The sequence below is a fragment of the Pan paniscus genome, chromosome 5, assembly GCF_029289425.2.
Source record: "Pan paniscus chromosome 5, NHGRI_mPanPan1-v2.0_pri, whole genome shotgun sequence".
Classification (NCBI taxonomy): Eukaryota; Metazoa; Chordata; class Mammalia; order Primates; family Hominidae; genus Pan; species Pan paniscus.
In genome coordinates, this window is record NC_073254.2 from 44,325,983 (window position 1) to 44,396,418 (window position 70,436).

At 46.7% G+C, this 70,436-nt stretch overlaps 3 protein-coding genes across 20 annotated transcripts; 1 reads left to right on the forward strand and 2 right to left on the reverse strand.

Moving 5' to 3' along the window:
- The first annotated feature begins 13,287 nt into the window (after positions 1-13,287).
- Positions 13,288-19,265, forward strand: LOC100978457 (patr class I histocompatibility antigen, CH28 alpha chain). 6 transcript variants are annotated; one of them, XM_063605235.1, is made up of 8 exons: positions 13,350-13,444; positions 13,575-13,844; positions 14,091-14,366; positions 14,949-15,224; positions 15,365-15,481; positions 15,929-15,961; positions 16,805-16,926; positions 17,873-19,265. In XM_063605235.1, exons 1-8 carry the CDS (start codon positions 13,381-13,383, stop codon positions 18,020-18,022), a joined length of 1,308 nt encoding a protein of 435 aa, XP_063461305.1. In that variant the 5' UTR covers positions 13,350-13,380; the 3' UTR covers positions 18,023-19,265. The 6 variants fall into 6 exon arrangements, with proteins under 6 accessions (XP_063461302.1, XP_063461303.1, XP_008953337.1 ...); XM_008955089.5 differs by lacking the exons at positions 16,805-16,926; positions 17,873-19,265 and adding an exon at positions 16,321-16,444 and having other exon boundaries at positions 13,323-13,444; XM_063605231.1 differs by lacking the exon at positions 15,929-15,961.
- LOC129397938 (MHC class I polypeptide-related sequence B-like) lies at positions 16,524-39,917 on the reverse strand. Of its 13 annotated transcripts, none has more exons than XR_010112411.1 (7): positions 34,217-34,482; positions 31,638-33,988; positions 28,509-28,844; positions 28,293-28,413; positions 27,924-28,159; positions 18,281-18,411; positions 16,524-17,061 (listed from the first exon to the last, which is right to left on the reverse strand). XR_010112411.1 is itself a non-coding variant. In XM_063605236.1 (5 exons), the coding sequence occupies exons 1-4, from the start codon at positions 38,914-38,916 to the stop codon at positions 34,684-34,686; spliced, it is 495 nt and encodes a 164-aa protein (XP_063461306.1). In that variant the 5' UTR covers positions 38,917-39,917; the 3' UTR covers positions 31,275-33,988; positions 34,645-34,683. The 13 variants fall into 13 exon arrangements, 1 of the variants encoding a protein (XP_063461306.1); XR_010112407.1 differs by lacking the exons at positions 16,524-17,061; positions 18,281-18,411 and adding an exon at positions 34,645-38,837 and having other exon boundaries at positions 26,980-28,159; positions 31,638-31,805; positions 33,959-33,988; XR_010112406.1 differs by lacking the exons at positions 16,524-17,061; positions 18,281-18,411 and adding an exon at positions 34,645-38,837 and having other exon boundaries at positions 26,980-28,159; positions 28,511-28,844; positions 31,638-31,805; positions 33,874-33,988.
- A 589-nt stretch (positions 39,918-40,506) lies between these two features.
- On the reverse strand, positions 40,507-41,324 carry LOC100993091 (interferon-induced transmembrane protein 3-like). Its single transcript, XM_034961680.3, has one exon. It carries the CDS (start codon positions 41,081-41,083, stop codon positions 40,742-40,744), a length of 342 nt encoding a protein of 113 aa, XP_034817571.1. The 5' UTR covers positions 41,084-41,324; the 3' UTR covers positions 40,507-40,741.
- Positions 41,325-70,436: the final 29,112 nt, after the last annotated feature.

Sequence of the window (70,436 nt, forward strand, 5' to 3'; positions counted from 1 at the left end):
TCTGCATTTTCAGCCTGCTGGCGTATCCTACAGATTTCACACTTGCCACCATAATAATTGCATGAGTCAGTTTCATAACACGAATAAAACACACACACACACACACACACACACACCTTATTGGTTCTGTTTCTCTGATGAATCCAGAATAATACAGATTTTGGTACTTAGAGTGATTCTAGAGGAAGAGAATCCTTTTAAAACGTTTATAGCCAACAATAAAAAACTTTATTAAAAATGTTGAAAAGCATAAAACAGTAATTATAAATTAGCAAACACCCAACAAGAAAAGCATCTATTTTCTTTTCCTTATACGGTACAAGAAAGAGTAATTGGGATCTCATTCACTTTCAGTCACCATTTGCCCTAGATGTCCTTCACTCAAAACAAGTTTTTAGCTTGTGTTTTTGGAGTGGAAACTCACATGGCTACTAAGAAACAACTCTAAAAATGTAACTTAGACACTCAAAATTCCATGTGCCATGTTAACATGTAATGATGGTTCATATTACAGCATCTCACGATAGGTAAGCATTATTTCCAAAGTAAAATTAAGTCACGTTTGTGGTTGCTAGTGAATGCGGCACAAATGGACCCTGAAGATTCAGGCATTGTTCTGCTCTGGAGTAGGGCTTCTGTGACTCCAGCAAACTGTACAAAGGCTTTTTTTTTTTTAATGTATCTTCCGTGATACTTCAATTATTTCACCCCATTAATCATTTTCTTGCAAACAAAACTGAAAATATCAGTTCATAATGTGTTTCCATATACCTTGCCCTTATTCAAATGGTTATGAACAAGTGGCCTTCCATTTTCTATTGCCGCTGTAATTATTTGTTCCTGATCTGACAACACCTTCTTCAGCTCAGCTCCTTTCTCTGGCCACCGAGATTAACAGTCCAACAAGCGGTCTTTTGATTCACTAAGTGGCTTAATAGGACAAGGTTGATTTGAGCCAATACTTCTGGCATGTTCATTTCAATTTGTAACTGAAGTTTTTCCTGAATTCATCCCCACAAGGTGAGCTGGAAAACTGCAACCATAACCAAAGCTAGAAAATACTGGAAGTAGCCAATATTTCTCTTCATCACCAAAGACTGGTCTCTAATTTTTACTATTGTTCTATTTTTTCCAGCCAGCCAACAGTAGTAGCTGAAAAGCGAGAGCACACTGATGAAGAACACTGCAGGCACAAAGAAAAGGAAAAGTATGTGGAGCTTTGCTGTGTATCTCTCAGTTCATTCTACTCACTAGAACGTGGCGTTCTCAGGAATTGATGTCCTCCAGGCCCCCAGATGAGGGTAGTGGGCACCCTGAGAGCCAGCTGGACTCCCCTCTTGGTGTGTAACTGCACAGCCACAGCCTCTGGGTAGGGAGTTGTCCTGCACTTCTGGAATCATCTTTTTGGTCATGGTGGCTACTGCTGTACTGTCCTTCTGAGGTCGGTGAGATAGGGTGTTCACAGCCTCCCTTGAAAGGAAACAAGAGACTTGTCAGGTTAATGGAGAGAACAAGCTGTTCGACGGTGCGCAAACCATATCCTGGGCTTGTGGTTAGAACATCCTGCAGCAAAGAGGTAGAAGAGCCAAGGGAAGCATCCCCACATCTGAGGAAGCCCAGAAACCCATGAATAGCGTCCTTGGGCTGACCTATGCTCATTACAATAGTAGCAAACACAACTCTGAGCGGGAAGTTAAGATGCTAATGAGACGTAAGGTGTGTGCTGATATGTACAACCACAGTGCATGCACGTCCAAGAGACCACAGAACATGCTTAAAACAATACCCCTTCCCACCTATTCATGAATAATCATGTAAGACTCCCGTGAGGGGAGGGTACTGTCTCTCTTTTGAGCAGCTGCTCTGATCAGCTGTCAGAGTGTACTTTCACTTTGCAATAAATTCTCTTGCTGACTTTTACTTTGGACTTGCTCTCAAATTCTTTTGTGTGGCAAAGTCAAGAACCTGAACCGGCCCATTGGCTGCATTTCCTTCCTTTTTTCTTTCTTTCTGTATCTTATTGCTAGGGATATCTTTGCCCCTGTTGACAGCATGCCCCTGAGGATGGCACGCTGTGGCTGGCGTCGTCCTTGGCTTGGCCTCGGGTCACTAAGCATAGCCCATGGTAGGAGGTTCTGAGAATGAGTGGCACTGCCTTGTGCAACGGTCCCCATGGGAGTGGCCCACAGGTGCTTGCATCTGTGGCATTTTCACAACTGTTTAAAAAGACTCAAGAATGTACTGTGGGAGGAGAGCAGGTCTGGAGACTCACCTGTGTCCCCCACCTGCTCATCTGCATGGCCGTGTGCCTGACATGGTCAGAAATGAGAAATGCTGCTGCCCCTTTGCAAAGCACTACTTAGTTTTTCTCTTCTTGAAGGTGGTGGCACGATGCCCAGGTTGAGATGGACGTAGGAGTCAGCATCCTAAAGTAAAAGGAGAGACTTTAACAGAAATACCTGAGCTTTTCAATGAGAATGAACAGGGCCTTTTACCCTCTGGCAACTGTGTATTTCCCATTGACATGTTTCTTGTCCTCAGAATGGTTTTTCCTTTTTGCAGGTGGTTTATCAAAAAAGGAAAGGACAGAAAAGAAAAAGCAGGAGAAGGTGTATGGGGAGCTGGGACCCTGGCCCTGTGCAGGGGAGATACAAGGTGCTTCTGGGGAGGCTGCCACCATCTGGGGCACTGGCACATGGGGCATGGCAGGGCTCGCCTTCCTGATGATGCCGCCTATCCCAGTTGCCCACCGGAAGTTGCAGTGCCCAGATTAGTTTTGTATTGATGGAAATTTAAAAAAAAATTATATTACATAATTTTATGCTTTTTGAAAATAGCTAATAAACTTTTATGGCTAAGTTGTTAGTAATGGTAATCTCTCTAATGTGCTTAAAGACGGTCAAATCTGCAGGGTTCCCATCTCCACTGGACACCTGTGCTTCCTGCAGGGTCTATTTTCCAGTGGCTTTGCCTGTTGGTTGCCCCTGTGACTGCTGACATCCTGCCTTCTGGTGGAAACCACACTCTTCCTTGCCCATTGAGGGTTGGAAAATTGGATGACTAAACTCGATGAAGATAGCAAATCACATTTGTTCTGCATGGGTGCCATCATCACCTGCACTTGAAAGCAAGGCTGAGGTGCAGAAGGCACAAAATGTGGCCATGTCCCTTGGCTGGCAAGTGGCCTAGGGGCAATGTGAGCCTGAGTGTATGACACTGTGACACAGGACAGGGTGTGTCACAGTGTTGCCCATTGTGACTGCAGGGCCAAAAGGAACCAGGGCTGAGAGGAACCTGGAGACATGCTGGGGTGGGGCCAAACGAGGGCTTGGAGAGAGCCTCCACCCACCCTCACAGGGCCTGGTGGAGACAGACCGAGGAGGGGCACCTGCCCCTCTCGCCTTGCAGAGTGGAATGATAGCTGATGACATCATTGTGAAAGTCACAGTACTACAGAGATGTTTGGACACTCATCAGAGGCAGACCTGCTGTGGGAAAGTCAAGGCCTTGGTGGGGAAACCTAAGATTCTGCAAACTGGAACAGGGTTATCCTATGGGTGCCCTTTAGAACTCTCTGGGCATGCAGAGGAGGCTCGTCCTTCTCTAGTAATGGTTCCCACTTCCTACACTGGAAGATGCTGCAGAAGCCTCACCCCTATGATGCAGTGGGAATTCCACTCAGGAGCTTTGCAGGAACAGCCGTTATGTCCCCGTAGGAGCCTGAGGAGCAGTTCTGGGATTGGAATTTAAGGGTGTTTGATCAAAGGGCCAGAATCAAGCTGGATAAATTTAAAAAAACACCTTTGGCTTGGGAGCACTTTCTCTGGGTATGGGTTTATCAAGGACCTCAGGGCATGGGGCAAACCCACTGCTGGGGTGGACCCATGTAGACTGGAAAAAATGATGTCCAACTCTCAGTAAGTTAGACATGAGTTAGTTGTCCTGGAACATGTAGAGGATGGATAATGAGGCTGAGGGAAGTGGGTGTGTGGGATGGAGACATCATGTGAGACCAGAATGCCCACTAGGGCCATGCTCCACAGAGGACCATAGGGCACACCTTCCACCAGAGCCTCAGGAATGTGCCGGTGAGAGGGACCTGCATTGCTAAGAAGCGTCAGGGTGGTGTCCTCTGCAGGCTGGGTGTGATGGCAGGAAGGAGGTCCTATAGTTGGGCTCATTGATATTCATGAGGAAAGTGTGGCCTTGAAAAGGCAGAGAACTAAATGGTGACAGTGGCCTGCAAAAGCCAGAGGGCACGGTTAACTTGACAATCTCAGAGGAGCAGCTGAGGCAGCTTGATCTGCAGGGAGTTGTGGGGAAAGTTAATAGAGGGTGGTGTCAGAAAAGACAGCAGCCAACAAGGGCACTGCTTGACATCTATGATAAGAAAGCAAGAATTGATGAGCAGGAGGCTGAGGGTGTTTAACTCAATACAAAGTCATGATCCCATTCTCAATTCCTAAACGTCAACCAAGTTTCAGATTCAGATCCCAGTTACAGAGAAGGAGTCCCTATCCCAGGAGAAAGGACCCTGGAACCTCATGGCAAGTATATGCTGGAACAATTCCCTCTGTCTTTCTGCAAAGGAGCCTACAGTCATTTACTCGGGGGACTGTACACTAGGAAAGGGAAACAGGCAGAATTTGGGGGAGTGTTGACATTGGGTGTGAGCTGATATTGATGCCTACAGGCCTACAGCACCATTATGTCCCCACCACAGTGGGGCTTACAGAAGCTGGGAATAAATCTGGACACATCACAAAGGGACTACTGGGTCCACAGACCCAGCCCTGTTTATCTCCCCATTCTCCAAGTGTGTAATTGGCATTGATGCCCTGGCAGCTGGAGTAACCCCCACATTGGGTCCCAAGTCTCTGGAATAAGGGCTGTCATTGTCTGAAAGCCAAAGGGAAACCTCTGCAACTGACTTCATCCTGGCCAAATAAAAAATGATATTGAGTCCCAGGGTGAGTCTTATGAAAGGTACTGTAGGTATTGTAGGTGTAGCACCGCCATTAGAGAGCTGAAGGATGAGGGGTGCTGTTGGAGTTGCCTATTATCTTCGTGTAATCCAGCAATCTGTCCCCAAGGAAGCCTGACGGGGCCTAAACAATGAATGAGATTACTTCAGACTTGAAAAAGTAGGAGTCATAATTGCAGCTGCCATGCTGGCTGGATATCACTGGTAGAGCAGATCGATAAGGCCTCAGGCACAGAGTGTGCAGCTGTGGATTTGGTGAGTGCATTCCTTTCCATTCCAATGAGAAAAACTATACATGAAGTGATTCATGTGGGATCCACAACACATTTATTGATAATTGGCCTCAGGGTTATTGTAACGGACCTGCCCTCTATAGTATAGTCTTAAGAGATCTGAAGAACCTGGCATCCTATAGAATGGTAAACCAGCTTATTTCATCAACAACATCATGTTGACTAGGATGGATGAGTAGGAGGTGGGAAATACGCTGAAGGCCTTGGCAAAACACGTGCTCTCCAGAAGACGGAAGATAAACCACACGGAGATTCAGGAGTGGCCACTGTGGTGAAGTTTTATTCATCCAGTGGTTGAGGACATCCAGGTGTTTCTCCTCCACAGTAAAAGACAAAGTGTTGCATCTTGCATCCTCACTACAAGGAAGGAAGCACACTGCCTGGTGAGCCTCTGTGAGTTCTGACAATACCACATCCCACATCTATTGCTTTGACCTACACTCTAGGAGAAATAGGAGGGGACTTGCTTCAATTAGGCCTGCTGAGGAAAGGACACTGGCAGATTCAGGCCATGAGGCAGCGCCATCCCTCAGACCCACCTAGAGGTGTCAGTCGTGGGGAAAGATGCAGGATGGAGCTGAAACAAGCACCAGTGGGGGAGTCACATGGAGGGCCTGGGATTCTGGAGTAAGGCCATGTCATCCACAGCAGAGACATATGCCCCTGTTAGAAGCAACTTTTGGTATGTTACTGGCCTTGATAAGATAGAATCCTTGCCATGGGACAGCAAATGCCCATATGAATTGGCTTCTGTAACTCAGAAAGTCATAGATCGGACAGACCCCAAAGCATCCATCATGAGATAGAAATGGTCCATCTGGATTGAGCCTGAATCCTATGTTGACACCTCCAGAAAACATCCAAACCTGAAGTGGCACTAAACAACCAAGCAGACAAATTGAAGTTAGCCAGCCCTCACCATCGGGCAGCCCAGGCCTGGCAGGATGGGTTCATGAATGGAGCAAGCACAGTGGCAGGGATGAGGCTAAATATGGGTCCAGAAGCATTGACTACCACCTACCAAGACAGATCCAGCTGCTGCCACCTCTGAATGTCCAACTCATTAGCACTTGAGGCCAATGATGTGCCTCAGTGGGGCTATATTTCTTTAGGTGACTAAAGCAACACTCGCTGCTAAGTGATTAGTTGAGCCACTTCCATTCTGGAAGGGCCAGAGGTTCATCTTTACAGGGTTAGGCACCATTCCATGAGTGGGTTTTCCTGTCCTGCTCTCAGACCCTCAGTCAGCACCACTCTCCAGGGACTGTTGACATTCCTGATTCACAGGCATGGCATTGCTCTTAGCACACTGTCTTCCTGGTGGAACCCACTTGACAGGGAAGCAGGTGCAGCATTTTCATGGCCATGGGATCCACTGGTTCTATCACCATCTGCACCACCCAGGGTCTGCCAGCCACTAAGAATGCTGGACAGGTCTTCTACAGGCACAACTCAGTGCCAGCCTGGAGGAAGCACTCTGAGGGTTGGGTGCTGTCTTTCAGGACATGGTGCATTTATTAAATCAGAGACGTCTCTACAGTGCCGTGTTCTCAGTAGGAAGAACATGTGGTTCCAGAAACTAAGGAGTGAAAATGGGTATGGCTCCATGTCTCATTCCTTAGATTCACCTGCTGTGGGATTTTGCACTTCTCATCTCCCAAACCTGTGCTCTGCAGGGTAGAAGGTCCTGGATTCTAAAGGAAGGTACTCTTAAGTCAGGACAAATGAGAGCCTACTGAAGAACACATTACTATTGCCCCCAGAGAGATTTGGACAGTATGTGCCCAGAGACCAGCAAGTGAGGAGTCCCCTCCTCTCCAGGCACAGGTAATAGATCCTAATCTCCAGGAGGAGGTTGGGCTGCTGTCACAATGAGGGCAGGAGGAATGTGTGTGGAACCCAGTGATCCACTTGAGGGGGCTCCTGGTTCCCCTTGTCCCATTGTAAGTGTTAGTGGAATTGTCCAGCAACCAAGCCTGAGAGAATTTGATTTCCAAGGGCCCAGAAACCTCAGGAAGGAAGATTTGAACCATGCTCCCAGATAATCTCCCAAGGCCCTGCTCCTGTGCTCTGACATCCTCAGCAGCATTGGTGCAGACACCCTGCTTTCCATGGGCTGTTCCCAACCAATGATGGGTGACAAGAGGGACACTAAGGGAGGCCTATGTCTGGAAGACAAGGGCCAACTGTGGCTAGAGGACTCCTCTGTGACCTTGCTCAACTCTCCTTAGATTGCCTGTGGTCTAGGATGTGTCCAACAAACCTCCTCTCCTGTCCCTCACTTGGGGGTCACGCTTGCATCTCAGTCTGCTGCCTCTCCCAGGGTTTCCTGGATCTTTTCCCATATTTTCTGGCAGGTGAGTCCTCTAATAAAATACTGCAACTTTAATCTCATGTCATCTGCTTCTTGGAGAACATGGACCAACAAAATCATTTCCATTTACACACCAGTGACCTCTTACTTTTCCAGTTTGTAAAATCCTTTTGTTTATCCAACTTCTTCCACCTGCTCCAGTTTTGCTGGTATTTGTATTGTTTTCTTTGAGTAAATTGATGTTCACTGTTTTAAGTCACTAAGTCTTGGGGTAGTTTGTTACACAGCAACAGATAGCTAATAAACCTCTCTTATGTTTCGATTATTCCATAGTGGTTATCTACATCTGATTTATTTCCTTCTATTTTTATAATATTATCCGTACATAATGTTTCCCGTTTCTCTCCACCTATTCTCTTCTTGATTTTTCTTTTCCTTCCCACCATTTTTTTCCTTCTTCTCATGAAATATTCCTAACATATAAAATAACCCTATGTGGCTATGATATAAGGAAGCATTTTCTGAATCTGTATGTTAAAAGTTTAATGCCACAGTGTATGGGATACAAGTAAAGAACAGGAAGTTATTAACAGAGTCTGAGTAAAAAGTGCCTGGTGTAATTCTGCAGCCAAGACAGTGACTTTGAACTCTTACAGGCTGATGCAAAAATAATTGCGGTTTTTGCCATTACAATAATTCTTACCAAGAACTATTCACATTGGACCAAAGCCAATGGTAATGATCCATGTGATGGAGAGAGCCAGAATGCTATGAAAGTGGCCTTGACCAGAAATAGGTCATTTGATCCTTGGCTCATTGACATCTCCATAGATTTTCGGTGTACAGTGTTCGGTCTGATGTGCAAGGGAATTCCATCTTGCAAAGGATTTGATGTTACATTTTACCACACACACACCCGAATTAAACTTTTACAGAATTGGAAATGCACATTACTGATCAAAATAAATTAAACAGGAAAAAATTATATAGGAATAACCAGTGATAGAATAGCAAATAGGAATGGAAAACACAATAGGATTGCTTAAAAAATACTGTAGAAGTACAGAATAGCAGTGCTATTTAGAATCATAGTGATGTCCGAATCATGTCTACCACATCTCATTAAAAACCAGAGCGAAAGACGTCAAGTTTATTATGGAATGCCCACCCAGTAGCCAGTTTTTGGAAAATCATATTCCTAAGTTGGAGCTAAGCATTTTGGGCTACTGTATCCAACCAAAGTTACTGACATCATGCTAAGCTAGATGTGTTGGCTGAGGTATGAGATTCACATTTTTTCTACCTTAAAAGCAATCTGATTTGGCAAATATTTTTAAAGATGATATTTGAATGAGAAAATTGGCATTTGGGACATTCTTAAACTAAATTTGAGACATCTGAGGCAAAACAAATACTTATTTTTAAGGCACTATTGTTACAGCACTGAAGTCTTGGAACTATTTGATCTAGTTACTGTAAGTTCTCAACTGTGTTGCAACTCATTAAAGATAATATTGTTATTAAAGGTATTTGCAAGAAAAACTTAGAGATACTATGGTATCTCCTTTCTCTGTCTCAAACTTTTTTCCCCTCAATACCCAAGGCTCTGTGATGTCTCAAATTTTAATCATTACTTTAAAAAGAGAAGTTTAAAGCATTAAAGAATTATAATCAGATGAAAGCAGCTTTGGATTTATAAAATTCTGAAACAATAATTTTAATTTTGCTTTTAACATATATGCAAATTCTTTGATACTCTCCACTTTCCAGAGGTGCAGCTTCATTCGCTCCCTGTGAGTGTGGCCTGGACTTAATGATTCACTTCTATCTGATGGAGTAATGGTGACATAACAGTTTGTGACTGTTGGTGTAGAACAAAAAACTTACCGTAGCTTCTACCTTTGCTCTCTCTGTCTCTGGGATCATGAACTCTGGGGGAAGCCAGCTGCTGTGTCATAAGCAGACCTGTGGAAAGGTCCATGTGGCTAGGACCGAGGTCTCCCGGGACCAGACAACAAGGAACTGAGGGCTTTTCCAATAGCCATGTGAGTGAGCCATTTTTCATGCAAATCCCCAGCTCAGTTGAGCCCTCAGATGATGCAGCCCTGGCTGAAAACTGGACTGCAACCTTGTGAGAGGCCCTGAGCCAGAAACACTCAGGGAAACCTCTCCTGGATTCCTGAGCATTGGAAACTGTGGGAGATGATAAATATTTGTTGCTTTGAGCTGTTACATTTTCAGTAGTTTGTAATGTAACAGTATAAAAACAATACAGCTTCACAAGACAGGATGAATAGTTGCACTTTAATTTTCATTTGCTCTAAATTTATTAGTGTTATTGTTATCATCATTATTATTGAGACAAGGTCTTTCTCTGTCACTCAGGCTGCAGAGCTGTGGCAGGAGGACAGCTCACTGCAGCCTCGACCTCCTAGGCTCATGTGATCTTCCCACCTCAGCTGTCTGAGTAGCTGGGAGTACAGACATGCACCACCATGCCTGGCTAAAATTTTTGTATTTTTGGTAGAGACAAGGGTTTTGCCATGCTGCCTAGGCTGATCTCGAACTCATGAAATCAAGCTCTCTGCCTGACTCCACCTCCAAAAGTGCTGGGATTACAGGCATGAGCCACCACCACACCCAACCTAAATTAATTATAAAATATTAAACATGTCACTTGGTTTTAAGAGGTAAGAGGAATTTCCATGGCTAAACAGGATGTATTTTATTATCATTCACAATTATTGCTTTATTTGAACTTCAGTTTCCACCTGTGTCCCAATTAAACTCAAAAGAAAGACCCAAGCCATGCTAGGCTGATTCTATCATCCCCTCCCATGATAGACATGTAACCTTGGTCATTCACCTGACCCCAGTTATTCAACCAACAGTAATGTAAGTCCTGCCTTGAAGGGATTTTTGCATATATAATTAAGGTCCTAAATCAATTGACTTTAAGACAGGGATTATCCCTGGTCAGGCTGTCCTCATCTGGCGAGCCCCTGAAAGGACTGGCTTCTTCCTGATCAGAGAGATTCACAGTGTGAGAGGGATTCAGTGTGAGGGGGTTCCTCCAATGTGGATTCTAAAAATGAAGGGGCTGTGTGGCAAAGAATGCTGGTGGGCACCAGGAATTGAGAGCAGCCTCTCTCTACCTTGACAGTAGGCAAGGAACAGGAACCTTAGTCCTACAACTGGCAGAAACTGAATTCTGTCGCCTCTGTATAAGCCTGAAGGAGGCCCTCAAAATGAAAACACAGTTTTGGGAAACCCTAAACAGAGAACCCTCCAATCGTGCTCAGATTTCTGACTAAGGAACTGTACATAAATAAATAAGTGTTGTTTGGTCAAGCGTGGTAGCTCATGCCTGTAATCCTAAGGTTTGTGGGAATGACACAGGAGGATTACTTGCAGCCAGGAGTGAGACTAGCCTGGGCAATTTGAGGAGACCTTCCTCTCTACAAAAAGGAATTTTTTTTTTTTAATTTACCTGAGCACGGTGGTACTTGCCTGTAGTCCCAGCTACTCCAGACACTGAGGCAGGGGGACCTCTAGAGGCCAGGAGTTTGAGGTTGCAGGGAACCATGATCATGCAACTGCACTTCACCCTGGATAACAGAGGGAGACCATGTCTCTAAAAATAAATAAATAAATACAATAAATGGGTGTTGTTTAAAGCCAGTGTTTGTGGTAATTTGTTATGCAGTCACATAAAAGTCATACACAGACTCAACAGACACATGGAATGAATTTATAAATTGATAAGCACACTACATGAGTAAAATAAAATATTTCCTTTTTCCAGTATTTTTCATTTTATAATATTCCATGATGCGATTAAATTTTTATACAATCATATTTCATTCAACTAGTCAACAAAAATTAATTTAGTGCCTATGCTGAACCAGGTATGCCCTCATATGCTCAAGTGCCTGACATTCTAGAAGCTTCACAAGACCGAAGTGGAGCCACTGGAGTGTTTTAGGTGAAGAAACGACACACTTTGACTCACAGTAGCAGGACCACTGTGGAGAGAACACTCAGGTGGCAGGTAATGGAACAGTGCTAGAGCCACTATTCAGGAGTGACAGAGTGGTGGGGACTAAGGGAAGAGGAGGGCCTGAGGGATGAGAGAGACGGAGGGAAGGGCTGGAGAAGCAGGAGGTGAGGAGAAGGAGCAGAGGGACAGAATTTGAAAGCAGCAGAATTCTTAGCTTTAAACACATTGTTTTATAAATTTTTAATACATCCATCTACAGAGCCTAGCAGGGTGTTCCTTGCATTTGGCCTTTAACACTGTATGTGGGACTGCCTAAAAATTAATTGCTTTTTCTGCTTTTTTTCAGGTTAAAAAAATACTAAGTGTTCCAATAAAACATGCACACCACTTAGATGCAGATACTTCCTAAAAACAGGAAGTGCATGAGCACTGGTGAGGGGCATTGTGACTGCGTTGAACACTTGCAACTTTGAGGTGAATGAATGTATTGGCTCCTGGTTGCAATATACAATAACACGTTGTGCTACTTTGTATTGTCAGGAGAAGTCCTGGACTCCCACAGAAACTCAGGGCTATGGAATGAAGGTAATTTTAGAATACAACAAGAGTCACAGATACATAGTCTGGGAAAGCAAAACTTAGGAGCTCTGAGAGTTGTACAACTGTAATGCATTTAGACACATTTATATATCAAGGGGCCAAAGTAACAGTTTTTACACATAAGATTCCTGATTGGTCGGGCGCGGTGGCTCATGCCTGTAATTGCAGCACTTTGGGAGGCCGAGGCGGGAGGATCACGAGGTCAGGAGATCGAGACCATCCTGGCTAACACGGTGAAACCCGTCTCTACAAAAAAATTAGCCGGTCATGGTGGCGGGCATCTGTAGTCTCAGCTACTCGGGAGGCTGAAGCAGAAGAATGGCGTGAACCCGGGAGGCAGAGCTTGCAGTGAGCCGAGATCGCGCCACTGCACTCCAGCCTGGGCGGCAGAGAGAGACTCCGTCTCAAAAAAAAAAAAAAAAAAAAAGATTCCTGATAATTCAGGGGTTACCAAGATTCTACTACTCACTGCAGCTAATAAAAAAAAAAAAAGAAAGAAACTGGTCTCTGTCCTATTTCATATGCTCAGGTACAACTTTTCCAGAGAAGAAGAAGGAGGAGGGCGGGGAGGAGCAGGAGGAGGAGGAAAGAAGGAGGAGAAGGAGAAGGAGAAGAAGAAGAAGAAGAAGAAGAAGAAGAAACTGTCTCTACACCTTCATTCTCAGGACAAGTTCATTGTCTGGCACCAAGCTCCTTGGGGTGAATTTTCTTCCAAAAGTCCGGGGAGTCCAGGTATGGAATGGGAGGCAGAAAGTTCAGTCAAGGGACTGGGATTTCGGAATGAATAATGAAGGGAGATGGACTGGGTCCATGCCGAAGGTTTCTCCCTGGTTTCTCAGCCCCCGGGCGAAGACTCAGGGAGACATTGAGACACACCCTGCACAGGAGGGGGAGGGGGAGTGCAAAGTCCCAGGGCCCCAGGAGTGGCTCTCAAGGGCTCAGGCCCCGAGGCGGTGTCTGGGGTTGGGAGGCTCAGTATTGAGAATTCCCCATCTCCCCAGAGTTTCTCTTTCTCTCCCAACCCGTGTCAGGTCCTTCTTCCTGGATACTCATAACGCGGCCCCATTTCTCACTCCCATTGGGTGTCGGGTTTCTAGAGAAGCCAATCAGTGTCGCCGCAGTTCCCAGGTTCTACAGTCCCACGCACCCCGCGGGACTCATATTTTTCCCAGACGCTGAGGTTGGGGTCATGGCGCCCCGAAGCCTCCTCCTGCTGCTCTCAGGGGCCCTGGCCCTGACCGAGACTTGGGCAGGTGAGTGCGGGGTCCAGAGAGAAACGGCCTCTGTGGGGAGGAGTGAGGGGCCCGCCCGGTGGGGGCGCAGGACTCAGGGAGCCGCGCCCGGAGGAGGGTCGGGCGGGTCTCAGCCCCTCCTCGCCCCCAGGCTCCCACTCCTTGAGGTATTTCAGCACCGCTGTGTCGCGGCCCGGCCGCGGGGAGCCCCGGTACATCGCCGTGGAGTACGTAGACGACACGCAGTTCCTGCGGTTCGACAGCGACGCCGCGATTCCGAGGATGGAGCCTCGGGAGCCGTGGGTGGAGCAAGAGGGGCCGCAGTATTGGGAGAGGACCACAGGATACGCGAAGGCCAACGCACAGACTGACCGAGTGGCCCTGAGGAACCTGCTCCGCCGCTACAACCAGAGCGAGGCCGGTGAGTGACCCCGGCCGGGGACGCAGGTCACGACCACCCCCCATCCGCCACGGACCGCCCGGGTCCCTCAGAGTCTCCAGATCCGAAATCCACCCCGAGGCAGCGGGACCCGCCCAGACCCTCCACCCGGGAGAGTCCCAGGCGCCTTTACCCAGGTTCATTTTCAGTTTAGGCCAAAATCCCCGCGGGTTGGGCGGGGAGGGGGCGGGGCTAGCTGGGCGGGGCTGACTGCGGGGACCCGGCTAGGGTCTCACACCCTCCAGGGAATGAATGGCTGCGACATGGGGCCCGACGGACGCCTCCTCCGCGGGTATCACCAGCACGCGTACGACGGCAAGGATTACATCTCCCTGAACGAGGACCTGCGCTCCTGGACCGCGGCGGACACCGTGGCTCAGATCACCCAGCGCTTCTATGAGGCAGAGGAATATGCAGAGGAGTTCAGGACCTACCTGGAGGGCGAGTGCCTGGAGTTGCTCCGCAGATACTTGGAGAACGGGAAGGAGACGCTACAGCGCGCAGGTACCAGGGGCCAAGGGCGCCTTCCCCATCTCCTGTAGATCTCTTGGGATGGCCTCGCACAAGGTTGGGAGGAAAGTGGGCCCAATGCTAGGATATCGCCCTCCCTCTGGTCCTGAGTAGGAAGAATCTTCCTGGCTTTCGAGATCCCGTACCAGAGAGTGACTGTGAGAGTCCGCCCTGCTCTCTGGGACAATTAAGGGATGAAATCTCTGAGGGAATGGAGGGAAGACAGTCCCTGGAATACCGATCCGCGGTCCCCTTTGAGCCCTCCAACAGCCTTGGGCCCCGTGACTTTTCTCTCAAGTTTTGTTCTCTGCCTCACACTCAGTGTGTTTGGGGCTCTGATTCCAGTCCCTCGGCCTCCACTTAGGTCAGGGCCAGAAGTACCTGCTCCCCGCTCAGAGACTCGAACTTTCCAAGGCATAGGAGATTTTCCCAGGTGTCTGTGTCCAGGCTGGTGTCTGGGTTCTGTGCTCCCTTCCCCACCCCAGGTGTCCTGTCCATTCTCAGGTTGGTCACATGGGTGCTGCTGGGGTTTCCCATGAGGAGTGCAAAGTGCCTGAATTTTCTGATTCTTCTCAGATCCTCCAAAGGCACACGTTGCCCACCACCCCATCTCTGACCATGAGGCCACCCTGAGGTGCTGGGCCCTGGGCTTCTACCCTGCGGAGATCACGCTGACCTGGCAGCGGGACGGGGAGGAACAGACCCAGGACACAGAGCTTGTGGAGACCAGGCCTGCAGGGGATGGAACCTTCCAGAAGTGGGCTGCTGTGGTGGTGCCTTCTGGAGAGGAACAGAGATACACGTGCCATGTGCAGCACGAGGGGCTGCCCCAGCCCCTCACCCTGAGATGGGGTAAGGAGGGAGATGGGTAAAGAGGGGAATGAGGGGTCATGTCTTTTCTCAGGGAAAGCAGGAGCCCTTCTGGAGCTCTTCAGCAGGGTCAGGGCTGAGGCCTGGAGATCAGGGCCCCTCACCTTCCCTTCCTTTCCCAGAGCAGTCTCCCCAGCCCACCATCCCCATCGTGGGCATCGTTGCTGGCCTTGTTGTCCTTGGAGCTGTGGTCACTGGAGCTGTGGTCGCTGCTGTGATGTGGAGGAAGAACAGCTCAGGTAGGGAAGGGTGAGGAATGGAGTCTGAGTTTTCTTGTCCCACTGGGGGTTGCAAGCCCCAAGTAGAAGTGTGCCCTGCCTCATTACTGGGAAGCACCATCCACACTCATGGGTCTACCCAGCCTGAGCCCTGTGTGCCAGCACCTACTCATTTGTAAAGCTCCTGTGAAAATGAAGGACAGATTATTCACTTCGATGATTATGGTGGTGATGGGACCTGATCCCAGCAGTCACAAATCACAGGGGAAGGTCCCTGCTGATGACAGACCTCAGGAGGGCAGTTGGTCCAGGACCCACATCTGCTTTCTTCATATTTCTTGATCCTGCCCTGGATCTACAGTTACACTTTTCTGGAAACTTCTCTGGGATCAAAGACTAGGGGTTTGCTCTAGGACCTTATGGCCCTGCCTCCTTTCTGGCCTCTCACAGGACATTTTCTTCCTATAGATAGAAACAGAGGGAGCTACTCTCAGGCTGCAGGTAAGATGAAGGAGGCTGATCCCTGAGATTGTTGGGATATTGTAGTCAGGAGCCTATGAGGGAGCTCACCCACCCCACAGTTCCTCTAGCCACATCTGTGGGCTCTGACCAGGTCCTGTTTTTGTTCTACCCCAATCACTGACAGTGCCCAGGGCTCTCGGGTGTCTCTCACAGCTAATAAAGGTGACACTCCAGGGCAGGGGCCCTGATGTGAGTGGGGTGTTGGGGGGGAACAGAGGGGACTCAGCTGTGCTATTGGGTTTCTTTGACTTGGATGTCTTGAGCATGAAATGGGCTATTTAAAGTGTTACCTCTCACTGTGACTGATACGAATTTGTTCATGAATATTTTCTCTATAGTGTGAGACAGCTTCCTTGTGTGGGACTGAGAAGCAAGATATCAATGTAGCAGAATTGCACTTGTGCCTCACGAACATACATAAATTTTAAAAATAAAGAATAAAAATATATCTTTTTATAGATACAGGTAGATATGTTTTTATAGCATGCACGTAAATGTGTGTGTGTGTGTGTGTGTGTGTGTGAAGAGAAAGAGTGAATAAAGAGATTAAGATTCTTTTAATGGTGAAAAGATATACATATATTTGGAATTAGCCAGCTGGACTCTGTTTAGATGATCCCAATTTTGGTGGCAACAACCAAAGCATCGTAGTCAGGAGGCAGTCGAACATATGCCTTCCTCTCTCCATCAGACTGAATCAGGGTGTTGACTTTGGCCACATCAATGTCACAAGCTTCTTCACAGCCTGTTTGATCTGGTGCTTGTTGGCTTTAACATCCACAGTGAACACAAGTGGGCTGTTGTTTTCTATCTTCTTCACAGCCTACTCAGTGGTCAGCAGAAACTTGATGATAGCAAGGTGGTCAAGCTTATTTCTCCTGGGGGTGCTCTTCCAAGGATATTTGGGCTGTCTCCGGAGTCACAGTGTCTTGGGCCGCCGGAAGGTGGGTGACATGCGGATCTTGTTTTTTTTGTGGCTGTGGACATCTTTCAACACTGCCTTCTTGGCCTTGCAAAGCATTCGCTTTGGCTTCGGCTTTAGGAGGGGCAGGAGCTTCCTTCTTCGTTTTTGGCACCATCTTATGAAAAGGGTCCAGATTAAGATTTTTGACTGAGTCATTCTAAAGTAAGTTGCAAGACCCATGATACTAGACCACTAAATACTTCATCACACACCTCCTAAGAACCAACATTATCACACCAAAGAAAATAAATAATTCCATAATATTATTTAAAGTCCTTTTATGTTCAAATATCTCCACTTCTTTCAGTATATTTTTGTACCTATTTTTTATAGCTTGTTTTCTTAAAATGTCCACTCATTGCCTTTGGTTATGTTTCTTTAATTACCTACAATCTATAACAATCAACCCATCTTTTTTCTTTTAGAATGGCATTACCTGTTTCAGAGATGAGGCCAAATACCTGTGGAATCTTCTCCACACTGAATTTATCATATTATTTCCCCTGATGCCTTTAACTTTTTTCCTCCATCTGCTATGCCTCCTAAGGACCTATGTAGCTCTGGGTTAAACATGTGGCAGCAATGTTTACAGGAGGAGCTGTGACCGCACATTCATCACATCAGGAGGCACACAAAGCCTAGGGTTACCGGGACTCTTTCTGACCCCATACAGCCAAATTTATCCTGACTTCCCAGAGATGCAGAACCATGGGCTGGGTGTTTAGTGGGTATGAGTGTGATATTCTGGCAATAGGAGGTTCTGCCACTCTCCCCATTCCTCACGAGCTTTACTTCCCCATACCCTGAGGTTCTGAGCTCCAGACCTTCAACCATCAGGCCAGGCCCCTCCAGACCTAGACTCCCTTCCTGTCTTCTCCAGCCCCACTCTGCTTTGTATCTACTTCCGGATCACTTTCCCTCTACAGGCCCAGCTCCTGAGTGTCTCTACCTCTCAAACAAGTATTCTCACCCAGGAGCAATTTTCCCACCAGAGGACATTAGCTATATCTGGAAAAATGTTTTGTTGCCATGACTGGAGTGAGGAGGAGGTGCTACCAGCATCTTGTGGGGAATGACCAAGGATGCTGAACATCCTGCAGTGCACAAGTCAGCCCAATCACCCACATAACAGATAATTATCCAGCCCCAATACCAAGATTGCCAAGGATGAGGAGGCCTGCCAGGACTTTCTCTCCCTTGAGTACAAGCTTCCTTGAACTGAGGGACACCCTGAAGGAAAAGTGTGGTCCCACCCCAGTCATCTCTCCCTTCCCTGGAGCTCTATCTGTATGCCTGTAGTGCTTAGGCCCTTAACCTGGGGTCCAGGAACCCACCTTCCCATGAAACTGCATGCAGAAGTGATGATATGTGCACACATGACTTCATTACAGGGCATTGGATATTGATATTCATCAGGTCAGCTGGGGCCCAAGACACCAGTCTTCTGCCAGCAGGCCGCAATCCTCTGCATTAGAGAGAGGGTAAAGATTGAGGGAGGCCCTGACTTCAAACCTTCTATCACTGCTAGTGAAGTGCCAAAAAGAAGTGCAAGGTCATCTGCCCTTGTAGGAACCACACAGGAAGGCAGAGTGTCCACCAATGTCAAATTCCATCAAAGAAATAATATTTTGACAAAAAATGCAAGTCACCTTTCTAAGTCCCAGACAGCAGCTCAAAATAAAAAGCATTAAACCCCTCAAATCTTAGCCCGGGTGAAATTATTGAAGCCGCAGTAAAGTCTTGTGGGACCTGCAGTTAGAGAGAAGGGACAACTCAATTTGGGACTGCAGCAGAAACCCCTACATCATGGGGTTCCTGGAAGGGACCCTCTCCCTTCAGCGACGCATTGTGAGGCCATTTATAGGTAAAAAGGTAGAATTTCCTTGGATTCCTGAGGTTTATTTTACACTTACTGCTTATTCTTTGACTTTATAGAAGCCAACTTCAGTTTGAACATCTTGCAATTAATTTTTTTTGGCTCTATGTGGAGAATTTGAACTTGTTTCTGAAGAAAACCAGGGGCTCCTTATGTGAGCAAGCACCCCTCCCTGTGGCCCCCTTATGCAATAAACATAAGCCATTGTGAGCCAGCAAAATTTAAAGCAAGGAAAGCAGTAAACCCTCCATTTCAGCATGTTTCAGCCTGTCTAGTGATGTTCTAGTCTTGCCTCACTCTTAACATTTTAAAATTTATAATTTTATTTGATTTTGATTTAATAAGAATTCATATGTATTCATTTCTTTTGGGTTTGTCACCAAAAGCCTCCTCCAATCACCTGTGGAGTAAAGACAAGTAAATAAATGCATCGTGTTCCCATTTATCAGTGCTCACTGCATCTTACAAGTGTATCAGCCCCACTTCAGCTGATAATACCAGGAAACCTTAATATCCACATACAAAATAATGATGTTGGACAAAATTCATAGCATCACCTTATACCATATTCAAAAATTAACTCAATTAACTCAGAATGGTTCAAGGAACTCAACTTAGGAGTTCAACCTATAAATCTTTTAGAAGAAAACATTGGAGAAAATCTTAGGAACATTGGATGTGGCAATGGCTTCTTGGCTGGTGAGCAAAAGCACAACCAATAAAAGAAAAACAATAAATTAGACTATCAAAATTTAAAAACCTTTTTTATATATCAAAGGACACTATTAAGAGAGTTAAAAGAAAATGCACAGAATGGGAGGAAATATTTGCCAATTATATACCTGATAAAGAATTAATATCCAGAATACATAAAGAACTATGACTTAACAACAGAAAAACAAACAATCTCATTCAAAAATGAGTGAACAACATGAATAGACAATTCTCCAAAGAAGATATACAAATGGGCAATAGGCACATGAAAATATGCTGAACTTCACTAGTCCAAGTGTTGGCGAAGATGTGGAGAAGTCATAACACTTGTGCACTGCTGGTGAGAGTGTACAGTGGTACAGCGACCATGAAAAACAGTATGATGCTTCCTCAAGAAAGTAAAAACACAATTTCCATAGGAGCCAACAATTCCACTTTTGGGCATATACCCAAAAGAATTGAAAGCAGGAACTCACACAGATAATTGTACACTCATGCTCATAGCAGCACTATTCCCAATGGCCAAAAGGTGGAAGCAACTGAGTGTCCATCAGAGGATGATTGGATAAACGACCCATGGTGCACATAGCATGGAATATTATTCAGCCTTAAAAGTGAATGAAATTCAGGTTGGATGAACCTTGAGAACACTATAAGTGAAATGAGCCAGAAACATAAAGACAAATATAATATTTCACTTACATGATGCAGCTAAAATAGGCAAATTCATAGAAACAGAGAGTAAAATGGAATTTACCAGAATTTGAGGGTAGGGAGAATGGGCAGCTTTGGTTTAATAGGTCCAGTTTCTGTTGGGATGATGAAAACGTTCTGGAAATGCATATTGGTGGTGGTTACACAACATTGTAAATGTGCTTTAGGCCACCGAATTGTACACTGAAAAAGTGGTTAGAAGGTAAATTACATGGTATGTGTGTTTTACCACAATATTAACAAGTATATCAACACTAAATCCAATCACTTTTCACTCCTCTCCTGCCACCACCCCAGAGCCACCCTCTCAAGAATTGTAAACCAGAAGGGCTTTCCAGCTGGGCTGCCTGCTGCCTCTCATGCCCACTGTCCATTACTCACACAAAGGCAAAGTGAGCCTCTCAAACGAAAATTAGGACATATCCTATGAACACCTCAGCCCTTTTCTTTCTTAGGCACAATGAAACCTCAGTCTCTCACCGTTTCCTACAAGCCCCTCATCATAGGACCCCTGTGGCCTCATCCCGCCATTCTCAGCCCAGCTCACTCGTCTCCACTCACACAAGTCTTTTGTCACTGCTCCATCCTGTCTCTGCTACCTGCCCCTGCTGTGACTCCCACATGCACCTGCTCCCCGGGGGTCCACATGGCTCACTCCTCACACCATTCAAGTCTCTGTTCAAATGTCCCATGGTCAAGTTCTCAGAAATGTCATGCCCAGTTACCTTTTCTGAAATCTATTCCCTGCCATTCCCGCCACTCCCACCAATCTTCTAGCCTAGGTGTATTTTTTATCAGTGGCAATTATCACTGATACTGTGACAGATTCTATTTGTTTATTGTCTGTTGGTGTATCAGGGTTACCAAGACAGAAAGACCCAATAGAGTAGATGGATAGATAGATAGATAGATAGATAGATAGATAGATAGACAGACAGACAAGAGGGGATTCATTAGTGGAAATGGCTCACATAGTTATGGAGGCTGATAAGATCCATGAGAGGCCACCTGCAAGCTGGAGAACCAAGGAAGACAGTAGTCTGGCTCAGTCCAAGGCCAAAGGCCTGAGGGGCCAGAGGAGGAGGTGGGAGGATAAAGGGTTGACTGGTGCAACACTCAAGAGTCCAAAGACCATACAACCTGGAGTTCTGATGTCCAAGGGCAGGAAAAGTGTCCCAGATTGAGAGAGAGAGAGAGAGAAAAAATTTGACTCCTTTCTGCTTTTTTGTTCTATCTGGGCCCCTAGGTGATTGGATTGTGGCTGCCCACAGTGAGAGAGGATTTTCCCCGCTCAGTCACTCACATGCCAATCCCTTCCAGAAACACCCTCACAGGCACACCCAGAAATAATGTTATACCAGCTATCTAGGCATCCCTTAACCCAGTCAATATGACACCTAAAATTAACCATTACAGTCAGTATCACTGAAATGTATGTTCTTTGATAAAGGGATCTGGTCTGTTTCCTTACCATTGTTTCTCACCATCATAATCAGTAAATAGCTCTCAGTAAGTATTTGTTAAATGAATAAATATGTCAGTACAATCACAGTATGACAGTATAATAAGGCTTTAAAATGTTTAAAGCAGTCTCTGGTTTAATATTTATCACTTGAGTAGTCTATGAATTTATTTACTTTTGGAGACAAATTCTCACTCTGTAGCCCGGTCTGGAGGGCAGTGGCATGATCACAGCTCACTTCAGCCTCAACCTTCCAGGCTCAAACAATCTTCCCACCTCAAACACTGGGGTACCTAGGACTACAGGCTCATGCCACTATGCCCAGCTAATTTTTTTTGTATTTTTTGTAGAGACAGGATTTTGCCATGTTGCCCAGGCTGGTCTTGAACTTCTGGGCTCAGACAATCCACCCTCCTTGGCCTTCCAAAGTGTTGAGATTATAGGCTTGAGGCACCACACCTGGCCTGAGTAGTCTATGAATTTTTAAAATCCCAACCATAGGAGAATCTTTATGTACAAACATGCTTGTCAAAATATTACCTACAAAAAGATAAGATGAAAGCAGATGGATCTAAAAGAACTCAGTTACATCACCTCCTTATCTGAGATGGGATGCAGCTTGTAAAAGTGTGTCAACTTTTTAAATTTAAAAATTTTTTTAGATGGAGTCTCATTCTGTCACCCAGGCTGGAGTACAGTGGCAGTGATCTCGGCTCACTGCAACATCTGCCTCCTGGGTTCAAGCGATTCTCCTGGCTCAGCATCCTGAGTAGCTGGGACTACAGGCACATGCCTAGACTCCTGGCTAATTTTTTGTATTTTTTAGTACAGATGGGGTTTCACCATGTTGGCCAGTCTGGTCTCGAATTCCTGACCTCAGGTGATCCACCCACCTCGGCCTCCCAAAGTACTGGGATTACAGGCGTGAGCCACCATGCCGGCCAAAAAAGCATGTAAACTTTATACAGAGTTTACAACATGGAAAACTACTTGTATAATAATACATTCAAAAAGCAACATTCAAGATAACCCATAACATATGAATGCAACCTTGTACAATAAAGATACCTATAAAAATATATACATAGAGAACAACAAAATGGGCCAGGTGCCTTGGCTCATTCCTGTAATCCCAGCACTTTGAGAAGCTGAGGCGGGTGGATCACTTGAGGTTGGGAGTTCCAGACCAGACTGGCCAACATGGCAAAACCCTGTCTCTACTAAAAATACAAAAAATTTGCTGGGCCTGGTGGCGCACGCGTGTAATCTCAGCTACTCAGGAGGCTGAGGCATGGAAATCGCTTGAACCCGAGAGGCGGAGGTTGCAGTGAGCTGAGGTCGCATCACTGCACTCCAGCCTCAGTGACAAAGTGAAATTGTGTTTCAGAAACAAAAACAAAAACAAAAACAAACCACCACCAACAAAATGGAAATCAGCACCACGCAAAGGACAGCTCCAGGGACCAACAGTCACACTGAGTCCAGGAAGGTTCAACAATACAATAGCAGTGATATTTTTGAGGGGAGACCTAGGTGGTATTTCTTCTGTGTACTTTATTTTTTTTAATTCAAGTAGGCATTGATCTGTGTATTTTAAAGTCTTCTGTGATCAAATAGATTTTCGCATTTCTAATATTCAAAATAAAGCATTTGAAGTAAAATAACAATGAAAAGTGGCTGAGTGCACACCTGTAGTCCCAACTACTCAGGAGGCTGAGATGGGAGAATCGCTTGAGCCCAGGATTTTGAGGCTGTCGTGTGCTATTATCACACCTGTGAATAGTCACTTCTCTCCAGCTTGGACAACATAGCGAGACCCCATCTAAAATAATAGTAATACAAAGAAGTTCAGATCTCCTTCCAACCTCAGCCTAAAGCAAATTTCTCATTTGAAATCCATAAGGCAGAAATGCCGATTATGGCACCTCCAGAGAGTAGAAAAATATTCTTCCTCCACTCCATGACTCATCCTTTGGTTACAGCGTTTAGCTGAGCAATGAAGTCAATGCTAAGAATACCGTCAATTTATAAAATACTGATTATCTCATTTATAGACATAAAAATACTATAATTATATATATATGTATGTAAAATTACCATCACACCTAAGACAGCGAGATGGATTTTTCCCTTCCACAGATGAAAATATGAGTCCCTGAGAACATAAAATCTTCATCTGAGCTCACTGAAAATGTTGGCCTTGAGAATTAGGAGACACTCAGTCTCCTGCAGGCCCCCTGGGCATGAGCCACACCAGTGGAGGCCGCACAACAGCAGGAATAGCAACTGAGAACCCTGGAAGGTTCACACTTGTAGAGGGTGCACATCCAGTGAAATTTAGTTGATGGATGGGCCAAGGTAATAATCCAGCTCCTTCCTTCAGCTGGGGGAGGCAGATGGGTGAGTCAGCTACGCATGAGGTGTATGGTGTTCCTAGAGCTATTGTTAGTTCCTCTGCTGTGAACTCCACCCCGGGCATACAAAAATTATACACTCACTGGTAAGCAGGATCCTTCTTAGGAAAGCAAATGACTTTCCTAACATAAGGTCAAACATTTCCCTCCAAATGAATCATCCTAGTTGGATAATCTCTTCACTCCCACTGAAATTGCCCCAGAGTTGCACCTGAGCATTTGGATCCAAGACAGAAAGTCATTTTGGGGGTTGGGTCTGGCTGATCTGGGAGTGTTGTGAAGAAAGGCTTTCTACTTACAGAAGAACAAGGGTGAGCTCTGAGTAGGAGATGACGTCCTGAGGGGGAAAGACAGATGGGCAGATGCTCAAGCAAACTCAGGAGTTTACCATATAAAAGATTTTGGAATCTATTCTTCAGCCTCTTTTTACTGTGATAAAATATACATGAACACAAAATTTACCACTGTACCCATTGTACAATAGGTGTACAATGCAGTGACAATTAGTAGGTTCGCAATGTTATGTAGCCATCATCACTCTCTAGTTCCAGAGTATTTCATCACCTCAGGGGAAACTCTGCACCATTAAGCAGTCACCCTCCATTTCCTCCTGCCACCAGACCCTGTCACCACAAGTCTGCTTTCTTTCTCTATAGATTGGTCTCTTCTGAAGATTTCACAAAAATGGGTTCATAAAATATGTATCCTTTTGTGGCTGATTTCCTTCACTTATCATGTTTTCGAGATTCAGCAATGTTGTAGCATGTATCAGTATTTCATTCCTTTTATGACTAAATCATATTCCATTGTAGAAATACACTACATGTTGTTTATTCATTCATTAGTCAATGGGCATTTTCTTTTAAACCAAATAGGAAAAACACAGGAAGAATTAAACACCAAAAATATACATGTTACTACTAGCTTTTATAGGACTACTCTATATAGTACTATATATATACGCACACACACACACACATATAAACACCAAAAATATACATGTTACTACTAGCTTTTATAGGACTACTCTATATAGTACTATATATATACGCACACACACACACACATATAAACACCAAAAATATACATATTACTACTAGCTTTTATAGTATGACTACTATATATAGTACTATATATATAATTTCATAGTAGTACTATATATAGTTATATATATGTAGTACTATGTATAGTCATATATATATATATGTGTATATATATATATATATATATAAAATCCATTATTTCTGAAGGACAGTTTTTCCCGACACACAATTCCTGCATGACAGTCTTTTTTTTTCTGACCTCTAAATTTGTCAACATTCCAATGCCTTCTGAACTCTATGGTTTCTGAAGAAAACTGGGCTGCAATCTTATTGAGGATCCATTGAACCTGAAAAGTTCCTTCTCTGTTATTCATTTCAATATTCTCTGTTTGTCATTGGCTTTTGACAGGTTGATTATAATGTTCTCTTGGTGTGGACCTCTTTAAATTTAAATTTTTTTGCTGCTTAAAATTTGTCAAGTTTGTTGGATGAATAATGTTTTTCATCAAATTTGGAAGGTTTGGAGTTATTCTTTAAATAGTCATTCTTCTCCTTTCTCTCTCTCCTTTCTTTGAGGACTCCCAAAGTGCATGTGCTTGATGTTGTCTCACAGATCCTTAAGTTCTGTTTATTTTTCTTCATAATTTTTTTTCTTTCTGCTACTGAACTAGAGAATTTCAATTGTCTTATCTTCGAGCTTGCTGATTCTCAATTCTGCATGGTGAAATTTGCTCTGGAGCCCCTCTAGTGAATTTTTCATTTCAGTTATTGCACTTTTCAGCTCCAAACTTTTTATCTGGTCTCTTTGTAAAATTTCTACCTTTTTATTGATGTTCTCTATTTGGGGAAACCTGCAACCACCATCTTCTGAAGCTCTGCCCATGTCAAGAGGTCTGTGCATACCTCTCTCTTCCATCCCCCAGTTTTCCAACTTTATTTTGCTCAAGTTCCTGACTGACCAAGCAACCCATGAGCCACTGCCCATGACTCATTCATTCATGCACTACTGGGGCATCATTTCACACCCTCCACCTTGCATGGGCCTTTTTGGGTTTTGATTCTTAGTTCCTGGCTTGACAGCCATTTCCAAAGCTGTTCTTGTGTTAGCTCCCAAGCCTACTGCTCTTGTTGTAGATTCTCCTCTTAATGTCTGAGTCACAGCATTTATTTCATAGATTTTTAATAATTGGACTAATTTTTTCCAATGCAGCATTTCTAAGGACTTTCAGTAATGGAGATTCTATATTAGCTTAGAGAGAATTGTTTCAAAACATCAGAAATGTATACTTGAATGAAGGACAACATGCATGGAGAAAGGTGGACAAACCATAAGTGGGCCGTGGATTTTCACAAAGTGAACACTCAGGTAAATAGCAGCCACATCAAGGAATAGCATTGCCAGCCTCCAGGAAACACCACTGGGTTCTACTTGGTCATAAATCACCCTCCCCAACCCTAGAGCAGACACTTTCTTGATTTCTAATATGATAGATTAGTTCTGTCAGTTCTGGACATAGTCACTGCCATGTCCCAGGTCTTGCTGTGTGTGGTCACTATTCACTCCCGTGGCAGTCAGGTGCTCAGCTTTATAAATAGCTCACACTTCTTGTCTCTCCACTGTTGATAGACATTTGTGTTGTATTCAGAGTCTACAAATCATGCTGCTATAAATAATATTTTCATATATTTTGGCACACAAATGCATGCATTTCTATTGGTATATAACAAAAAGTGGAATTGCTGGGTCATAGGTGATTAGAAACTTGGTTTAGTCTCTCAAAAAACAAGTTTCTACTGAATAGATAACTGGTGGAAGAGGGTAAATCTTTTATTTTAGAAATTATGCAGCTAGTATATGAGAAGAAATGAAAGACTGAGACTTTTGCAATTCGTAATGAATTAACAGATTTAGCCAATGAACAGCAATGGCAATTAACATCACAAAAAAGAAATAACTAGTATTGAATTCTTCCTCTTGATGAAAAACATGATATAGTACCATCAATCCTCATGGCAAAAAAAAAAAACCCCTGAATAGACGCAAATCTCTATAACAAACTACCAATTTACAGAAAATACAGGTCATAGAGATACATTAAACCACACCTTGGGGTGCAATCTGCAAAATGCAAAGGACAGGAAACTACCAGACAATATAAATTTCAAGCAGGAATCTATAGAATAAATGAGGACAAAAACATACTCTTAAAGGTAAAACTAAACTATAATTTTAGATGATAAAAATATAAAATTGTACAAAGAAGTGATGGCCATGTAAGCCAGGATGTGCTTTTACTTGAAGAAGAGAAGAGTTTATCATTGAGCTGGGGCAGTTGATGGGGCTTCTAGGTCAGCTGCCAAACTTCTCCCTCTCTCTGATGGTTAAAGGGTGTTTACTTTTGATTAAAGGGCACCATTTTTAGATCTTTTATCTTTTATGGTACCTGTGGGGTTTTTTTTATGACAAAAACACTAATAAAGAATAAAACAGTATGTGACATATGGTTCTTGTTCTGCACCAAGCCTCCTTCCCACCCTCCGCTCCAGACACTGAGCACCCAGAACTACTGGCAACCCCAGGATACTTGGCAGGGCTACCTTACATTTGGGTGTGTGTCCAGCTCACGTTGCCAGAGGCAATGTCCAGGGTCTATTCTTTGAGGCCTAGATGAACCTGACAGGACACAGCTGAGGGAAAAGCCTGGCCCCACTCTGGAGGCTCTGGCCATCAGTGTAGAGGGGACAGGTCCTCACCTCTCCACAGGTGCAGTTACAGTCAGAGCCTCTTCTCTGCATGGGAGTGAGGCTTGGTCCTTCCCCCGAACACGGGGACAGGGATCTCTCCAGAAGTGGAGATGACACCATTCCTCCTCTAACATGGTCCAATCTCGTGCTTGTTCTGCTTTACAGGAAAGTTGACTCACACTGGTGTCCAGTGAAGAAACCCAGGCACATAGGAGGGACAGTTGGATCTCAGGTTTGTGCTTGATCTGGAAAAGGAAGAGCAGAGACCACTAGGAGGCACCACTGCACTGCTCATGAGCCCAGGAGGTGGATGCTGGGGCTGAGCTCAGGGTGGAGAGATGTAATTGCTCATCCTCCAGGTTCCAGGTGAAAACCCACCTGCCCAGCCCATCTGGTTCTCCCTGGTTCTTCAATTCTAGGGAGGACTGTCTTCTTCTCACCTCCCTGGACGATGCTTCTTGACACAGGAAAGAGGATGTGCTGCTAGGGTCACCATGTCCTGGTTTATTGTGTTGTCAGTAAAATGAAATCAAAATACATACTTCATAAATAATAAAATAACCCATAATAAGTAAACATTTACAATTTACTCACACCATTGAGGTTTCCTCCAGGTGTGAGCACAGCTGCAGACACACCTTGTCGCTTCAGTCAGGACACAGGACAGAGTAAAATGGGAAGAAACCACAGTCACTGCAGAAAGGGCCCCCATGGAAGAGGCCTGGCAGGGAGGCCAGCTGCCCCAGGGCCACCATATTTAGAGATGACTTCCCCTTTCTAGGCAGGACTGGGATTTTAAAATTCTTTTTGTATTCATAGTTGTTCTGAAATTGCAGGATGATGAGACCCAGCACTGGTGAGTTATACTGTCTCTTTCTTCCCTATTAAATTCTGTGCCAAACAGCACCTTCATATATTTATCTCCTCTTCCTGGAGAGAATAAAAACAATGGAAAAATTGAACCATACTAACATACTTTAAATATGTGCTGTCAGAAGTAGCTACTAAAGGATTAATTCCACCAAAGTGAGGGAAGGTTTGAAAAGAAAAACATTGTATACCCATATTCAAAGCAGCATTATTCACGATAGCCAAGACAACACACCAACACATGAATGAAGAAAATGTGGTATATATCGACAACGGAATATCATTCAGCCTTAAGAAGGAAACCTGGTCACAGGCTGCAACAGGGATGAACCTGAAGGACACTGCTAAGTAAAATAAGCCAATCACAAAGAAAACCCAATACTGCACATTTCCATTTATATGAGGTGTCTAAACTGAAAGTAGACTAACGGCTGCTAGGGGCTCGGTGAGGGGTATGGATGTTTGTTCAATGGGCATAGAGTTTCAGTGTTGCAAGATGAAAAGTTCTAGAGATCTGTTGCACAACAATGTATTTACAGTTAATACTGTACTACTGTATACTTTAAAATAGTTAAGATACCAAATTTTACATAATGTAGTTTTTGGCCCAAGGAAAAGACTAATTAGCCCTGTTACTAATTTAGGGAAAAAGTACATGAATTCATTAAAAATATATTAGTATGCGCTTACCTTAGATACAGAAAACTATGAGACAAAAAGAGAGATCCCTGCTACCCCAGCTATCACCCATGAACCAGGAAAATCAGCACCTCCTGAAACTAGACAGAAAGGCTCACAGGCCCAGCCTTGACATGTTGAATCAGTCTGCATTTTGGCTGGAACCCAGGTGGCTCCTCTGCATGTAAAGCACCTCCCCAGATAGTGATGGAGGGAGATCCTAGGACAGTGACTCTGCTCCACGGGGAGAAGCCTCCGGTCCAGATGGGAGCAGCCAGAAGGGCCCAGGAGGGACATTTCCAAGAAGATAAAATTAACAGAATGTCCAAAGTGTCCAACGTCTTGAAAGAATCATACAAACAAAAGAGATATCAAACTTAAATTAATGAGAGTTAATAAAATAAACAAAAACAAATGCAAGTATTAACTCCAAGAAGAACCAATGTTGTACAGGCAGTGAAAAGTAGTCCAGTTGACATATGAGAGGATTAGCCATGGTAAAAGAAACAAGAGATGGCTGAACTAAACATAATCACTATATAAATATACTGGGAAGAGTGAAAGAGAACAAGTACTCTTAACTGTTGCATCCACCATTGCGCTGTGCAACAATGGGTGCATCTGAAAAAAATCAAGCAATAATAATAAAGAAATGGTAGTTAGAGATACAGAAGTAAAGTCAAAAGAATCAGCTAAAAAACTTGAAAGTGGTTGGCCCCTAGAAAGGCAGAAATTGAGAAGAGGCAGAAAGGACTCTCATTTTTCTCAAGAGATTCTGCACAAATATTTGACTCTTTCAATTGTGCACAATTATAAATTTGATTAACATAAAAACAAAAGCTTCAGTGAATATGCAAGTTTATGTCTAATGACAACCGCATTCAACAATGATATTTAAGGGTTAACTAAAATGTGAAAATACTTAAACATGAAACAGGCATGTATAAATGTGTTTTTGACACCAAACGTGAACACAAATGTGAAAGAATACACCTGTAAACACATCTCTGGATAGATAGCCCACGATTGAATTCTCTACCCCACCTCCTTTACTGGTTGACCTATGAACACAGGCAGGCAGCGGACCAGGACCCAACTAGGTTCCTTCATCCTCTTGCTTCCAGGCAGGCCTTGCATCCACTTTTGCTGCACAGAGAGCTCCCATCCCTGCCTTGGTCGGTTTCACAGGTGATCCCCTAACTCTCCCTGCCACCACTGCCTTACCTGAGTGGAGCTGAGGCTGCCCTGACCAAGAAGAGCACCACCCATCTGTGCCCCAAGGCCAGAAAGTTAAAAGGAACCTCACAACAGGGTCAGGAACTATCCCACCTCCCCACCTACCAATCAGTCTGAACTGATAATGGGAGATGCTGATACTTGCTTTACTCATCCTCATTCCCAGTTCATTTATTCTTCATTAATTCAGTCCAATCTCCCCAGTGGTCACTTAACCCCAGAAGCAGACTGATCTCTATTCTTCTTAATCAGGAAAGTCCAAAGCACTCCCTGTCCTCTCCCTCATATCAGACTTCAGCTCTGCATCTGCAAGATGCAGAGGTCCTCTGCAAGGCAGGTGTCCTCCCACAGGGTCAGCCCCTGAACACTGGCTGCAGATGTCCCCCCATCCCTTCCCAGCCCTTTCTGTGTTGCTGTGAATCTGTCCATCACCGAGAACTGGTGGGGAGATGTGGGGGAGGTGGGGAGATTTCTTTGTGCTGTGTCAAGGCATCAAGACAGATCTCTCCTTCTCTCTTGAACCTCACACTCTATCCCTTCCCAGACACTTGAAATAAAACACAGACCAGAAATGTCTACTTAAAGGGTAAATTTCTATAGTATAAAATTATGAAGACATAGTAGATATGAGGTAATGCATGAGAGTGTGACAGGGTAAGGGGACCTCAAGGTGCCAGGAAAGCTGGTCCTGGGCTCCCCAGAAGGAGCCGTAACCAGGACACTCACTCATAAATCTCATTTATAATAATAATACAATGACCGCACATGTAATATATTAAAATATATTCAAATGATAACAAAAATAATGTGGCACAGCTGCAAACACCTCATATATACTAACACTTTCCATCCACCCAACCACAAGAAATAAATGCTGTTAGTTTCCCCATTTCATAGATGAGGAAACTGAGGCACCAAGTGGGAAAGTGCTGGTGAGACCTGGGCAGGGAGTTGAATTCTGGCCATCTGGCTGCAGAGTGTAGCTGCCCTCAGTGGAGCCAGTAGACCCAGGAGTTGACACCAGAGACTGAAATCCCAGCTGTGCACTGCCCTGGTGGTCTCCTGTCCCAACCGGGCGTTGATCCGGGCCTTGCAGGCTCACGTGCTCTGGAGAAAATAGAGAAACCAATAAATGCTCCCCTGGGTGCAGAGTGCTGCTTTTTACTCCCTGAGGATTTCTCCCTCCTTAGTCACTCCAAAATCAGATTCACCCTTTCTCTGAGGGAAGATGATGCTCCCACATTTTTCTCCCTCCTATGGCACTTTTCCCAGCCCCTGCCAGTCCCCTCCCATGACTTCATGAAGATCAGCACTTGCCCTGTGCCCACTATGCACTCTGTAGGGACTGAAAGGGCCACAGGACTAAATGACAAGACTCCAGAAGAAACTCAGTGCCCTCCCCTCCTCTCAAGCCTGGCCAGCTCTGACACAGTGGGAGGCCTCCCCAGAGAGAGGCCCTGGCTCCACGTACTTCCAGGCCTGGGCTGGGTCACACACAAGGCCTTTCTCTCCCTCTTTCCCCAGGCCCTCCTTTCCTGCAGAAGCACCTGCACACCAGGGCAGGCCCTACCCACTGTGGGTTCCGCCCTCCACCTACAGCTCAGTGTTCCTCCCCTTCCAGTCCTGAGCAGGCAGCTCCTACCTGGAGAGCCCACCAGGAAGCCCAGCAGGCCTGTCAGGCCCAGGATGGAAACACGTGGCTGCCACGGGGTCTGCACCTGACCTGACCCTGGAGACCCCCTTGCTCAAGAAGGCTCTGCTTCCCTTGACACCCAGGTCCATGACCTGCACTTGGGACGCCCTGCTCCTGCCTGGTCCACTCATCCCTGGAAATCCAGCTCCACCCCAGGGCTGCTGCTTGGTGAGGCTGCAAGGCCTTCCTGTCTGGTTCCTAGCAGGGATTCCACCCAGGCCACTGCCCTCACACCCACAGGGGATCTTCTTCTTCTCCCTATGGAATAAGGGATTTCTTGAGACCCCTCAGCCTGAGGCTGCCTCCGCCCACTCTGCACCTGGGGATTGCCACAGCCACAGCCACCATCTCCCACATGGACCCTTCTAGAGAGAGAGTTTCAAATTTGAATTCCTGTTCCATTCAATATGCTTTACAGCATCGGTATTGGAGGAAATCCTATTAAGAATATCCAGCTGAAATTATGAACATCTTTATTGGACATCAACATTGAAAGCAGGAATTTTGAGAAATTAGCATGTGATTTTCACAACCTTTTTCTGGCCAATGCCCCAGTGACCTACAAGGAAACCTTTACTGCCCACAGGGAACCAGAACTGACAATTCCTCTACGGGAGGTGCTGCAGGTGAGAGCAGGAGCAACCAGACCTGCACTGCCCCTGCTGTGGGTGCCCCAAAAAACATGGTCCTGGGGACTGTGTTCCTGGGGGCTAGACAAGGTAACACTTGGACATATGATGAAAACAGGGACCACAGCTGCCCTGACAAGGAGCTGGTTCCTGCTTCCCAAATGGCCCAGGGACGTCTGCTTATATACTCCTCCATAACATCTGCACAGAAACTCAGGGAGGCAGGGCCATGTGGTGGGAACCTCCAGTGACCCAGAGGACATGATACCCCCAAGGCAGCTCCTGGAGGAGGCCCATGGGGAGCTGCAAAGTGGACAGAGATGGCCGTGTGCACTCAGGACCCTCCCTGTTACAAGGGGACCTCAAAGGGGCTGCACAGGCAGGCCTCCCAGTCTGGGCTTCGTGGGTCTTTTTCTTGGTGTCCTCCTGATGGCTGGAGAAACAGGAGAGAGGGATGCAGAGAGGAAGAGACTAGGGGCACCGCCTCTCCTCGGATTCCTCTCCAGTTTCTAGCCCCTCCCCAGATCACAGCCGCCTTTACTATTTACTCCCACTGAAGCCATGATCATCCAGGCCCTCAGCAATCAGCACATGATTCTCAACTCACCCCACCTGGACGCACCGTGGTGAGCCCAAGAAACAAGAGAGACCAGGATGGGGACAGAGCAGGTGCCACGGCCCTCCCTGCTGCCCACTCCTCACCTGCAGCAGGAGGAGGCCACCGCTGGACATTTGAGGGCCGTGGCCCAGCCCTGGCTGGGGCAGGACTTAGGGGTGTAGATGGAGATGTGGCTCCCATTCCCCTCCCAAATACCCCAACGTCCATCCCCTATTCCAGGACCTTGTTACCTACATGTTTATCTGTGCAGGAGCTATGAGGGGACCCTGCTGCCCAGAGAGGAGTCCTTCCATCTCCGGCCACTGCCCCGTTTTCTCACCTGGACTCTGCAGCTGATGTTGTCTTCTTCCTGCACCAAAGGACACAGAGAATACTACTACTACTACTAATACTAATAATAATGACAGTAGCAACAGCAGCATACAGAATGGCTGCCATTGACTCTGAAGCACCAGGGCCTTCTCTAAAAAAAGGGCCTTGTGACACACTGAGCACGCAAAGCCACAGCCGTCCCTGCTATCCCCACCCTGGCCTGACCTCCCTAGGTCGAAACCCTTGAGAGTTGCCCCAGGCTCACCAGAGGGCACAGGGTGAGTGCTGTGATTCCCTCTGTGTCTCATGTAGCAGGTGAACCTCTGCTCCTCTCCTCGGGGAATCCTGGCGGCCATGCAGGTCTGGTAGGTCCCATTCCCACTGGGCAGGACACCCCTAGACTGCTGGGCATCCTGGCTCAAAGATGCCTCATCCTGATGCCAGGTCAGAGAGATATTCCAGGGATAGAAGATGGAGGCCAGCACATCATGGTGACATTGCCTTCTAAGGCCCCACTGTGCATCTCATTCACTGTGGGGGTCATTGGAGACAAAAGGGCAGAGCCAGTGAGGCATGTGGCCAAGCCTTGCTCCCCTCTAAGGGAGATACAGGGAACAGGACTGGTCCTCTCTATTGTTCTGACTCTCGCTGAAACCCACACTGACCCCAGACCTTCTGCAAATCGGTCCTTACCTGGGGTCCAATTCCTCTAGGCTTGCTGGAAGATGGGCCTCAGGACTGTGGCCTCACACTCTGGGACTCCAGCTTTGATGCTGAGGAGAGGGTTGTCGGGGTGGGCTCCTGGGTCGTGGGGCTAGGAGGTAGCTCTCCAGGATGGGCAGGCTGGGAAGCAGATGAGGCAGCCCTGGCCTTGAGGCCTTCCTTTCCTGCCTAATGCCCACCCCAGGTTCAGGCTTCTATCGGAGGACCCACTACTTTCACAGTACCTGTTTTTCTGATACCTCCAGAATTTCAGATATCACCATAGCTTTTGCATGTAGTCTGCCTGCACAGGGCAATAGTGTGTCTTGGTCTGCATGGCATTTTCCTCCCAGAAATTTGTGACATTCATAGCCAAAGTCTGAGCTCTGGAGGACCGGGGCACTGTCCATTACTGAGTCTCCAGGTTGGGAGAGAGGAAGAGCTTCCCATATGTGTAGAAATGCCTAAAGCCCCTGGTGCTGCTGGCTTCCTGATCTCACAAACCCTAATCTCCTGGAGGGAATGCAAGGCTGCCTGCCCCTACCCAGCAGTGACTTCTCCATTCCAGTCCAAGTGCAGAACTCGGACCAGGAAGGACCCCTCCCTGGCCCTCCTCCATCCTTCCCTGTGTGGGCTGAGCCCCGCTGAGCACCATTCCTCACTCCTACTCACAGCCAAATCCAGTGGGAAGAGACAGGTCCTGCTCTCTGCCCCCAGCTCTCCTGGAAAAGGCCTCTCCCATTACTCTTGCCCACTGCCCACTCTCACCTCCTTTCTGGCCCTTGATATGAGCCAGGGTCCTCCTGAGCTCCTGCCCATTCTCTGTCAAGTCTTCAGTCTCTGTGTCCCAGGTCTCAGCTCCCAGGACTGCTTCTGCCCACTGTCCCCGGGGCCCTGCCCTGCCTTTCTGCCTGTCACAGAGCAGGAAGAGCTGACCATCCAGATGTCCCTCAGCGAGAAACCCTGACTGCACAGATCCATCCCGGGACAGCACCGTGAGGTTGTAACAAAGACTGTGGGGCTCTGGGGAAGAGGAAATCACAGATGAAACTTCTTCCTGGAAGTAACTTCACATCAATGTTTAACACACAGGTCTGCTGTCCCGACCTTCCTGAGGAGGCAGGAAATGCACACGGGCAAAGGGACAAGAATGAGGATTTCAGACGCAAGGAAAACTGGGAAGGTGGGAGGATAGAGGAGGGGACTGAGGAACAGAAGAAGGGGGAATGGGGATGGCAAACTTGTAGGCCAGGTGCCAGGGCAGGGCAGCCACAGGCCCCCTCAGGGTATAGGGAGGAGGCCAATGGAAGGGGCTGCCCTGCAGATTCAAGGGAGGAGTATGAAGGCAGTGGTGGAAGGAAGGTCTTGCCAGAGGGGAGAGCAGAAACTGTAAGGGACCCAGGCTCAGAGGGACCCATGACCACCATGGCTGTGGTGCACGGGTGAGGGTGAGATGGAGGCAAGGTCCACTGCCTTTGAGGAAGGCACAACATGGACAAGGTGGGGGCAAGGGAGACTTGGCTGTGAGGCAGGAGGGGCAGGTAGGCTGTGGTGCCAGAGACGTTTTCTACGAGGTCCGTATCCCAGGGAGAAGCAATGGTGTGGGCTTCAGAGTGGCATGGCAATGCCCCAAGTAGGGAGGTGGATGGACCAGTTGGTGTCCCCTGGGGTGGGCTGGTGGCAAGGGTCTTAAAGAGTCAGTGCATCTTTTCAACAAATGGTGCTAGGAAAACCAGATGTTCACATGCCAAAAAAAAAAAAAAAAAATGAAGTTGGATCCCTAACTTACACCACATATGAAAATTAACTAAGAAAAACATCAAAGACCTAAACTCAAGAACTAAAACTGAAAAACTCTTACAATAAAACATAGGGAATTATCTTCATGCCATAGAATTTGATAGCACTTTCTTGGATATAACACCAAAGATACAACAACAAAGAAAAAATTGATAAATTGGACTCATCAAAATAAAAAAGTTCATTAAAAACACAATAAACACAGTGAAAAAGCAACCCCCAGAATGAAAGAAAATATTTGCAAATCATATATATCTGATAAGAGATTAATATCCAGAATACATAAAGAACTCCTACAACTCAAACAGGAGACATTCAACTAATACAAAAGTAGGCAAAGGACTTGCATAGCCAATTCCCCAAACAAGATGTACAAATGGCCAACAGACACATGAAAAGATGCTCAGCATCAGCAGTCATTAGGGAAATGCAAATCAAAACCACAATGAACTATTACTTTACACCAATTAGTTTGGCTATTATCAAACACACACACACACACACACACACACACACAGAAATATCAAGTTTGGCAAACAGGTTGCGAAACTGGAACCTTTGTGTAATGCATTTGGAAATACAAAATAGGGCACCTGTTATGGAAAACAGTGTGTTGATTCCTCCAAAAATTAAAAAATGAATTACCAGCTAGGTGTGGTGGCTCACGCCTGTAATCCCAGCACTTTGGGAGGCTTAGGCAGGCAGATCACGAGGTCAGGAGATTGAGACCATCCCGGTCAACATGGTGAAACCCAGTCTCTATTAAAATACAAAATATTAGCTGGGTGTGGTGGTGGGCACTTGTAATCCCAGCTACTTAGGAGGCTAAGGCAGGGGAATCACTTGAATCCGGGAGGCGGAGCTTGCAGTGAGCCGAGACCGCGCCACTGCACTCCAACTTTGGCGACAGAGGGAGGCGCCGTCTCAAAAAAAAAAAAAAAAAAAAAAAGAAGCAGTTGGACACACGGCCTGTGTTGGGTCTGGGTAGAGGAGGACAGATGTGCAGGGCAAGGACTGGAGGATGGGGTGAGCACGGTGTGGGGGTGACCCTGGGGGAACTTTGGTTAGGGTGAGGACAGGAGGGGAGGGTGCTCTGAGTGAGGGTGGGGCTTGGGAAAGATGAGAACTTGCTGAGGGTCCAAGGCAGCTGGGCAAGAGGTAGGAGCAGCACAAGGTCCCAAGGCGGAGAGGGGCGGAGGGACCAGGGAGGGATGGTCCAGCACCCGTGGGCTGGAGTGGGGGGTCCTCAAGAGGGTGGGGCTGAGGATGAAGGAGTGGGTAAGGGGCCACCGTGAGGCAGGGCCCAGAGCAGGCACCTGCACTAGAGGGGAGGGGGCATCTGCCCTGCCCTGTGCCCTGCCTAAGGCCCAACTAACATTAGCACTAGGGCTCCCCTTGGGTGGTCTAGAGGGGAGTGGGACGGAGGGAAGACCCTGGGACAAAAGGCAGCACCAGAGAGTTAGGGTCAGGGAGAGTTGGGAGTGGGAGGCATAGGGGCAGCCCTGGGTTAAGGCTGCTTGTAGGAAAGGCCCATAAGGGAGGCAGGAGGGACCTGCGGTGGCGGGGGCAGGGGATGAGGGCAGAGGACATCCTAGAAATGTATCACAGAACTGCAGATAGGAAGGGGTAACAGGGAGCTGGGAGGGCAACAGGACCCAAGGTGCCCTGAGGGCAGGGGAGGAGGTGGGAGGGAATCTGGTGTCCTTAGATCACTGGAGTTAATAGTAGCAGGGAAGGATGCAAGATAAGAGAGGATCCCCGGGAGCGGGAGGCCAGGGGAGAATGAGCTGGGGATGAGAGAAGTCGCAGGAAGAATCCTCTGCCCGGAGCCTGCAGACTCCAACCCCTCAGCGTGAGGGTCAGGAGCCCCACAGTCCCCACAGCAGCAGGAAGCACCAGCTCCGGGTCCCGAGAAAGGAGGGCCCCAACTCCAGGAGATGCGGCCCAGGAGCTGAGAACACGTCGGCTCCGGGAGAGGACAGGGCTTCAGGGACCTTAGGGCCGCCCCCAGCACCGGGGGAGGTGGCTGCCTCAGCGGCCGCGCTGGAAGGGCCCTCGAATGCCATTCACAGGAGCAGCCCGGGAACCCAGGGGCCTCAGAAAGACGGGTTTGTCCGAAAAGTGAGAGGAGACGGAGGAGAGGCGAGGAGAGAAAGTGCAGGACAAGACCAGAAAATGCAGGGGGCGGGTGATGAGCGATCCCGAGGAGGACTGAAAAGAGACGTGGAAGCAGGGTTGAGGTGTGGCGGGAACGGGCCGCGTCCACTCCCCGCACCCCCGACAGCGCACCTGAGCCCCGCCTCGGCCGCACAGCGCTCGCCGCTACCCACCCGGACCCCCAGAAACGCCCCGCCGCTGCCGCTCCGCCGAGGACCGCCAGGAACCCCACTTACCAGCAGCAGCTCCCTGGGGTGCAAAAAGGGCAGTGCGGGTCAGGAACAGCAGGACTAGGCTCATCTCCATGGCCCAGACTTTGCTTTCCTCGCAGTGGCTCAAGCGGCTGCCAACCCAGCGGAGCCGCGAAAGCCCACCAGAAATTTCCTGTCACCTGGCCCCACCCCAGCGACCGCTCACCCAATGAAAACTGGCGCCCGCAGCTTAGGGCCAATCACGAGCTGGGAGGGCGGGGCCACACTCAGAAGGGAACGTTCCAGCGGTCAGGAGACCTGGAGAACTTTGGCTGGCGGGACCTGGAGCCCAGAAAAGGGGGAGCGCGCGGAAGCGCCGCCAAATGCGAGGACTGGCTCCGAGCAGCTGAGAGTACAGCCCCAACCGCATGAGCACGACCAGGGCCCTGCCGCCCTCCCTGTATTGCGACCACCCCATCCCCGCACCCCCACCCCTAGGATAGCGTGCCTCACCAAGACCGTTTCGCCAGCCACCCCATCAAGCTGACTGTCATTCGCTTGTTCTTTCCAGGACACACTTACAGAAGAGACGAGGCCTGGTCATTCTCCCAACACACTCCCCTCAGCCGCGCACAGCGTTACTGGCCAGTGACCAGATTTGCAGACCTGTTTCCAGACCTCAGCTACCTCTGTTTCTGAAGCACCTGCCCCAGTTGATCCGCTCAGACGACAAATCTCTTAGACGTTTCAGCTTTACAATCTACTTCTCCTCCCTTTTACTCAAAGCTAGGTCCCCTTTCTTATGGTCACTTCCTGTAAGTGTGTGAGGTCTCCCGGGGCTGCCTCTCTATTCAGCCCCTGGGTGATCAAAAGGCCAAGGAGGCAGCTTGCCAGTGTCCACTCCAACACCAAGCTCTCCCCAGACTCCCTTTTCCAGCCTGCCTTAGGACATCTGTACCTCTGAGACCATAGTACCTTCCAATATGACAGGTCTACAAGGACACTCTACACATCTCGCACGACATCATCCTCTCTTCCTCCCCTGTTTCTCTTTCCGTGGGGCCTTCTGATTTCTCTCTTTTCCTTCTCAAGTACTCAAAGCTCCTCCAACCCTATTTTGATCCCACAGCCACTACTTTAGTCTCGGCTTTCAGCCTAGATCACTGCACAGGATTCAGCCTAGATTACCGTACAGGCTTCCTAAACACTGTGACTGTCCCAGCTATAGTCAGAGTGCCCTAAGACCCCCACAGCACCCCATCTGCTGAATGTCACACGTGAGGTCTCTACCATGGAAGCCACAGCTGCCACAACCTCCTGTCTGTCACCACCCCCATTTCTCTGGTGACATCCCTCTTTCCAGTGTTGCAGTAAAATTGGGCTCCCCAATCTCCTTGCCCTGTCCCACCGGGATGCCTCTGCCTAAGCAGTCTCCTGCTTCCAGATTACTGTCGCCTCTGCCTCTGAGCCCATTAGACCGTGTCACATCCTTAAATCTTCCCAATTAGGCTGGTCAGAGTGTAGTGGTGTTTACAACTAATTGATCACAACCAATTACAGATTTCTTTTTTCCTTCTCCGCTCCCACTGCTTCACTTGACTAGCCTTTAAAAAAAGAAAATCTTCCCAATTAGATAATAGCGACTGTGGCACGATGTTGTGATTATGCTAAAAGCCACTGACCAGTACATTTTTTTTTTAACCAGGAACACATGCACTTTATTGAATGCCATTGTAGAAAAGTGTGTGAGGATAAAGGGATGATACAGAACTCAGCTCTGGGGCCAGGACGAGGAATGGAAGTTGGAGTATGTGGAATACAGGTCATGGGCAGAGCTCCTGGCCTGGATGATGCCTCCTGATCTATCGACAGACTTGGAAGATCAACACTAGGATGATGATGGTGAGCAGAATGGTCATGATGATGCACACAATCAGGGCTCAGATGTTCAGGTACTTGGCAGTGGAGGCATAGGCCTGGGCCCCAGTCAGGTCTCCAACCATCTTCCTGTCCCTAGACTTCAGGGAGTAGGTGAATGCTATGAATCCCAGGCAGTGGGGGTTCATGAAGAGGATGTTGGACAGGGACCAGACAACATAGTCAGACACGGAGGTCTCGCTGCAGATATGGATCATGGTGGACATCGGCGGAGCAGGGTTGTGGGGTGCCCCCAGCACAGCCACCTCATGCTCCTCCTTGAGCATCTCATAGCTGCGGTTGGGGGGCGGGGGAGGGCAGCCGCTGTTGGCAGGAATGAAGAAGGTTTGGGCAGTGTGGTTCATGGTGTCCAGCAAAGACCAGCTGTGGTCAGGTTGCTGGGATGGTTCTGAGTGGGCCCTGGACTGTACATTTTTAAATGGTAAATTACGTGGCACATAAATTATATCTCGATAATAAAAACACCATGCAAAAGCCTCTTTCTACTGAAAGAATCATCTCGTCCCCAACACACACGTCTCTTACTCTTTGGAACATCTAGCCAGTGGTCCTCAAACCTAGCCACTTCACAGAACCACCTGGAGAGTTTTTAATATCCACGGTCCCAGGTCACAGCCAAAACCAATTGAATCAGTAAGGCTAGGTTGGACCTAAGCTTCAATATCTTTTAAAGCTCCCTACGTGGTTCCAATGTGTAGGCAAGTTTTAGAACCACTGTTCTAGCCCATGGTTTGAACCTCCCTGATGGGTACCAACTTTGCCTGCATTCTTGAACTCCATCTACTATTTATTTATTTATTTATTTATTTATTTATTTATTTATTTATTTTTAAGAGGGGGAGATCTCACTCTGCCGCCAGTTGGAGGGCATCAGTGTGATCACAGCTCACTGCAGCTTCAGATGCCTGGGCCCAAATAATCCAGCCACTTCAGCCTCCTGAGTACCTGGGACTGTAGGTGAGTGCCACCATGCCCAGCTGTCATCTACCATCTTGTACCATCCCCCACTACACGATGAACAGTCCATGATCTGGAACTGTGTTAATTCTATCTTTGTCACCCTTACAAACATTTTTTAAAACTGAACTATACCTATAATTACTAACCATTCCTCTTAAAACTCCTAGTCTACACATTTCTGTGAGTGAAAATTTAAGCATCACAGGGTCTTAACAATTACTTAGATTTCCCATCCACATTCACTGATTATTTATTTTGATCATCATAATCTATTGAGCACAGCAGGGACTGAGGTCCTGTCCCCACCTTAGGGGGATTATTTACACTCCTAAAGATTACAAGAGTAGTGAGGGGCAGAGAGGTGGTCTCAGCTCTCCTGACACAGGTCTCCCTTCCCTCCACAGTGTCTACCCTCCCTCCAGGACGACCTTCCTCCCTGTGCCAGCTCTAGCAAAGGGTCTCATTCAGCTCACCCCCAAAAATACTTTCAATACTTAAATAACGACAATAATAATAATATACAAGGTTAGTTCCAAGGCATGTAGAGGTGATGGCCAGCAGAGGTGAAGCCAATCCACCCTTTCTGGGCTAGGGGAAGCCCAGATGGTCTTCCGCTCCGGGTGAGGCACTCCCCAGGGTCCAGGCCTGGCTGCCCATCCCCCACCAAGTCTCCCAGGCCTTCTGTCCAATGCCCTCTTCCTCCACCCCACCTCCAGCCTCTTCTGCTCTGCCCCATCAACTACGTTTTCTTCCTCAGCACTCGCCTTAGACCTCTGAACTCCGGGGCAAAGGGGCGACTTCCTCCTGGCAGACTTTAGGCGCCACTGCTGGGTCCGGAAAAGAAAGAGAAAGGACCCAGTGCGGTCGCTTACAGAACCCAGGGCGGGGTTGGGCTGGGCGCCCGCGCGCGTTTTCGAGCCTGCGGCCCGGAGTTCACTGCGAGGACTGAGATCACCCGTCACCCCGCCCTGGTCTACAAGTGTTTGCTGATATAGAAACGGAATAACGGCGCTGTGGGCTGGGGAGGGCGGAGTTGCCTTCAGGCTTCTGGTCTCCAGCCGCGGGGCACTCACAGCTGCCGCTGTGAAAATGCAGACCTGTGGGGCAGGAATTCCGAGTCCGGGGTGGAGCGCGATGTGGAATCTGACTCGCCTGAAACAGCACCGCGGTGGATTCGGATCCGGGTGAGTAGGGAAATGCGCCTCAGCCCCTCCCACGCGTCACCCACGGATTCCAGGATCCGAAAACGCTTCCAGCTGCTCCGCCACCCCAGGAAGGCAGCGCCTGCCTCTGGGCGGTTCTGACGGAAACTGGCTCCGCCGCCTGCAGGAAAACTCACAACTAAGGGGCCAGGAAAAAGCCTCTCAGGGTCCCGCCCCTTCAGTGAGGATCCTAAATTTACATCCCGATTGTGGCCCCATCAAAGACTGGAGCGACGTTCACTGAAATGATACAAGACCAGCAGGGGCGCAGGGCGCTGCGGCCCTCAGAATGCGGTGACAGCGCCGCCTCGCGTCCCTTCCCCGACCTGCCCCAGGCGGACGCGGTGACATGTGTTGGCCTCGAGGCTGGAATACACCGGGGATCAAGTGCAGAGAATGGAGAAAGTAGGGAAGGATGGCTGGGGGGTGGGGGAGCGTGTTGAAGAAAAAACGGAAGAGAGAGGAAGGAAAGAGGAGAAAAAAGGTGAAGAAGAGAATAACATTTAAAATATAGAGTTTTATTATTTCTAACTTTTATTTTTGGTTTTTATCTAGTTTTGGTATGTATGAATATTCTTAACATAGCTTTATCTCTGTCTCTCTCTCTGAATCTGTAAATATACAGTAATATATATACACACGTAAGCCTCTACCTGCCGATGTGTCAGGGTGTGTCTCTTGGGCACAAGAACAAGGTTTTTGTTTCGTTTTGTTTTACATAAGCAAAGTACAAATCTCAAAGAAGATAATATTTTAAAAGCCATTTTATTGGGCCTTGCTTTGCATACAATCAAATGTATCTAAAATGTATCTATTTGAAATGCATAGCTCGTTGTGTTTTGGCTGTTGTACACACCCACATCTCCACTACCACAATGAAGACGTAGAACATTTCCATCATCCTCCAAAGAACTGCTATGCAATACAATTTTATAGGGTCAATAAAAGAGGTAAGATCAGTTTTAAGTATTGTTATGAGAAGATGTGTGCGTCTCATACTTTTAACCATTTTTTAAAAGATAAGGATATACTGAATTATAATGCCAGTAATACCACTTCCATAATGTATATTTTAAGTAGGGAAAAACCTGGAAGATTTCTCACCAAAGTTTTTTTTTTTTTTGAGACAGAGTCTAGCTCTGTCGCCCAGGAGGGAGTGCAGTGGCGCGATCTCGGCTCACTGCAAGCTCCGCCTCCTGGGTTCACGCCATTCTCCTGGGTTCACGCCATCCTCCTGCCTCAGCCTCCCGAGTAGCTGGGACTACGGACGCCCGCCACCACACTAATTTTTTGTATTTTTTTTGTATTTTTTTTTTTTTGGTAGAGACGGGGTTTCACCGTGTGGGCCAGGATAGTCTCGATCTCCTGACCTCGTGATCTGCCCGCCTGGGCCTCCCAAAGTGCTGGGATTACAGTCGTGAGCCACCGCGCCCGGCCTTTTTGTTTTGTTTTGTTTTTCTGAGACGGAGTTTCTCTCTTGTCGCCCAGGCTGGAGTGCAGTGGTGCGATCTTGGCTCACTGCAACCTCCACCTCCAGGGTTCAAGTGATTCTCCTGCCTCAGCCTCCCTAGTAGCTGGAATTACAGTCACTCGCCACCACACCCATCTAATTTTTTGTGTTTTTAGTAGAGATGGGGTTTCGCCATGTTGGACAGGCTGGTCTCAAACTCCTGACCTCAGGTGATCCACCCGCCTCAGCCTCCCAGAGTGCTGGGATTACAGGCGTGAGCCACTGAGCCCTCACCAAAGTTTTGACAGTGACTCCAGGGACTACAATAACTTGGTGATTTTCACTTTCTCTGAAATGTTGGAATTTTATATTACAGTATTAACTTGGATTTGGCTTGGCCCGGTGGCTTGTACCTGTAATTTCAGCTCTGGAAGGTGAGGCAGAATTGCTTGAGACCAGGAGTTCGAGGCTGCATTGAGCTATGATTGTGTTACTGCACTCCAGCCTGGGTGACAAATGGAGACATTGTTTCAAAAAAAGAAAAATAAATGCAATTAAAAATAAAAATAAACCTGAATTTGTATGGAGGTTAAGGAAGAGTATATCTCAGTTTGAAACATTATGAAGCTAAGCCCCAAACCCAAATAGTTAGAGATTTTTAAATACCAAAGTGTTAATTAAAACTCAGCACCAGAAACTCTCTTTTAAGAGTATCCTTCATATTTTCATGGCATTGACTCTTTCTTAGTGTCTTTGACAGAAATGTTTTTAGTGGAGTAGAGATACGTGTAATAAAATTTACAGAAGGGCTGTAATAAAGAGGGAAACGCAAAATCGAGTCTGACACAGGAGACCCTGTTCCATTTATACTCAAAGCAACTTTGAAAACTGCACCGTCATGGTGTCTTTGGGTTGAGACAAAGTCGAAGCAAATTTTGTTCCTAGAGTATTGATTTCTCCTTTTCAATGGCTAAAGCCTTTCGGAACTAGTCTGAAAACTCAGGCTCTGACTTTGGATCTAAAGAAGTGTCAAGAATGTGCGGGCAGTGGCGCTGCATGAATCTAGCGGGTCTGGGCGATGCTCTCTCCGGCTCTACCCAGTAGCAATTGCGGTAAGGACAGGACGCAGCGAAATTGTACCAGTCAGTCAGAGGCCAAAGGAGGAATCCTGGCCCAACAGCGCAGAGTGTGCTTTGTTAAGGTGGGGATGAGGTAGCGGAGGGAAGGCAAGGACACTCAGGGAATAAATGGCAGAGGAAGAAGGCGCGCGAGGGAAGACCCAAAGCCTTCCGACCCCTCCTTCCTTTCCTTCCTGTTGGGGTTGAAGGGCACCAGCCGGTGGGGTGCAGAGAATGGGAACAACTAGAGGGGGCGTGCCCCACACAGGCGTCCCGGCTCGCTTCTCCCAGCTACTACTGATGAGTTCAAACTAGGAGGACACTAAGACGTGTCTTTTGCAAAGTGGACTCCTTATCTCGCACTCTGTCTGGTTTTCTAAATCCATCCTAATAAAACACAAAAACCAAGAGCCAAATTCTGCGTGTGACTTTTCTGACCACTATAAGGTCCTCCCCCTCCCCATTTCTTGCGTGCTCCCCCCTTGCCTCGCCCCCTCCCCTTTGTCTCCACTTCCCCATCCTTGTCCATCTCTGGACCCCGCTCCTAAGTATCTCCTGCTTTCTTCAGAGGACTTCTCATGAAGTACAGACTCCTCCACCTCCAGGAAAAAGAGACAAAGGCCACTGAGAAGGACCTGAGGGATGCCTGTGACCCCGCCCCTGAGGTCAGCCCCTCCCGCATCGCTGGCTTTGGCTCTGTATGTGTGTGTGTCTGTGTGAATGTTAATGGAGAGTCAAAGTGCTAAACTCGGAATCTATCATAGGAAACTTCCTCACCTTGGCACTGCATGCAAGAGTCAGCGTATTTATGTGCACCTGTGCCTTTATTTCAGGAGCTGGAACAATTTTATTCATCAGATCCGCAGAGTGCTGACGCCCCCACCCCAGAAAGCTTAAGGGACTCTGCATTAGAGAAGAGGGTGAGATTGGAGGGGCCCCGACTCCAAATCTCCTGATTCCCCCTCCACAAAGAGATGCTGAAAAAAAGTGCTGGACAATCCATTCCCTCCTGGGACCAGACAGGAAGCCAGAGGCACCGTGGATGTCAAATTCCAGCAAAGAAACAATTACAGCAAAATCTCCATGTCACATTTTTAAGCTTACACAATGGCTCACATAGAACCAGCATCAAAAATCCCGAATTCCTGGTTCAGGTGGGATCACTGAAGTCCGCTGTTAGGCTTGGCAGGACCTGCAGGTAGAAAGAATGGCATTTCTATTTAGAGCTGCAGCCCAGTAGCCCCTGCGTCTTGGGCTCTTTGAAAAGACCCTCTCCCTTCAGCAGTGCACAGTGAGGCCATTTCTGGGGAAGAAAGGTAGACTCTCCTTGGGGGAGGTTTTTATACTTAGTTACTGACTTTGCATTCGTTGACTTCATCTTTGAACATCTTACGGTTACGGAATTTGCTTTGACTCTAAGTGTAGAACAAGGAACTGTTCCTGAAGCAGAAAACTAAGGGTTGGTGACCTGCACTGTCACCCCTCTCCATGGTGCTCTGATGCAATAAAATTGTGAGCCAACAAATCCATGGATAGGTAAACAGTAAACCATTTCAGCACATGTTTCAGATGCTCCTTCATGCCTAGCAATGTTCTAGATTTACCCTAGCCTTAACATTCTAAAGTTTATATTTTCCTTGGTGTTGTTTTTAAAATAATTCATGTATATTTATTACCATGGGTTTGTTGCTGTAAACTCCTGGGAATGAACTGTAGAATTAAGTTAAGTAAATAAATGTGTGATTCTCCATTGACTTATTGCTAACACCATCTTAAATATTTGACCCCAAATCCAATCACTTCTCACTTCTCTACTACTTTACCCCAGAGCCAATCCTCTCTAGGATAGTAAATCAGACGGGCCTTCCACCTGGGCTGCCTGCTGCTTCTCACACCTGCTGTCCGTCACCCATACAACAGGCAGAGTGAGCCTTTCAAATGGGAATTACGGCACATCCTCACCATCACATCCCACAGACACTCCATCCTCTTCCTTTCTTAGTGCAATGAAATCCCAGTCTCCCACCATTTCCTACTAGCCCCTCAACACAGGGCATCTGTGGCCTCATCCCACTACTCTCAATAGAGCTCTCTGGTCTCCACTCACACCAGCCTCTTGTCACTGCTCTGTTCTTGTCTCTGGCTTAGAGCTACTTCCTGCTATGGTCCTTGGACCTGTGATGTGCAAGAAGTTCTCAGGTATGGGAGGGACTAGAATGATGGCTTTGCCCCATCTCACATGTAGGGATCCCACTGCTATTGGGGGATTTGCTGAGTCACTTCTCCCTGTTTCTGCTGGGGCTGGGGATGGTTAACCCAGTCAAGCCACACACCCTGAGAGGAAACCAGGTAGACAGGCTGACTGACAAGGAGGGCACTGCCTGTCAAGTGGCAAATGACCCCAGTCAGAAGAGGTGAAGGGTGAGAGAGGAGGCTGCTGGGAACCAGAAGCTTGGCAGCCAGGAAGACTGAGAACGATCAGGCTGACAGTAGAGGCCAGAGGTTGCAGACCCTGGGAGTCAGCTGTGCTGTTCACTCTAAGCCCCACGGTGCGGGGGAGGGTCCTTTACACCAGGGAGCTTCAGGTCTCGTGACTGTTTCTGGGCTCTGTACTCTCCTGATCCTCCATGAGGATTTTAAACAGTGAGATAAGGTATCCAGGGCCCCAGGAATCTGAATTACCTTTACCAAAGAGATCATCCTTCCATTTCATTTCTTATAAGATATGAAATATTAAATCAAACTAATACAGGATTAATGTGAAGCTAGGAGGTGTTTTGTGGATGGATTCCCCTGGCTGTTTATACTGGGGGAAGAAACAGGCCTGGCCCCATTCACAGATGAGAACAACAGGGTAGCCATACTCAGAGGACCTCAATACTGGGTGCTCCCAACCCTGCAGGAAAGACCCTCCCTGCAAACAGATGTACAGGAGGGTGACTGCAGGATCCCATGCTGTCTCTTTCTCCTCCCCTGAATCCTGGGTTTACCTTCCTAATTTCAGCTAAGTAGCTATATTAACCAGTTATTTAAGACTCACAGGGCCCCTCTCTACCATGGCACCTAACAGGGTCTTCTCTCCTCAAAAGAACTTCAGGAGGGGTCTACTCAATAAAAAGCAGCATGGAAGGGGCGGTAGGGGCAGCTCATCTCTAACTCCTGAAATAGACAGGATGGAGCCACCGTCTCATTCCTCACTTATCCCATGGTCCTGCCTCAAATACAGTCTCCTCCTGCAGGCTCTGCTGGGTCTTTTTATTATCATTCTCCAGGTGGTGACCGGGTCCCTGATGCTGATGTGGTGCTCACAGCTTCCTGAAATATGACCCTTGGGGCCCAACACCAACAGGAGTTGAGGCCGGGGAGCAGCTTCAAGCCGTAGGGGATCTTTGGATTTGAAAGTAGGGGTTGGTCACGGGCTGTCTGTAATGCTCAGTGTGTCAAGGCTGAGAGTGGCTGAGCTGAATCTGCTCATTAGCATGTTCTCCACTGTTTGAGAGCTGCCTTGTGCAGACCAGCAAGACACAGATTGTTCGCAGCTCCCCTTGTCTCTTGGAAGACCCTGACTTCTCTTTCCCCAGCTGTGCAGCTGATGAGCTCTATCTCCTCCCAAGCATAGCAAGGGGAGGATGGTGGGAGTGAGGCCCACTCCTCTGATGCCCCAGAACCCCTTCCACATAATCTCAATATCCAGGCCTGGTGTATCTCCCTGGACCATCATTTCTTTTCTGGGAATGAAAGGGTTACAATATCTCCCTCCTAGATTTCCCTTGTCACTCACTCACCCTGAATAGACTTCTTACTCTATTAGTTATTATTCTCATATCATTTCTTTGAAGCTGTGGTAAAATATTATCAGCCATTAATAAAACATGGAGGTTAGGTTCTCTTTTTGGATTCTGAGGATCTGCTGTGCTGGGGCAGGGGCAGGTGGGGAGAGAAAGGCGGGTGGAGGGCCAGGTGCTGAGTGGTGTGTGGCCTCGCTCTGTGTTCAACAAAGCTCCTGCTGTGGTCATTTCCTGTTTATTTGTCTGGATCTCTCCTTGCATTGTGATTGGTGCCTGGTCTTTAGGGGTGGGTGCTGCTCCAGGTCGGAGGCCTCATACAACTCCAGGCTGAGCCTTTCTTCAAGTCCATGGAGGTCAAGGGCAGATACTGGCAGCTCTCCATCGTGCCCTCGCCTCCACTTTATCTGGCATATTTTTATATGTTGATCTGATCCTCCTCATAAGGGATGTATATGAGCATTATTTTGTAGGAGAGCCGCTATGTCCCACAGTGGCCATGCTCTGTCCCTGACACCAGCATCCTGTGTGCTTTGTTGTTGTCGTCCCCTAAAGACCCAGGACAGCCTCTGCACATGGGGCTTCTCAGATGACACAGATTGATCGTTCCCACCTCTGCCTTCTTTCCTGTTCCATTTCCAGAATGCTTCTATTGTTTCCCTTTTATTGTAGTAAGTCAAATTTTTGAATTAAGGCCTGGGCACACTCACTCACGCCTGTAATCTTAGCACTTTGGGAAGGCTAAGGCAAAGGGATTGCTTGAGGCCAGCAGTTAAAGACCAACCTCGGCAACATAACAAGACCCAGTCTCTTCCAAAACAAATTGAATTAGCATTGTGAATAGATATGTTATTGCCATGTCATAAATAAATTCTTGTCCCTTCTTCTGTGGGAGCACCCTGTGGTCTGGGTCCTGGCAGGAAAGAGATGGCACAGAAGGAAGACATGTTTTAAAGAGGTTCTGGCAGGGCTAAGAAAGTCACAAGGGGCACTGAAGCTCCCTGGGATGATCTGTAGCAGGAAATGGTTTGCATTTCTGAGCTTGAAAGAGCAAGGAAGGGAGCAGTTTCTAGAACTCCAGCAAATCTGTAGCTTTCACTAGGGGCAGCCCGGCATGCCTATGGCTGTAGATAGAGGCCTGAAGTGATTACAGAATCACAGAGCTGCCCAGAGTAAGAGAGGGAAATGAAAACCCTGAGTTACTCCTCCTCCCACACTCCCATCTCCTGCAGGTGCCTGTTATCATCCACACCCAAGCACAAGCCAGATGGTGAAGGAGCACAGGCCATGTCGTCTGTCTGTCATAGTTGCCTCCCAGTGTAGGGGGCAGGATGGAAGAGAGTGGATGATGGCTCTGTGAGGAGATGGAAGCTGAGAATAATGCGCTTGCTTACAGTGTTCACATTCTTCATGGAATTTACTTAAATACACTAGCATTTGCTCTCATCCAAAATTATACCTTTAAAAAGCAACGTTTCGGCCAGGCATGATGACTCACGCCTGTAATCCCAGTACTTTGGGAGGCCGAGGTGGGTGGATCACCTGAGGTCAGGAGTTCGAGACTAGCCTGGCCAAAGTGGTGAAACCCTGTCTCCACTAAAAATGCAAAAATTAGCTGGGCATGATGGTGGGCACCTGTAACCTCAGCTACTTGAGAGGCTGAGGTAAGAGAATTGCTTCAACCCAGGAGGCAGAGGCTGCAGTGAGCCAAAATCATGCCACTGCACTCCAGCCTGAGTGACAGAGTGAGACTCCGTCTCAAAAAAAAAAAAAATCATGTATATATGCTTAACAGGTAGTAACATTGAAGAGTACCTAACTCTCCTTCCCTATCTCCACATGGGACGTATAACTCATAAATAAATAAATTATTTCAGTATAAGCCATAAAAGCAGAGTCTGGCTCATATAAGCAAAAGGAAGTTGCTGGGCAGCTGTGGGTGAGGTTCACAGAATCATAGATGCTTCCAAAGTACCAGGACAGCACCAAGGAGCAGGCAGCAAGCCCTGACCAGTCTCACTGGACTCACCTGTGGAGTGGGAGAATTGTCACTGTTTCCTGATATCTTGTCATTGCTGAGCTTTAAATTCTGGAATAGTTTACTTAAATGGCTTAGTTTGGATCTCATAAATTTCTTATTTGCTCGTGATTTAATTTCAGGGATAGAGTCAATATTTGAATTTGACTCTATCCCTAAAAATGAATTCAATTTTGAAGTTGAATCCAAATTCCATTTCAAGGATAGAGTCAATAGGAATAGAGTCAATGTTTTCCCTTAATGGGAGCTCCTTTTCTCCATTTATCTTCTTAAAGCAGGGGGAAGGGGATGAGTCTTTCAAGTTCCCATGGACCCATGGACATCATGAGATCGACCTAATTGCCCTCATTCCATTTTCCTTTACTTTGCAGAAAAGAAACAAATTCCTTTCCACGCAAAATATGACAGCGCCTGTGGTCCAGGGCTGGAGCCCATAGTGGATGCCCAGCAGCCAACTTCCTGGAATTGATTCCTCCCCAGCAGGCTTGGGGGTGAAAAGAGAAACTAGACTCCAAAAGGGACACCAGTGCTCTGTTGGGGAGAGAGGAGCACACCACTGCATCCCACCCTGAAGAATGGGAGTGAGAAGAGAGGACAGGTGAACCCACCATGACTCCAGTGAGATGGGAGCGGGGAATGCCCAAGAAGGAGGACAGCCATGGGGTGGCCCGAGCCAAAGCCACCAGACATCATTACATGTCTGGGGCCCTCTCAGGCTGACATGAGTTTTACTGCTCCACACACTCTTTTGTTAAGAGCTAGCTGTCAGTAGATCAGTGAGAGAGCAACTTTGATACAGAGGAAACCATGCCTGAAATGGGTCAGCCCAGAAGAATTTAGTAGTAGGTTCTATGCTTCCCTCCAGAGCCTCATGGGCGTGGGCAACTTTTTTTTTTTCCAGCCACACACCCTAGGTAATGAAGAAAGCTCTCTGAACTGTGTCCTTGCTGGGCACACAGGCCCCTACCACATGTACATGGCATGGGAGTCATGGCTAAGGCAGGGTGAGACTCCTATTTGAGGCCAGGAAAAGCTAATGACCCTACATTTGGTTCAGTCCTTGTGGGGTCCTGACTAGGGTGTGGGCCACTGTGTTCCCACAGATGCTCTGTTAGCCCTTAGGCTGTGAGATAAACAGGCAAATGTTATATTGAAGCCTTTGTTTCTCTTACACGGAGGCAACATTACTGCAGCAGAGCAAACCTTATTGTATCAGTGCACCAACCCCAAGTTCATGTTCATTACAGCAGGAAAAACTAACATGTGGTGAATTCTGCCTCCACAAGGGACAAGGACCTGATAAGACTACAATGACCAGGATGGCCGATATCCCTGTCTTCTTGCAACTCAAACTTTGCCTGGTTACCACCTACTTGCCCCAACTCCTTGGACTCCAGCCCTCCGAGGACAGCCAGACATCTGAAGGAAGTGCCAGGCACAGATGCCAGGTTGCATAAGTGCTGGCCCCTGAGCAACTGGAGAAGCTGTTAGGTCCCAGCTGGCATAGAGATCCCTGGCTCAGGGAGTATAACTGGATGCCTTGAACAAAGATATGGGGTCACTGGAAAGAGAGGACCGGCTGTCCCTCCCCACTAAGAAATAATTAACTGTTAGATGAGGGGGAATTCCTTTTCAAGGGCTCTGTGGACTGTGCTGCTCTGGAGGGGGTGGGGAGAGGGAGCCCTGAGGTCTGGGCTGGGGTGTGGTTGGGAAGGAGCTGAGAGCTGTAACTACGCAAGGAGCTGCAGGGGTGAGGTTGGTACAGGGTGGGATTTAGAGGATTTCTCCCAGACTCCTGTGCTGATCCCCTTCATCTCCTCCACCCCCACCCTTGGTGTCCGTCAACATGCGGGGGTGCCCTCATCTTCCCACTGCCCCTGGAGCTGTTCTACTCTTCCATGCTTGCCTTGGGGTTTTCAGAGCAGCATCTTTGTGAGTCCTGGAGTGCTAGGGACCAGGAGGGGAGAGGAGGCAATAGCCTCCTTTAATTTGGCAACAGCTTTTCGTTATCATCCCCACTTTCCAAGGCAGGAAAAGTGAAGGCAACAGCTCCGAGAGATCCTTGAAGAGGAAAAACCATGGCAGGTGAGGCAGGGAGCTGTCTGAGTTTCCCAGCAGACATCAGGAGCCCGCCCTTCCAGGCCTGGACTTTGCTTCATTGCCTGGCCCTGCATAGGCCCCTGCCCCTGTCCCGTTCTGCTGCCCCCACCTCCCTCTCAGCCTGGCCCCAGACAGAATCCAGACCAACTTCTGTCTCTGCTGTGAAAAATGTTCCTGCCAGTTTAGGCAGATCTTGCTTTAGAGCACTGGTGCCCAGCCTTCCACAGGTCTTGTGTCTGTTTTTCTTGGCACTATGTTTCTTCTCATGTATTCTTCTGAATTGGCAAGGCAGGAATTACATCACTGGTTTGCAGATGAGGAAACTGACTCATATGGTTTCATTCAGCACTCATTCACTGTGAAAGTGTCTGTCAGGGCCAATTGTGGGCCAGATGTGCCCAGGGTTCTATAGCTAGCTGGTGGAAAGGACTGAAGGGTTCATATTCAGGTCCACTTGACTTGAAAACTCATATTGACCTTACTTATGTACTAATTCCCACTTTACAGTCCATGCCACAAACTTTATTGTCTTAAGACATTGCCACAGCAGCCTTCAGCAGCCACCTTGTGATCAGTCAGCAGTCATCAACATTGAGGCAAGACCCTCCTCCAGCAAAAACATTAGTATTAGCTGAAGCCTCAGATGACTGTTAGCATTTTTTAGCAGTAGTGTAATTTTTAATTAAGGTATGTACATATCTATTTTATACATAATGCTATTGTATACTTAATAGGCTAAAGTATAAATATAACTTTTATGTACACTACAAAAACAAAAAAATTGTGTGACTTGTTTTGTTTGCATGATCTGAAACCAAATCTGCAATCTCTCTGAGATATGTCTGTAATTTCCCTTTCCCTCTTATTGCTGGCCCAGAATGACCTTGTTTCTTGTCCCTGTCTAGCCCTGCCTGTTGCAGGGGTTTGCCTTCTCTGGTAGGTCTGGACACTTTGTATCCCCTGTAACCTTGCCTCCTGGCATATGACACTAGTACTAGCCTCAAGCTCTGTTGGACTAGCGAGCCTCGCTCCACACCTCCTGAACTAGAACCAAAGCTCTGTGCACACACCGTTCATGTGAGTCTGTAGAGATCTCAGCTTCCTGCAGGGTGTTCTGAAAGGGTGTTCTGTTGTGACTGGAGGGCATAGCCACAGGTCTCTGGGCAGAGGTGGCTCAGAAAACAGTGGGTGGCCCCGGTTTGGGTCAGCTGGGAAGGGGAAGATTCTCAAATAAAAACCCATGCCTTAGAAGACAAAACTACCCAAGAGCTGGCAGCAGCTAACCAGCTTGCTATCTGGGATATCACTCTGCAGTGGGAGGGAAGATAGCCTCTACCATGGTGTAGGGGTCCAGGGACCAGGCAGGGAGGTCTTCCTAGTGGTCAGTGCTTCTCACAGTTGGGAGTTGAATCACCTTTCGATGAGGCCAAAGACCTCATGTTCCTCACTAGCTGACTTGTTCCCACTCAGTAGAAAAAGAACCCAGAACCTTTGCAAAATTTTAGGAGAGAAGGACTTTCCCTGTTGTCTCTTAGTGCCAGGGTTATGCATGACTCATACTTGAATTGCAATGTGTACACAGCTTAAAGTCTTAATTATTAGAACATAAGAGGCCCAAACCACTGTTGTTATAGATATGTAAAACTATGCAGTACAAAATTAAACAACCCCCAACCAATTAACAGTGGAGATAAATTATCAATATTTGTAAATTTAAAACAAGATCGACAGCCCTTTAGAAAAACAACGAAAAATGAGACTTTTGCAAGACAATCTAAATGATACGCTAATAACAAACCTTCATGAAAATGACATTTCAACCATCTGAGTTTCTGCTTTAAGTTACAAATTCCAAAAGGTACTAATCCCCAATAATTTACAGTAGGGAGCCCTAAGCCACAAAGAAAGGTGTCAGGGCATACCTGAGACCTGAAGTGAGAACATACCCTCCCTCAGGGTCACGAGTGAATCCTCTGAGGCCCCTCCTCCCTCAGACACTCCATCCAGTCATCAGAAGGTCCACACAGCACTAAGACCCAACCACCTCACTGTCTTCACCTCCATGGACAGAGCCCAGGTGACAGCCACCCCTGCTCCTCCTCCCTCATCTCCCACAGCCTCAGCACCATCGTCTGCCTTGAGTCCACCAGGACTGAGCTCCTCATGCCCTTTCCCTGTTTGTGTCAGTCACACTGGGTCCCCCATATACCCAGCACTTGCATCCCCACAAGGCTCCGCACGCTCTATTCTGTCCCCCCACCATGTCCCCTACCTAACTCCAGAAATCTTCCCTCTGTACTCCCTGGAATCCTCAGTCCATGATCAGCAAAACCTCCTCATTCTCTCTCAGGATGCTCCCTCACCTCGAAGCTCTAGCAGGAACCAGGTCTTCCTGAGGATGTGACCCGCTCTGAAGTTCCCCTACATGGGGGAGTTTCCCAGCAACTTGTACCCCTGGGTTCAGAGGTGAGGTGGGGTCCTTGCTCTTCACTGTGGTTCTCAGACCTTTCTGCCTCCCTCCTCCCTAAAACCCCTAAGCTGTCATCAGACTAAGGCCCCGCTCCCCTCATTGTAGCCATTCCCTGTGGGCCCCAAGCCATTCCTGTCAATCCTAACTCTTGTAGTTCCTAGATCACTGTCACCCTCTCCAGCAGTGCTGTCTCCTTGATTCTTTCTGACTTCAACATATGCAGATGTGCTGGGCTGAGTACTAGTCCCCAAAGAGATCCAGTCTTAGTCCTTGGAGTCGGTGAACAGGTTGCATTGCATGGCAAAAGGGACATTACTCATGTAATGAAGATAAAGGACCTTAAAGTAGGGAGATAATCCCGGACTCTCTGTGTGGGCCCGATCAAATCACATGAGCCATTAAAAGGAGAGAATCTGCTCTAGATGGAGTCACATGCTGCAGAGAAGGAAGGCAGAGGAGACACAGCAAAGGGGAGATCAGAGGTTCCAAGCAGGAGGATTGGATGTGCTTTAGGCACCAGAGAGAAGTCTCTAGGATCTAAGGGTGCTCCCAAAAAGGAAGTGGGAAGCTCAGTTCTATCTGCAGGAAGTGAATTCAGACAAGAACCTGAATAAGCTTGGATGTGGACTCTTCCCCAGATTCTCCAGGAAGGAGCACAGACCAGCCCATACCTTGATCTTAGCCCCGTGAGACTGGGTGGACTTGCAACCCACACAACTGTGACATGATAATTAGGTGCTGTTTAAAGCTGCTTGGTTTGTGGTAATTTTTATGACAGCAATAGACACCTATACAGCAGAGAAGATGCCCTCACTCCCTGGCCTCTCAGATCCTGGAACTCCTTTTCTTCATTACCGTCTCCTCTCTCTGCCGGAAACTCAGGACCTTGTCCTCCCCTAGGCCTCATCATGGCAAAGAACCCCAGCCCTTCCACACTCTCAATCTCACACTTCCCACTCTCTGACCATCTTTCCACTCATCCCCTTGCAGGGTAGCCACAGGCTCTGAAGACACTGATGCTATCATTTGATCATATGCTATAATGTAACATCAGTGAACCACTCATTGCATGTGTGCCTGCTTTCCAGGCATGGAGTCCATTCTGTAGTACATCTATTCCAATAATTTTTCCACCCCCTTGAAATTCCCAATCCAGTGATGCTGCTATCTATTCCTTCTCCCTCAGTGTTTGTTGTCCTCTCCTCCCTCCTCACCCATTTTGGATTCTGTAGTAAATAATTTCCATCCCTCCCTTGCCTCTCCCTTTCGTTGTCACACTTGCCTGGCAAAACTACACAGCTGGTGGATTCCACCTCAGCCTACACTGCACCTGCCCCCATGAGCTGCAGGAGGCTGGAGAGCAGCACACAGCATGCTGACTGTTCTCTCTACATTCACGACCCAAACTTCATGGGGAGCCCCCACCATAGCCAGCAATCACCCTCTCCCTGCATGGCTCACTCTCAGCCTCCTCCTGGCCTGGGTGACTCTTACATACCTTCTCTCTGTCTTCACACATCCAATCCTCCTTCCCCATTCTTACTTCCGCTGATGATCTTGCTTCCTACTTCACTGAGAAAACTGAACACATTTAGAAGACAACTTCACAGATTCCACCACCGTCTGCTCATGCATTTGCAGCTGCATCACATGTCAGGCATTTTACTACATGGGGGATTGCTGTGTGTTAACCATCCTGCTCCCAGCCAGAGCCAGTTCCTCTGCTGGCGCCCTGAACATCATCCCTTCTCATCTATTTAAAGTGTTAGTTCATCAATTAATACCTTTTTTTTCTCTCTATCGTCATCCCTTTTCCTCTTATTCCAGTGGATCACTGTGGCACTCATGAGGATGCACATCCCAGGCCCTCAGGTAGAGGAAGAATAATTGATGATGTCCCAGCTGTCGCAGCCTGAAATCTATTGTCACGTTTGATCTGAGACCACACCTGCCCCAGCTTTTTCCAACCAATGATTGACCAAAGCAGGGAAACTATGGCAAGAATATTCCTACTCTGAAGGCTGACTGAGGCTCCAGGACTCCCTGCCACCCCTACTGAGCTTCCCTTAGCCTACACAGGGTCTAGGATGCTTCCAGCTGACCTTCCTGCCCTCTCTCCTTCACTGGGACTCAGAGTTGCATTGTGATCTGATGGCTTTTCCAGCATTTCTGTCTCTATCCTGATTTTCTCTCGCAAGTATTTCCCCTAATAAATCCTTACACATTTAATCCTGTATTGGGGTCTAAGTTCAGGACTGCAGCTATCACAAGTGGTATCAAGGGCGATCCATGAAAATGACCAAAACTGGAAATTTGAAATAAGCTTTCCCACTGCCTGTCAGGCCAAGAGGATGCCATCTAGGTTAGTGGGGGACAAAGAAAGTCCGTGGCAGAAGTTGCATCTGAGCTGCCGTGGGTCTCACCAGTGCTAACCTGAGAAGATGCTCTGGTTAGTGGAAGCTATGGCAGATGTGCTGATAGAATGACCTGCACAATAATGATGGAGTTGGGGGTAAACCCACAAAGACAGTGGAGTTGGCTGGTTACTTCCCAGCTGTGTTGATGCTCTATAAAAGGATAATGAGAATCTGCAGGTTGTTAACAGCTGTCACTGGCTATGTGTGAGAGTCTCTGCAGTGTCTCATGGAGAGGCCTTTACCTCCTGGATCAAAAGAGCAGATAGCATGGAATGGTAGCTGAACATCATTATGGTGGGCACAGTGCTCCAGAGACGTTTGATACTCAGCCAACACAGGCCTTTTATAGGAAAGTCAGGGCCCTGGTGGGGGAACCTCAGATTCTGCAAACTAGAACAGAGTTATCTGATGGGTGCCCTCCTCCAGGACCCCCTGGGCATGCAGAGGAGGCTCACCCTTCTCTAGTAATCGTTCCCACTTCCTATGCTGAAAGATGCTACAGAAGCCTCACCCCTACGATGCAGCAGGAATCCCACTCAGGAGCTTTGCAGGAACTAGCCAGCATGTCCCCATAGGGGCCGGGGGTGCACTTCTGGGATTGGAATTTGAGGGCATTTGATCAATAAACTAGAATTTCAGTCTGGATGAATAAAAATCCTTTGGCTTGGAGGCACTTTCTCAGGACATGGGTTTATCAAAGACCCCAGGACATGGGGTAAACCCACTACTGGGGTGAGTCCATATAGACTGGAAAAAATGATGCCCAACTCTCAACAAGGTAGATATGACCTAGTTATCCTGGAACATGTAGAGGATGCAATAACAAGGCTGAGGGAAGTGGGCGTGATGAAGGCCCACCAGGACCATGCTCCACAAGAGGACCCAGAGGGCACACCTTCCACCAGAGCCTCAGGAACATGCTGTGGAGAGGGACCTGCATCACTAAGAAGTGTCGGGGTGTTATCCTCTGCAGGCTGGGGGTGATGATAGTAAAGGTCCCAGAGTTGTGCTTATCCATATCTCTGGGGAGAATGTGGGCCTGAAGAGACTGAGAACAAGTGGTGGCAGTGACCTGCAAAAGCCGGAGGGCATGGTTACCATGGCAACCTCAGAGGAGCAGCCAAGGGGACTCAAGCTGCAGGGAGTGTGGGGAAAGTTAGTAGAGAGGACACCAGGGTTACAAGAGGCAGCCAACAAGGGCACTGCTTGATATATATGATAAGAAAGCAAGAATTGAGGAGCAGGAGGCTGAGGGTGTTCGACCAAATACAAAGCCATGATCTCCTTCTCAATGCCTAGACCTCAATCAAGATTCAGACTCAGATCTCAGTGACAGAGGAGGAGGCCATATCCCTAGAGAAAGGACCCTGGGACACCATGGAGGTATATGGCTGGGACAATTCCCTCAGTCTTTTGGCAAGGGAACCTATAGCCATTTACTCAGGAGACTGTACACTGGGGAAGGGAAATAGGCAGAACTAGGGGGGATCATTTTCATTGCATGTAAGCTGATACTGATGCCCAGATGCCCACAGCACAATCACCTTCTCCATCACAGTGGGGCTTACGGAGGCCAGGGAGTAAACCTGGACACATTATGGCCCGCAATGGGACCACTGGATGCATAGACCCAACCCTGATTATCTTCCAATTCCCTGAGTGCATAATTGACACTGATGCTCTGGTAAGTGGAGTCACCCCCACACTGGGTCCCCAGTCTGTGGTATAAGGGATCTCTTGATGCCAAAGGCCAAAGGGAAACCTCTGAAACTGCCCCCATCCTGGCCAAATCAAAAATCATAGTGTGTCCCAGGGTGGGTCTTGTGAAGGACACTGCAAGTATTGTGGGGGTCACACCACCATTACAAAGCTGAAGGAGGCGGGTTGGTGTTGATGCTGCCTATTGTCTCCGTGTAATCCAGCAATCTGTCCCTGAGGAAGCCTAGTGAGGCCTAAAGAATGAATGAGATTACTCCAGATATGGCCAAGTAGGAGTTATAAGTGCAGCTTTTGTGCTGTCTGGATATCACTGGTAGAGCAGATTAACAAAGCCTTGGGCACACAGTGTGCAGCTGTGGATTTGGTGAGTGCATTTCTTTCCATTCCAATTACAAAGGGGATATGGAGTGATTCACATTCATGTGGGATCCACAACACATTGAATTATAGTTTGCCTCAGGACTTTTGTAACTCCCCTGTCCTCTATAGTATAGTCTTATGACTATACTAGACATACTGGATATCCTAAAGGATATTAAATCAGCTCATTTCATTCACAACTTCATGTTGACTGGGGCGAATGAGCAGCAGGTAGAAAGTGCACTGGCATCGCTGGCAAAACATTTGCACTTCAGAAGGTGAAGATAAACCTTACAGAGCTTCAGGAAAGGTCACTGTAGTGAAGTTTTATGAGTCCAGTGTTTGGGGGAATGCAGGGGTGTCCCCTCCTAGGTAAATTACAAAGTGTTGCATTTTGCATCCTTACTGCAAAAAAAGAAAGCACACTCCCTGGTGAGCCTCTTGGAGTTCTGACGACAGCACATTCCACATGTAGAAATGTTGCTTTGGCCCACACTCTAGGTGACATAGGAGGAGGCCAGCTTCAAGTGAGGCCTACACAGGAAAGCACCCTGCAGCAGATACAGGCTGTGGTGCAGCCACCATCCCCCAGACCTCTTGGTACTGGAAGGGGCAGGGGTGGGGAAAGATGCAGGATGGAGCTGAACCAAGCACCAGTGGGAGAGTCATGGTGGAGGGCCTGGGATCTGGAGTAAGATCATGTCATCCACAGCAGAGACATGGCTCCCCATTAGAAGCAACTTTTAGTGTTCCTGGTCCTGATTCGATAGAATGCTTAACCACAGGACACCAAGCAACGATGTGATTCCAAGTACCTGTGTGAATTGGCTTCTGTGTGACCCAGAAAGTCATAGATTGGACAGGCCCAACAGCATCCGTCATGAGGTGAAAATGGTCCGCCTGGGTTGTGCTTGAATCCCATGTTGACACCCCCAGAAAACACCCAAGTCTGAAGCAGCACTGAACAACCAAATAGACAAATGGAAGTTAGCCAGCCTTCACTATAGGTCAACGCAGGCCTGGTAGGATGGGCACATGAATGGAGCAAGCACAGTGGCAGGCATGAGGCTACATATGGGGCCAGAAGTACTGACTCCCCATTATCAAGACAGATCCAGCTGCTGCCACCTCTGAATGTCCAACTCATCAGCATTTGAGGCCCACGATGTGCCCTAGTGGGGCACTATTTCTTTAGGTGACTAACTAGCCACTATGTAACAAGTTGACTACATTTAGCTACTTCCATCCTAGAAGGGCCTGAGGTTCATCTTCACAGGGGTGGGCTCATATTCCATGGGTGAGTTTTCCTGTCCTGCTCTCGGACACTCAGCCAGCACCACTCTCTGGGTGCTGTTGACATTCCTGATCCACAGGCTAGGCGGTGCTCCCAACCCAGTATCTGCCTGAAGGACCCACTTGGCAGGGAAAGTTCCAGTGTTTCCGTGGCTATGGGTTTCACTGATCTGATCACCATCTGCACCACCCAGGGGCTGCCAGCCACAAGGAATGCTGGAAATGTCTTCTACAGGCAAAACTCAGTGTCATCCTGGAGGAAGCACTCTGAGGGGTGGGGGCCATTTTTCAGGACATGGTGCATTGTTTGAATCAGAGACATCTCTACGGTGCTGTGTTCTCAATAGGAAGAATATGTGGGTCTAGAAACCGAAAGTTGGAAGCAGGTTTGTCTCCATGTCCAGTCTCTTAGATTCACCCACTGGGGTATTTTGCACGTTTTATCTCCCAACTTTGGGCTGTTCAGGGCAGGAGGTCCTTAAAAGGAGACACATGACAGCCCATTGAACTACACATTATGGTTGTCACCAGAGAAGTTTGGACAGTATGTGCCCAGAGACCAGCTGGTGAGAAAAGGAGTCTCTTCCTCTCCAGGTGCAGGTAGTAGATCCTGATCTCCAGGAGGAGGCATGGCTACTTTCACACAATGAGGGCAGAAGTGTGTGTGTGAAAACCAGAGATCTACTTGGGGGCCTTCTGGTTTGCCTTGTCCCTTTGTAAATGTGAGCAGAATCATCCAGCAATCCAGCCTGAGAGGATTTGATTTCCAAGGGCCCAGACCTCTCAGGACAGAAGGTTTGAGCCACACTCCTGGGTAATCACCCAAGGCCCCACTCCTGTGCTCTGACATCCTCAGTGTCATTGGTGCAGAGACCCTGCTTCCCATGGGCTGTTCCCAACCAGTGATGGGTCACACCAGTGACACTGAGGCAGGACATTCCTGGGAGACCGGGGACTCCTCTGACGGACAGCAGTGGCTCAAAGACTCCTCCATGGCTTTGCTCAACTCTCCTGAGATTGCCTGTGGTCTAGGACACATCCAGTAAACCTTCTGTCCTTCTGTCCATCACTGGGGGTCACATTTGCATCTTGGTCTGTTGCCTTTCCCAGGGTAACCTGCCTCCGTTGCTATATCTCTGACAGGTGTGTCCCCTAATAAAATCCTGTAACTTTAATCCCATGATGGCACTTGGAATGCAAAATCATTTTCATCTGCACACCAGTGACCTCTTACTTATTCCAATTTGTAAAATCCTTTTGTTTGTTCAACTTCTTCTACCTGCATTGGCTCCATTTTGCTAGTATTTGTATTATGCTTTTGAGATAGTCGATGTTTGTTGCTCTAAGTCACTAAATTTGGGGGTAGTTTGTTATACAGCAATGGATAACTAATTAAGCCCTCTTACGTTTCCGTTATTCTATAGAGGTTAAATACATCCGTTTTATTTCCTCCCATTTTGATAATATTAGCCATATATTGGGTTCCTAGTTTCTCTACGCCTGTTTTTTTCTTTATTTTCATTTCTTTTCTCCTTTATCCCTTCCCTTTCTTCTCACTTCTATCTCTCCCTCCCTCTCTTTCCTATTTCCATTTGCCCTCCCTCCCTCCTTCTCTTCCCCTTCCTTCTTTGCTTCCTTCACTCCTTTCTCCTTCTTTCTCTCCTTTCCTCCATTTTTTTCTTTTTTATTATGACATATTCTGACATATAAAATAACTCTATGTGTTTGTACTATAAGGAAACATTTTCTGAATATATATGTTAAAAGTATAAAGCCATGGTATATAGGATACAAGTTAACAACAGGAAGTTATTAACAGAGTCTGAATAAGAATGCCTGCTATAGGCTAGGCATGGTGACTCATGCCTGTAATCCCAGCACTTTGGGAGGCCTAGGCGGGCGGATCACGAGGTCAGGAGATAGAGACCATCCTGGCTAACACGGTGAAACCCTGTCTTTACTAAAAATACACACACAAAAAAAATTAGCCAGGCGTGGTGGTGGGCGCCTGTAGCCCCAGCTACTCAAGAGGCTGAGGCGGGAGAATGGCGTGAACTCAGGAGGTGGAGCTTGCAGTGAACCGAGATTGTGCCACTGCACTCCAGCCTGGGCAACAGAGCAAGACTCCATCAAAAAAAAAAAATCTGCTATAATTCTGCAGCCAAGGCAGTTGCTATTAACTCTTAATTCCTTCAACTATGTTTTCAGAACACATCAACATCACATACTACACACTTATTGTAAAAGCTTAAGTTGGCACAATTACTTTGGAAATCATATTATCATTATTTAGTATGGTTAAAGGCCATACAACATATCATCCAACCATCCCACTCCTAATCATACACTCTGGCGGCTTTCTCGCCTATGTGCCCAGGAGACATGCACACTAATGTTTATGGCGAAAACTGGAATCAGCCTCCTATACATCAATAGCAAAGTAGTGAAATTGTGGTATAACCATAAAATGTAAACCTTCAGCAGTAAAAATGAGTGAATAACAGCCTCCCACACCACAGATAACTCCTATACATAATGTGCATCATGAGAAAAGAAATGCAGTAGGAATTTCTGTACAGGAAGCTTAAAAACCAGTGAAACTAATATTTGGTTTGAGATTATATATACTTATTGTACAAATCTTTAAAGAAATACAAAGTAATAATAAAAACAAGACTCAGGATGGGGTCTCATTCTGGGGGATGTGATTGGGCAGCAGCCCAGGGTGGCTTTGCGGGTTCTGTGTCTTACGCCAGTGCTGGGAACCCAGGTAACTACTAGATTATAACTCCTTAAACAGTATTTTTCAAACTAAAATATACCTGTTTCTTAAAAAATGGAAGAAAAAAATATCAAAGTTCATTGCAAGGATCCTTAACAAGAACTACTTACATTGGAAGAAAACCACAGAGAATTGTAAGGAGCCACGTGACAGAGAGGCTCCTTACAGGATGCCATGACAATACCCTTGGCTAAAGGGCCATATGATCCTTGGCTCACAGGCATCTCTCTAGATTTTCAGGTATACAAGATTCAATCTGATGTGCAAGGTAATTCCATCTTGCAAAGGATTTGATTTGTTACATATTCCACACATACAACTGAATTAAACTTTTACAGAATTGGAAATGCACATCATTGATCAAAATAAATGAAACAATAAAAGAGTATAAAGGAACAACCAGTAATGGAATAGCAAATATGAATGGAAAACACAACAGGATTGCTCAAAAAAACTTGAAAGCACAAAATTGCAGTGCTATTTAGAATCATAGTGGTGTCCAAATCACTTCTATCATATCTGATTCAATACCAGAACAAAAGATGTTAAGTTTATTATGTAATGCCCACCAAATAGCTAGCTTTTGAAAAAAACTTGTTTCTCAATTTGAGCTAACCATTTCAGGCTACTGCATCAAACCAAAGTTATTGGCATCATGCTAAGCTAGATGTGTTGACTGAAGTATGAGATTCACACTTTTGCAAATGAAAAGCAATTTGATTAGGCAATGTTTTCCTAAGTGAAAGCAAGTTTATTAGAGAAGTAAAGAAACAAAAGAATGGCTACTCCATATAGCGGAGTTTTTGTTTTTTTTTTTTAAGTGTAGGCAAATGTTTAGTGAAGATGATATTTCAATAAGAAAATTGGTGCTTGGGACGTGCTTCCACTAAATTTGAGATATCTTAGACAAAACAAAGTCTTATTTTCAAGACATTATTTTTATCAGACTGAAGTCTTGGAACTATTTGATCTAGTTACTCTATGTTCTCAACTGTGTTAACTAATGGAAAACAACATTGTTATTAAAGGTATTCACAAGAAAAATTCAGAGATACTGTTGCATATCCTTTCTCTGTTTCAAACTGTTTTCTCCTAAGCACCCAAGGCTCTGTGATGTTTGAAACAGTTAATCATTAATTTTAAAAGATAAGCTTATCGTGGAATTAGAAAAAAAAACTATTTTAAAATTCATATGGATCCAATAAGAGCTCATATAGCAAAGAGAATACTAAGCAAAAAGAACAAAGCTGGAGGCAGCACACTACCCCACTTAAAAGTATACTATAAGGCTACAGTAAACAAAACAGCATGATACTGGTACAAAAACAGGCACATAGACCAATGGAACAGAATAGAGAATTCACAAAAAAAGTCCGCACATCTACAACCATTTGATCTTCAACAAACCTGACAAAAACAAGCAACGGGGAAAGGATTCTCTATTTAATAAATGATGATGGGAGAACTGGCTAGCCATATGCAGAAAATTGAAACTAGACCCCTTCCTTACACCTTACACAAAAATTAACTCAAGATAGATTAAAGACTTAAATGTAAAACACAAAACTATAAAAACCCTGAAACAAAATCTAGGCAATACCATTCAGGACACAGGCATGGGCAAAGATTTTATGATGAAATCGCCAAAAGCGTCTGCCACAAAAGCAAAAATTGGCAAATGGGATCTAATTAAACAAAAGAGCATCTGCACAGAAAAAGAAACTATCAGAGTGAACAGACACCCTACAGAATGGGAGAAAATTTTTGCAATCTATCTATCTTACAAAGGTCTAATATTCAGAATCTATAAAGAACTTAAGCAAATTTACATGAAAAAAACTTCATTAAAAAGTGAACAAAGGACATGAAGAGACATTTCACAAAATAAGACGTACATGTGGCCAAAAAAACATGAAAAAAAGCTCAACATCACTGATTACAGAAATGCAAATCAAAACCACAAATGAGATACCATCTAATGCCAGTCAGAATGGCAATTATTTAAAACTACATAAACACCAGATGCTGGCGAGGTTGTGGAGAAATAGGAAGGCTTTTACACTGTTGCTGGAAATGTAAATTGGTTCAACCATTGTGGAAGACAGTTTGGTGATTCCTCAAAGATTTAGAACCAGAAATACCATTTGACCCAGCAATCCCATTACAGGGTATACATCCAAAGGAAAATAAATCACTCTATTATAAAGATACATGCATGTGTATGCTTATTGCAGCACTATCCACAATAGCAAAGACATGGAATCAGCCCAAATGCCCATCAATGATGTACTGCATTAAGAAAATATGGTACATATACACCATGGAATATTATGCAGCCACAAAAAGGAATGAGATTCAGTCCTTTGCAGGAATATGGATGAAGCTGGAAGCCATCCTCAGCAAACTAACACAGGAACAGAAAGCCAAACACCACATGTTCTCACTTATAATTGGGAGCTGAGCAATGAGAACACGTGGACACAGGGAGAGGAACATCACACACTGGTGCCTGCTGGGGGAGGGCAGTGGTGGGAGGAGTATTAGGAAAAAATAGCTAATGCATGCCAGGGTTAATACATAGGTGATGGTTTGATAGGTGGAGCAAACCACCATGGCACACATTTACCTATGTAACAAACCTGCGCATCCTGCACACATAACCTGGAACTTAAAATTAAATTAAATTAAATTAAAAGACAAGCTAAAAGGGTTAATGAAAAATAATTAGATAAAAAATTTTGATTTTCAAAATCCTGAAACAAGAGTTTTAATTTTGCTTTTAATATATATTCAAATCCTTTAATACTGTTCCCTTCCAGAGATGCTGCTTAATTTCCTCTCTTGAGTGTGGCTTGGACTTAATGATGCATTTCTGATATGGTCTGGCTCTGAGTTCCCACCCAATTCTCATCTTGAATTGTCATGCAAATTGTAATCCCTATGTATGGGGGCAGGGACCTCCTGGGAGGTGATTGGATCACAGGTATGGTACCCCCATGCTGCTTTTATGATGCTGAGGGAATTCTCATGAGATCTGATGGTTTTATGAGGTATTTTTCCCCACTTCGATCTGCAATTCTCTCTCCTGCCACCATGTGAAGAAGGACGTGTTTGCCTCCACTTCTGCCATGATTGTAAGTTTCATGGGGCAGCCTTCTCAGCAATGCAGAACTATGAGTCAATTAAACCTCTTTCCTTTATAAATTACCCAGTCTCAGGTATTTCTTTATAGCAATGTGAGAACGGACTAATACAACTTCTAACTGGTAATGCTGACATAACAGTTTGTGACTCTGGGTGTAGAACATAAAACTCACTGCCCTCCCCCTTCTCTCTCAATGTCTCTGGGATCATGAGCTCTGGGGGAAGCCACCTGCTGTGCCATAAGCAGCCCTGAAGGAAGGTCCATGTGGCTGAGAACTGGGGCCTTCTGGGAACAGACAACAAGGAACTAGGGCTTTTCCAACAGCCATGTGACCCATCCATGTTTCATGTGAATCCTCAGTCCCAGTGAAGCACTCAGATGATGCAGGCCTAGGCTGACAACTGGACTGCAACCTTGTGAGAGGCCCTGAGCAAGAAGCACTCAGGGAAAACTCTCCTAGATTCCTGACCATTGGAACCTGCGGGAGATGATGAATATTTGCTATTTTGAGCTGCTAAGTTTTACACAATTTGTTATGCAATAGTAAATAACTAATACATTTTCACAAAAGAGGATGTAGTATTACACGTTAATTTGCATTTGCTCTAAATTTATCATTATTATTAATATTATTGTTATTGAGACAGGGTCTCGCTCTGTCACCCAGGCTGAAGTGCAGTGGCATGATCACCATGCACTGCAGTGTCGACTTCCTGGGCTCAAGGGACCCTCTTATCTCAGCGTCCTGAGTAACTGGGACTACAGGCATGAAGCACCACGCCTGGCTAATTTTCTAAATTTTTTTGTAGAGATGGGGGTTTCTCCATGTTGCCCAGGCTGATCTTCAACTTCTGGAGTCAACAAATCTGCCTTCCTCTGCCTTCCACGGTGCTAGAATCACAGGCGTGAGCCACCACACCTGGCCTAAATTAATTATAAGACATTACACATGTAACTTAGTTTTAAAAGGTAAGGAGAATGTCCATGGCTGAACAGGATGCATTTTATTACCATTCACAATGATCACTTTACTTGAACTTCAATTTCCAACTGTGTCCAAATTAAACACAAAAGGAAGATCCAACCCTTGCCGGGCTGATTCTATGATGGCCCCCAACAGTCACCTCCCGGTCATTCACTTTCCCCCAGTTATTCAAGCAACTCTAGTGTAGATGCTGCTGTGAAGGGATTTAGCAGATATAACTAAGGGCCTCAATTAGTTGACTTTAGGCTGGGTTTATCCTGCTTTGACGGTCCTAATTAGGTGAGTCCTTGAAAGGTCTGTATTCTTCCTGAGCATAGAGATTTGCAGTGTGAGAGGGATTCAGCATGAGGGGTTTCCTCTACCGTGGGCTTTGAAAATGAAGAGGCTGTGTAGGAAAGAACACTGTTAGGCACCAGGAATTGAGCACAGCCCTGCCTATTCTCTGTATTGACAGCCAGCAAGGAACAGAAACCTCAGTCTTACAACTGCCAGAAACTTCATTCTGCCACCTCTGTATAAGCCTGAAGGAGGATTCAAAATGAAAACACAGCTTTTGGAAGCCCAGAACAGGGATTCTATCCACATCTTGCCCAGATTTCTGACCAAGGAAGTATAAGCAGATAAATGGGTGTTGTTTTGCCAGTCGTGGTAGTGCACGAATGAATTGATGAATTGATATGCACACTAATTACATAAAATAAAATCTTTCTTAACTTTTTCAGTATTTTACATTTTATAATTTTCTGTGATGCAATTTAATACACTCATATTTCATTCATTCAGTCAAGAAAAATTAATTTAATCCCTACAATGAACCAGGTGTGCCCTCATATGCTCACGTGCCTGACATTCCAGAAGCTTCACAAGACCAAGGTGGAGCCACTGGAATGTTTTAGGTGGAGAAATGACACACTCTGACTCATAGTAGCAGGACCACTGTGCAGAGAACAGTCACGTAGCAGGTAATGGGACAGTGCTAGTGCCACAAATAAGGAGTGACAAGGTGGTGGGGACTAAGGGGAGAGGAGGGCCTGAGGGATGAGAGGGATGGAGGGAAGGGCTGGAGATGCAGGAGGTGAGGAAATGGAGCAGAGGGAAAGAATTCAAAAGCAGCAGAACTCAGGTTTAAACACATTGTTTGATATATTTTAATGCATCAATCTACAGAGCCTTGCAGGGTGATCTTTGCAGTTGGCCTTTAATACCTTATGTGGGTCTGCCTAAAAACTAATTTTTTTAATGTTAATCAGGTTTAAAAAATACTAAGTATTCCTATAAAATATACACAACACTTAGAAGTGGATACTTCCTAAAAACAGGCAGTGCATGAGCACTGGTGAGGGGCATTGTGACTGCATTGAGTGTTTGCCACTGTGAGGTGAATAAAGTCTGTACTGGCTCCTGGTTACAACATATAGTAACACAGTGGCTACCTTGTATTAGGAGATGTCCTGGACTCACACAGAAACTCAGGGCTATGGAATGAAGGTAAATTTAAAATACTACAAGCGGGAGTCACAGATTCATTGTCTGGGAAAGTGAAACTTAGGAGCTTTGTGATTCCTGTTGTAATACTTTTAGACACATTTATATGTCAAGGGACCAAAGTCACATTTTTGGCCGATTAGATTCCTGATCATTAGGAGTTACCAAGATTCTGCTACCCACTGTAGTTAATAAACAAAAAGCAAACTGGTCTCTATTCTATCTCATGCACTCAGGCACAACTTTTCCAGATTTAAAAAACAAACAAACAACAACAACAAAAAACCCTGTCTCTACACCTCCATTCCCAGGGCAAGCTCACTCTCTGGCAACAAGCTCCCTGGGGTGATTTTTCTTCCAGAAGAGTCCACGGGGACAGGTAAGGAGT

What these genes read in the sequence shown, in the direction of transcription:
- LOC100993091 (XM_034961680.3), bottom strand. Translation starts at nt 41,083, where the DNA reads ATGAACCACACTGCCCAAACCTTCTTCATTCCTGCCAACAGCGGCTGC.
- LOC100978457 (XM_063605234.1), top strand. Translation starts at nt 13,381, where the DNA reads ATGGCGCCCCGAAGCCTCCTCCTGCTGCTCTCAGGGGCCCTGGCCCTG. An exon ending in CCTGACCGAGACTTGGGCAG is followed by an intron (nt 13,445 to 13,574) that starts GTGAGTGCGGGG and finishes CCTCGCCCCCAG; the next exon opens with GCTCCCACTCCTTGAGGTAT. An exon ending in GCCCCTCACCCTGAGATGGG is followed by an intron (nt 15,225 to 15,364) that starts GTAAGGAGGGAG and finishes TTCCTTTCCCAG; the next exon opens with AGCAGTCTCCCCAGCCCACC.
- LOC129397938 (XM_063605236.1), bottom strand. Translation starts at nt 38,916, where the DNA reads ATGGAGATGAGCCTAGTCCTGCTGTTCCTGACCCGCACTGCCCTTTTT. An exon ending in TATCAAGGGCCAGAAAGGAG is followed by an intron (nt 34,958 to 35,421) that starts GTGAGAGTGGGC and finishes TGCCCTGTGCAG; the next exon opens with GCAGACTACATGCAAAAGCT. An exon ending in TGGAGGTATCAGAAAAACAG is followed by an intron (nt 34,795 to 34,898) that starts GTACTGTGAAAG and finishes TCTGCTTCCCAG; the next exon opens with CCTGCCCATCCTGGAGAGCT.